General features: G+C 44.1%; 2 protein-coding genes across 2 annotated transcripts in view; both read right to left on the bottom strand.

Annotated features, from left to right (window-relative positions):
• Nucleotides 1-22240: 22240 nt before the first annotated feature.
• fbxl8 (F-box and leucine-rich repeat protein 8) lies at nt 22241-51968 on the bottom strand. Its single transcript, XM_084181439.1, has 5 exons — nt 51406-51968; nt 43351-43556; nt 31914-32178; nt 29854-30004; nt 22241-22658 (listed from the first exon to the last, which is right to left on the bottom strand). Exons 1-5 carry the CDS (start codon nt 51540-51542, stop codon nt 22293-22295), a joined length of 1125 nt encoding a protein of 374 aa, XP_084037565.1. The 5' UTR covers nt 51543-51968; the 3' UTR covers nt 22241-22292.
• A 2242-nt stretch (nt 51969-54210) lies between these two features.
• Nucleotides 54211-72089, bottom strand: part of mccc2 (methylcrotonyl-CoA carboxylase subunit 2) — a 21816-nt gene continuing 3937 nt past the window's right edge. The window contains exons 6-17 of the mRNA XM_084180787.1: nt 71832-71944; nt 70120-70233; nt 69020-69084; nt 62188-62287; nt 60649-60744; nt 60424-60496; nt 57533-57609; nt 57342-57408; nt 56758-56914; nt 56127-56241; nt 55344-55429; nt 54211-55191 (exon numbers count right to left, since the gene is read on the bottom strand). Coding sequence (XP_084036913.1) covers nt 55074-55191; nt 55344-55429; nt 56127-56241; nt 56758-56914; nt 57342-57408; nt 57533-57609; nt 60424-60496; nt 60649-60744; nt 62188-62287; nt 69020-69084; nt 70120-70233; nt 71832-71944 — 1181 coding nt within the window. The 3' untranslated portion in view covers nt 54211-55073. The remainder of the gene's footprint in view (nt 55192-55343; nt 55430-56126; nt 56242-56757; nt 56915-57341; nt 57409-57532; nt 57610-60423; nt 60497-60648; nt 60745-62187; nt 62288-69019; nt 69085-70119; nt 70234-71831; nt 71945-72089) is intronic.

The following is a 72089-nucleotide window of genomic DNA, read 5'->3' as shown; positions in this document are numbered from 1 at the left end:
CAGGCTGATGACGGTACGAGGACAACAGGCTGATGACGGTACGACGACAACAGGCTGATGACGGTACGACGACAACAGGCTGATGACGGTACGACGACAACAGGCTGATGACGGTACGACGACAACAGGCTGATGACGGTACGACGACAACAGGCTGATGACGGTACGACGACAACAGGCTGATGACGGTACGACGACAACAGGCTGATGACGGTATAAGGACAACAGGCTGATGACAGTACGACGACAACAGGCTGATGACGGTACGACGACAACAGGCTGATGACGGTACGACGACAACAGGCTGATGACGGTACGACGACAACAGGCTGATGATGGTACGACGACAACAGGCTGATGACGGTACGACGACAACAGGCTGATGACGGTACGACGACAACAGGCTGATGACGGTACGACGACAACAGGCTGATGACGGTACGACGACAACACGCTGATGACGGTATAAGGACAACAGGGTGTTACCGAAAATGATGTAGCATCTTGACTGGGTGCTAGAAATTTAGCTTAATGACTGTCCATTTTTGTCCATTATCATGCTACTGTATGGGAAGATTAACACAGCGTTTCAATCTTCTCACTAATGGGAAAGTCATTATCGTTTCGTGCTTTCACCCCCAAGGGCACCTCTCCTCTCCCTGATCCACCGCCAGGTCTGATCACATGGTCAGCACATTAGTTCTGAGCCTCACATATTGACAGGTCCTCTCCCTGGACCCATAGTGTGTGTGTGTGTGTGTGTGTGTGTCTGGGCGTATAGTGCCCATTTATTTCCACCTATGGACTAACAGCACTATGCAGCTAACATTAACCCTATAGACTAACAGCACTATGCAGCTAACATTAACCCTATAGACTAACAGCACTATAAAGTACCAGTCAAAAGTTTGGACCCACCTACTCATTCAAAACTATGAAATAACACACATGGAATCATGTAGTAACCAAAAAAGTGTTAAACAAATCAAAATATATTTTATATTTGAGATTCTTCAAATAGCCACCCTTTGCCTTGATGACAGCTTTGCACACTCTTGGCATTCTCTCAACCAGCTTCATGAGGTAGTCACCTGCAATGCATTTCAATTAACAGGTGTGCCTTGTTAAAAGTTAATTTGAGGAATTTATTTCCTTCTTAATGTGTTTGAGCCAATCAGTTGTGTTGTGACAAGGTAGGGAGGGGTATACAGAGGATAGCCCTATTTGGTAAAAGACCAAGTCCATATTATGGCAAGAACAGCTCAAATAAGCAAAGAGAAACAACAGTCCATCATTACTTTAAGACATGAAGGTCAGTCAATATGGAACATTTCAACAACTTTGAACGTTTTTTCAAGTGCAGTCACAAAAACCATCAAGCGCTATGATGAAACTGGCTCTCATGAGGACCGCGACAGGAATGGAAGACCCAGAGTTACCTCTGCTGCAGAGGATACGTTTATTAGAGTTACCATCCTCAGAAATTGCAGCCCCAATAAATGCTTCACAGAGTTCAAGTCACAGACACATCTCAACATCAACTGTTCAGAGGAGACTGTGTGAATCAGGCCTTCATGGTCAAATCGCTGCAAAGAAACCACTACTAAAAGGACACCAATAAGAAGAAACATTGATGTGTTTATCAAAAGTAGTGCCATTGAAAGATAATTTCCTGCCCATCTTGAGTCATCATCATAAAGACTGATTTACATTAGGAGTAAGTGGATTCACCTGAAAAAATATATATTCCTCCAATGAAAACATCCATCACTCCATTGTTTCCTGCTCTACCTTGACTGGCTGCTGATATCTGACACCGTTATCTGGACGAGGTGAAGAGTGGACGAGTCCCAAATGACCAGAGCTCTGGCCAAAAGTAGTGCACTATATAGGGAACAGGGGTGCCATTCTCTGGTCTAAAGTAGTGCACTACATAGGGAATAGGGTTCCATTCTCTGGTCTAAAGTAGTGCACTATATAGGGAATAGGGTGCCATTCTCTGGTCTAAAGTAGTACACTATATAGGGAATAGGGTGCCATTCTCTGGTCTAAAGTAGTGCACTATATAGGGAATAGGGTGCCATTCTCTGGTCTAAAGTAGTGCACTATATAGGGAATAGGGTGCCATTCTCTGGTCTAAAGTAGTGCACTATATAGGGAATAGGGTGCCATTCTCTGGTCTAAAGTAGTGCACTATATAGGGAACAGGGGTGCCATTTCAGACACAGGGTGTCATTATCTGGAGGAAAGTGAGGAAAGTGTCTGCTGTCTAATTGGTGCTTAGGGTGACAGGATGTTTAAGACGTTTACCGGCAACAGCCTTTTTACAGCTGTCTGATGGAGATATGGAGCAACAAAACAATCATTTAAAATGTGAACATCCTGAGGTTCTAGAACGTCTGTGGTTTGGAGCATTATAACATACTACACCAGGGCTAGTTAGGAGAAAATGTGCAACAATTATTTTTTATTTTTTTGAATTGTTGTTGATAATCTAACAGATATAACGGTGACCGCGGTCATTTGGCCAATTACAGTCATCCAGAATTCCATGATCGTCACAGTCTGGCACGCCTACTCCTGCTCCCTCCCTCCTCCCCCTCCCCTCCTCCCTCCTCCCCTCCCTCCATCTCCCTCCCTCCATATACCTCCCTCCCCTCATCTCCCTCCATCTCCCTCCCATCTCCCCCCCCCCATCCCCCCCCCCCCCCCCCCCCCCCCTCCCCCCTCCCTCCGGCGCTCGACGTCGCCGGTCTACTAACCACCGGTCCTGCCAACCCATATTTGCACAAACAGGATAGACAGGAGAGACAGGAGAGACAGGTTATGACAGGAGAGACAGGTTATGACAGGAGAGACAGGTTATGACAGGTTATGATAGGTTGGGACAGGACAGGTTAAGGTAGGTAGGGCCAGGATATGACAGGTTAAGGTAGAAAGAGACAGGATGTGACAGGTTCAGTTTGCCGACGACACAACAGTGGTAGGCCTGATCACCGACAACAATGAGACAGCCTATAGGGAGGAGGTCAGAGACCTGGCCGTGTGGTGCCAGGACAACAACCTCTCCCTCAACGTGACAAGACAAAGGAGATGATTGTGGACTACAGGAAAAAAAAAGAGGACTGAGCACGCCCCCATTCTCATCGACGGGGCTGTAGTGGAACAGGTTGAGAGCTTCAAGTTCCTTGGTGTCCACATCACCAACGAACTATCATGGTCCAAACACACCAAGACAGTCGTGAAGAGGGCACGACAAAGCCTATTCCCCCTCAGGAGACTAAAAAGATTTGGCATGGGTCCTCAGATCCTCAAAAAATTCTACAGCTGCACCATCGAGAGCATCCTGACTGGTTGCATCACCGCCTGGTATGGCAACTGCTTGGCCACCGACCGCAAGGCACTACAGAGGGTAGTGCGTAAAGCCCAGTACATCACTGGGGCCAAGCTTCCTGCCATCCAGGACCTCTATACCAGGCGGTGTCAGAGGAAAGCCCTCAAAATTGTCAGACTCCAGCCACCCTAGTCATAGACTGTTCTCTCTGACACCGCCTGCTGCCCCCCCCACCCCATCCTTTTACCCTGCTGCTACTCTGTTAATTATTTATGCATAGTCACTTTAACTCTGCCCACATGTAGATATTACTTCAACTACCTCAACTAGCCGGTGCCCCCGCACATTGACTCTGCACCGGTACCCTCCTGTATATATATACAGTGGGGAAAAAAAGTATTTAGTCAGCCACCAATTGTGCAAGTTCTCCCACTTAAAAAGATGAGAGAGGCCTGTAATTATCATCATAGGTACACGTCAACTATGACAGACAAATTGAGGAAAAAAATTCCAGAAAATCACATTGTAGGATTTTTTATGAATTTATATGCAAATTATGGTGGAAAATAAGTATTTGGTCACCTACAAACAAGCAAGATTTCTGGCTCTCACAGACCTGTAACTTCTTCTTTAAGAGGCTCCTCTGTCCTCCACTCGTTACCTGTATTAATGGCACCTGTTTGAACTTGTTATCAGTATAAAAGACACCTGTCCACAACCTCAAACAGTCACACTCCAAACTCCACTATGGCCAAGACCAAAGAGCTGTCAAAGGACACCAGAAACAAAATTGTAGACCTGCACCAGGCTGGGAAGACTGAATCTTCAATAGGTAAGCAGCTTGGTTTGAAGAAATCAACTGTGGGAGCAATTATTAGGAAATGGAAGACATACAAGACCACTGATATTCTCCCTCGATCTGGGGCTCCACGCAAGATCTCAACCCGTGGGGTCAAAATGATCACAAGAACGGTGAGCAAAAATCCCAGAACCACACAGGGGGACCTAGTGAATGACCTGCAGAGAGCTGGGACCAAAGTAACAAAGCCTACCATCAGTAACACACTACGCCGCCAGGGACTCAAATTCTGCAGTGCCAGACGTGTCCCCCTGCTTAAGCCAGTACATGTCCAGGCCCGTCTGAAGTTTGCTAGAGTGCATTTGGATGATCCAGAAGAGGATTGGGAGAATGTCATATGGTCAGACGAAACCAAAATAGAACTTTTTTGGTAAAAACTCAACTCGTCGTGTTTGGAGGACAAAGAATGCTGAGTTGCATCCAAAGAACACCATACCTACTGTGAAGCATGGGGGTGGAAACATCATGCTTTGGGGCTGTTTTTCTGCAAAGGGACCAGGACGACTGATCCGTGTAAAGGAAAGAATGAATGGGGCCATGTATCGTGAGATTTTGAGTGAGAACCTCCTTCCATCAGCAAGGGCATTGAAGATGAAACGTGGCTGGGTCTTTCAGCATGACAATGATCCCAAACACACCGCCCGGGCAATGAAGGAGTGGCTTCGTAAGAAGCATTTCAAGGTCCTGGAGTGGCCTAGCCAGTCTCCAGATCTCAACCCCATAGAAAATCTTTGGAGGGAGTTGAAAGTCCGTGTTGCCCAGCGACAGCCCCAAAACATCACTGCTCTAGAGGAGATCTGCATGGAGGAATGGGCCAAAATACCAGCAACAGTGTGTGAAAACCTTGTGAAGACTTACAGAAAACGTTTGACCTGTGTCATTGCCAACAAAGGGTATATAACAAAGTATTGAGAAACTTTTGTTATTGACCAAATACTTATTTTCAACCATAATTTGCAAATAAATTCATAAAGAATCCTACAATGTGATTTTCTGGATTTTTTTCTCTCATTTTGTCTGTCATAGTTGACGTGTACCTATGATGAAAATTACAGGCCTCTCTCATCTTTTTAAGTGGGAGAACTTGCACAATTGGTGGCTGACTAAATACTTTTTTTCCCCACTGTAGCCTCCCTACTGTTATTTTATTTTACTTCTGCTCTTTTTTTCTCAACACTTTTTTTGTTGTTGTTTTATTTTTACTTTTTTGTTAAAAATAAATGCACTGTTGGTTAAGGGCTGTAAGTAAGCATTTCACTGTAATGTCTGCACCTGTTGTATTCGGCGCATGTGGCCAATACAATTTGATTTGATTTGACCTATATCCATCCTGCCCTGCCTTTTGAAAGTTTTTGAAAGCCAAGTTAACAAACAGATCACCGACCATTTCGAATCCCACCGTACCTTCTCCGCTACGCAATCCGGTTTCCGAGCTGGTCATGGGTGCACCTCAGCCACGCTCAAGGTCCTAAACGATATTATAACCGCGATCGATAATAGACAGTACTGTGCAGCCGTTTTCATCGACCTGGCCAAGGCTTTCGACTCTGTCAATCACCGCATTCTTATTGGCAGACTAAATAGCCTTGGTTTCTCAAATGACTGCCTCGCCTGGTTCACCAACTACTTCTCAGATAGAGTTCAATGTGTCAAATCGGAGGGCCTGTTGTCTGGACCTATGGCAGTCACTATGGGGGTGCCACAGGGTTGGGCCGACTCTATTCTCTGTGTATATTAATGATGTCGTTCTTGCTGCTGGTGACTCTCAGATCCACCTCTACACAGACGACACCATTTTGTATACATCTGGCCCTTCATTGGACACTGTGTTAACAAATCTCCAAACGAGCTTCAATGCCATACAACACTCCTTCAGTAGCCTCCAACTGCTCTTAAACACTAGTAACACTAAATGCATGCTCTTCAATCGAACACTGCTGGCACCCGCCCACCCGACTAGAATCACTACTCTCGACGGGTCTGACCTAGAGTATGTGGACAACTACAAATACCTAGGTGTCTGGTTAGACTGTAAACTCTCCTTCCAGACTCACATTAAGCATCTCCAATCCAAAGTTAAATCTAGAATCGGCTTCCTATTTCGCAACAAAGCCTTCTTCACTCATGCTGCCAAACATGCCCTCGTAAAACTGACTGTCCTACCGATCCTTGACTTTGGCGACGTCATTTACAAAATAGCCTCCAACACTCTACTCAGCAAATTGGATGTAGTCTATCACAGTGCCATCCGTTTTGTCACCAAAGCCCCATATACTACCCACCACTGTGACCTGTACGCTCTTGTTGGCTGGTCCTCACTACATATTCGTCGCCAAACCCACTGGCTCCAGGCCATCTATAAATCACTACTAGGCAAATCTCCGCCTTATCTTAGCTCATTGGTCACCATAGCAACACCCACCCGTAGTATATCTCACTGGTCATTCCCAAAGCCAACACCTCCTTCGGCCGCCATTCCTTCCAGTTCTCTGCTGCCAATGACTGGAACAAACTGCAAAAATCTCTGAAACTGGAGACTCTTATCTCCCTCACTAACTTTAAGCATCAGTTGTCTGAGCACCTTACCGATCACTGCACCTGTACACAGCCCTTCTGAAATTAGCCCACTCAACTACCTCATCCCCATATTGTTATTTATTTTGCTCATTTGTACCCCAGTATCTCCATTTGCACATCCTCTCTTGCATATACATATATACATACATACATACACACACACACCTGTTCTGAAAGGCCCCAGAGTCTGCAACACCACTAAGCAAGGGGCACCACCAAGCAAGCGGCACCATGAAGACCAAGGAGCTATCCAAACAGGTCAGGGACAAGGTTGAGGAGAAGTACAGATCAGGTTGGGTTATAAAAAAATATCTGAAACTTTCAACATCCCACGGAGCACCATTAAATCCATTATTAAACAATGGAAAGAATATGGCACCACAACAAACCTTCCAAGAGAGGGCCGCCCACCAAAACTCACAGACCAGGCAAGGAGGGCATTAATCAGAGAGGCAACAAAGAGACCAAAGATAACCCTGAAGGAGCTGCAAAGCTCCACAGCGGAGATTGGAGTATCTGTCCATAGGACCACTTTAAGCCGTACACTCCACAGAGCTGGGCTTTACGGAAGAGTGGCCAGAAAAAAGCCATTGCTTAAAGAAAAAAATAAGCAAACACGTTTGGTGTTCGCCAAAAGGCATGTGGGAGACTCCTCAAACATACTCTGGTCAGATTAGCTTTTTGGCCATCAAGGAAAACGCTATGTCTGAAACAAACCCAACACCTCTCATCACCCCGAGAACACCATCCCCACAGTGAAGAATGGTGGTGGCAGCATCATGCTGTAGGGGTGTTTTCCATCGGCAGGGACTGGGAAACTGGTCAGAATTGAAGGAATGATGGATGGCGCTAAATACAGGGAAAATCTTGAGGGAAACCTGTTTCAGTCTTCCAGAGATTTGAGACTGGGACGGAGGTTCACCTTCCAGCAGGACAATGACCCCTAAGCATACTGCTAAACAACACTCAAGTGGTTTGAGGGGAAACATTTAAATGTCTTGGAATGGCCTAGTCAAAGCCCAGACCTCAATCCAATTGAGAATCTGTGGTATGACTTAAAGATTGCTGTACACCAGCGGAACCCATTCAACTTGAATGAGCTGGAGTAGTTTTGCCTTGAAGAATGGGCAAAAATCCCAGTGGCTAGATGTGCAAAGCTTATAGAGACATACCCCAAGAGACTTGCAGCTGTAATTGCAGCAAAAAAATATTTTGCATCTTCAAAGTGGTAGGCATGTTGTGTAAATCAAATGATACAAACCCCCCAAAAATCCATTTTAATTCCAGGTTGTAAGGCAACAAAATAGGAAAAATGCCAAGGTGGGGTGAATACTTTCGCAAGCCACTGTATTTATCTATGAGCCTACAGTATGTACCCAGTAACAGGGATGTAACTCCTTGCTCCCAGGCCACTGAGGAGAGGACAGCAGAATAGAACAGAACAGACTGTGTTCCAGTACATGTTAGACCATAAATCAACAGCAGACTCAAAACACTGGAACACATAAATTATGCAGTCTGCTCTGATGGCAGCGAAGCAGCAGTGGCACCATTGTTCACAATTAAGCAGACGAGGTCCCAGATTTCAGAGGCTGCAAACGTTAGTCTCCTGTTGCAACCACAGCAGCAGAGGTGTGTGAAGAGAAGACTGCAGAGATGTCTCTGTGTGTGAACCACAGCAGCAGAGGTGTATGCTCAAACACCAACCTCTACCAGGGTAGCCTGGTGACCTCACTCAGCCAACTACCTGATCCACCTGACTGGAAAGCAATCAAAGCATTGAAGTAGCCTGGTCCCAGGTATGTTTGTGTTCTTGTGTTCTTGCCAATTCCATCGCTGTTATTGCTAGCATTCAAAGGCCATCTTCCCCACCATCACACTCAGTACTCATGTTTTCAATCTGCAAATCAGAGCTATACCCTACAGAGGCTGCCAGCTTGGTTTTAGCCTAAAGTGCCTGCTAGCTTGGTTTTACCCTACAGAGCCTGCTAGCTTGGTTTTACCCTACAGAGGCTGCTAGCTTGGTTTTACCCTACAGAGGCTGCTAGCTTGGTTTTACCCTACTGCTAGCTTGGTTTTACCCTACAGAGGCTGCTAGCTTGGTTTTACCCTACTGCTAGCTTGGTTTTACCCTACAGAGCCTGCTAGCTTGGTTTTACCCTACAGAGCCTGCTAGCTTGGTTTTACCCTACAGAGCCTGCTAGCTTGGTTTTACCCTACTGCTAGCTTGGTTTTACCCTACTGCTAGCTTGGTTTTACCCTACTGCTAGCTTGGTTTTACCCTACAGAGCCTGCTAGCTTGGTTTTATCCTACAGAGCCTGCTAGCTTGGTTTTACCCTACAGAGCCTGCTAGCTTGGTTTTACCCTACAGAGCCTGCTAGCTTGGTTTTACCCTAAAGAGCCTGCTAGCTTGGTTTTACCCTACAGAGGCTGCCAGCTTGGTTTTACCCTACAGAGCCTGCTAGCTTGGTTTTACCCTACAGAGCCTGCTAGCTTGGTTTTACCCTACAGAGCCTGCTAGCTTGGTTTTACCCTACTGCTAGCTTGGTTTTACCCTACAGAGCCTGCTAGCTTGGTTTTACCCTACAGAGCCTGCTAGCTTGGTTTACCCTACTGCTAGCTTGGTTTAACCCTACAGAGGCTGCTAGCTTGGTTTTACCCTACAGAGCCTGCTAGCTTGGTTTTACCCTACAGAGCCTGCTAGCTTAGTTTTACCCTACTGCTAGCTTGGTTTTATCCTAAAGAGCCTGCTAGCTTGGTTTTACCCTACAGAGCCTGCTAGCTTGGTTTTACCCTACAGAGCCTGCTAGCTTGGTTTTACCCTACAGAGCCTGCTAGCTTGGTTTTACCCTACAGAGGCTGCTAGCTTGGTTTTACCCTACAGAGGCTGCTAGCTTGGTTTTACCCTACAGAGGCTGCTAGCTTGGTTTTACCCTACAGAGCCTGCTAGCTTGGTTTTACCCTACTGCTAGCTTGGTTTTACCCTACTGCTAGCTTGGTTTTACCCTACAGAGCCTGCTAGCTTGGTTTTACCCGACAGAGCCTGCTAGCTTGGTTTCACCCTACAGAGCCTGCTAGCTTGGTTTTACCCTACAGAGGCTGCTAGCTTGGTTTTACCCTACAGAGCCTGCTAGCTTGGTTTTACCCTACTGCTAGCTTGGTTTTACCCTACAGAGCCTGCTAGCTTGGTTTTACCCTACTGCTAGCTTGGTTTTACCCTACAGAGCCTGCTAGCTTGGTTTTACCATACTGCTAGCTTGGTTTTACCCTACTGCTAGCTTGGTTTTACCCTACAGAGCCTGCTAGCTTGGTTTTACCCTACAGAGCCTGCTAGCTTGGTTTTACCCTACAGAGCCTGCTAGCTTGGTTTTACCCTACAGAGCCTGCTAGCTTGGTTTTACCCTACAGAGGCTGCTAGCTTGGTTTTACCCTACAGAGGCTGCTAGTTTGGTTTTACCCTACAGAGCCTGCTAGCTTGGTTTTACCCTACAGAGGCTGCTAGCTTGGTTTTACCCTAAAGAGCCTGCTAGCTTGGTTTTACCCTACAGAGCCTGCTAGCTTGGTTTTACCCTACAGAGGCTGCTAGCTTGGTTTTACCCTACAGAGGCTGCTAGCTTGGTTTTACCCTACAGAGGCTGCTAGCTTGGTTTTACCCTACAGAGGCTGCTAGCTTGGTTTTACCCTAAAGAGCCTGCTAGCTTGGTTTTACCCTACAGAGCCTGCTAGCTTGGTTTTACCCTACAGAGCCTGCTAGCTTGGTTTTACCCTACAGAGGCTGCTAGCTTGGTTTTACCCTACTGCTAGCTTGGTTTTACCCTACAGAGGCTGCTAGCTTGGTTTTACCCTACAGAGCCTGCTAGCTTGGTTTTACCCTACAGAGGCTGCTAGCTTGGTTTTACCCTACTGCTAGCTTGGTTTTACCCTAAAGAGCCTGCTAGCTTGGTTTTACCCTACAGAGCCTGCTAGCTTGGTTTTACCCTACAGAGGCTGCTAGCTTGGTTTTACCCTACAGAGGCTGCTAGCTTGGTTTTACCCTACAGAGGCTGCTAGCTTGGTTTTACCCTACAGAGGCTGCTAGCTTGGTTTTACCCTACAGAGGCTGCTAGCTTGGTTTTACCCTAAAGAGCCTGCTAGCTTGGTTTTACCCTACAGAGCCTGCTAGCTTGGTTTTACCCTACAGAGGCTGCTAGCTTGGTTTTACCCTACTGCTAGCTTGGTTTTACCCTACAGAGGCTGCTAGCTTGGTTTTACCCTACAGAGGCTGCTAGCTTGGTTTTACCCTACAGAGGCTGCTAGCTTGGTTTTACCCTACTGCTAGCTTGGTTTTACCCTACTGCTAGATTGGTTTGTGTTAATGCATGGCAACATGCTCAGAATCAACAGGAAAGGTGGTGGCCAACAGAGCTTGGCAGTTTCAAGCTACAGACATTACACATAGCAATCTCTGCTATCACACGTACAGTGTGTGTGTGTGTGTGTGTGTGTGAGAGAGAGAGACTGAGGGAGTGAGAGAGAAAAATCACAGTCTACTTGAACAGAGCAGTACTCTATCATGAGGAATCAAAGCCAAAGGAACTGAAAAATATTAAGAAATGCTACACAGTGAGGGAAAAAAGTATTTGATCCTCTGCTGATTTTGCACGTTTGCCCACTGACAAAGAAATGATCAGTCTATAATTTTAATGGTAGGTTTATTTGAACAGTGAGAGACAGAATAACAACAAAAAAATCCAGAAAAACGCATGTCAAAAATTGATTTGCATTTTAATGAGGGAAATAAGTATTTGACCCCCACTCAATCAGAAAGATTTCTGACTCCCAGGTGTCTTTTATACTGGTAATGAGCTGAGATTAGGAGCACACTCTTAAAGGGAGTGCTCCTAATCTCAGTTTTTTACCTGTATAAAAGAAACCTGTCCACAAAAGCAATCAATCAGATTCCAAACTCTCCACCATGGCCAAGACCAAAGAGATCTCCAAGGAAGTCAGGGACAAGATTGTAGACCTACACAAAGCTGGAATGGGCTACAAGACCATCGCCAAGCAGCTTGGTGAGAAGGTGACAACAGTTGGTACAATTATTCGCAAATGGAAGAAACACAAAAGACCTGTCAATCTCCCTCGGCCTGGGGCTCCATGCAAGATCTCAACTCGTGGAGTTGCAATGATCATGAGAACGGTGAGGAATCAGCACAGAACTACACGGGAGGATCTTGTCAATGATCTCCAGGCAGCTGGGACCATAGTCACCAATAAAACAATTGGTAACACACTACGCCGTGAAGGACTGAAATCCTGCAGCGCCCGCAAAGTCCCCCTGTTCAAGAAAGCACATATACATGCCCGTCTGAAGTTTGCCAATGAACATCTGAATGATTCAGAGGAGAACTGGGTGAAAGCGTTGTGTTCAGATGAGACCAAAATTGAGCTCTTTGGCATCAACTCAACTCGCCGTGTTTGGAGGAGGAAGAATGCTGCCTATGACCCCAAGAACACCATCCCCACTGTCAAACATGGAGGTGGAAACATTATACTTTGGGGGTGTTTTTCTGCTAAGGGGACAGGACAACTTCACCGCATCAAAGGGACGATGGACGGGGCCATGTACCGTCAAATCTTGGGTGAGAACCTCCTTCCCTCAGCCAGGGCATTGAAAATGGGTCGTGGATGGGTATTCTAGCATGACAATGACCTAAAATACACAGCCAAGGCAACAAAGTAGTGGCTCAAGAAGAAGCACATTAAGGTCCTGGAGTGGCCTAGCCAGTCTCCAGACCTTAATCCCATAGAAAATCTATGGAGTGAGATGAAGGTTCAAGTTGCCAAACGTTAGCCTCGAAACCTTAATGACTTGGAGAAGATCTGCAAAGAGGAGTGGAACAAAATCCCTCCTGAGATGTGTGCAAACCTGGTGGCCAACTACAAGAAACGTCTGACCTCTTTGATTGCCAACAAGGGTTTTGCCAACAAGTACTAAGTCATGTTTTGCAGAGGGGTCAAATACTTATTTCCCTCATTAAAATGCAAATCAATTTATAACATTTTTGACATGCGTTTTTCTGGATTTTTTTGTTGTTTGTCTGTCTCTGTTCAAATAAACCTACCATTAAAATGATAGACTAATCATGTCTTTGTCAGTGGGCAAACGTACAAAATCAGCAGGGGATCAAATACTTTTTTCCCACACTGTACATTGTCAGATATTACACGTTTCTAATTTAGTCAGAAAGTCATTTTAATTTCAAGTTATAGTGTACTGTAGCTAGCTAGCTAACGTTAGCAGGCTGGCTCGCTAGCTACGTTACATGTATGATCTGTGTAGTAATATTATTCGTATCTCAGAGCCATTTGCATTGCTAGTTATAGCCTAATGCTAGCTAACATTGAATCTGGTTGGTTAGCTAACTGCAGATCCATGCAGGGTAGCAACGTTATGGGTCGGGATTATGGTTCATTGTTTAGCTAGCTAGCTACATGTCTAAACAAAAGACTCCACTATGCAAGTAACCATTTCAATAGAATGTTCAGGATGTCACTGCGACAAATGTCAAGTTTGCTGTTCTGTTCTGTTCAGTCTGCTATTCTGGTCTGTTCAGTCTGCTGTTCTGGTCTGTTCAGTCTGCTATTCTGGTCTGGTCAGTCTGCTGTTCTGGTCTGGTCAGTCTGCTATTCTGGTCTGTTCAGTCTGCTGTTCTGGTCTGTTCAGTCTGCTGTTCTGGTCTGGTCAGTCTGCTGTTCTGGTCTGGTCAGTCTGCTATTCTGGTCTGTTCAGTCTGCTGTTCTGGTCTGTTCAGTCTGCTGTTCTGGTCTGTTCAGTCTGCTGTTCTGGTCTGTTCAGTCTGCTGTTCTGGTCTGTTCAGTCTGCTGTTCAGTCTGCTGTTCTGGTCTGTTCAGTCTGCTGTTCAGTCTGCTGTTCTGTTCAGTCTGCTGTTCTGTTCAGTCTGCTGTTCTGTTCAGTCTGCTGTTCTGTTCAGTCTGCTTTTAGAAAGGGTCCAGATTGTCTAGCCCAGATGATTTGTAGGGATCCAGATTTTGCAGCTCTTTCAGAACATCAGCTATCTGAATTTGGGTGAAGGAGAAGCAGGGGGGGGCATTGGCAAGTTGCAGCGGAGGGTGCAGAGCTGGTGGCCGGAGAAGGGGTAGCCAGGTGGAAAGCATGGCCAGCCGTAGCAAAATGCTTATTGAAATTCTCGATTATCGTAGATTTATCGGTGGTGATAGTGTTTCCTAGCCTCAGTGCAGTGGGCAGCTGGGAGGAGGTGCTCTTATTCTCCATGGACTTTACAGTGTCCCAAAACTTTTTGGAGTTAGTGCTACAGGATGCAAATTCTGTTTGAAAAAGCTAGCCTTTGCTTTCCTAACTGATTGTGTAGATTGGTTCCTGACTTCCCTGAAAAGTTACATATTGCGGGGGCTGTTCGATGCTAATGCAATACGCCACATGATGTTTTTGTGCTGGTCAAGGGCAGTCAAGTCTGGGGTGAACCAGGGGCTATATCTGTTCTTAGTTCTGATTTTTTTAAATGGGGCATGCTTATTTAAGATGGAGAGGAAAGCACTTTTAAAGAACAACCAGGCATCCTCTACTGACGGAATGAGATCAATATCCATCCAGGATACCTGGGCCAGGTCAATTAGAAAGCCTGCTCACTGAAGTGTTTTAGGGAGTGTTTGACAGTGATGAGGGGTGGTCGTTTGACCGCGGACCCATTACGGACACAGGCAATGAGGCAGTGATCGCTGAGATCCTGGTTCAAGACAGCGGAGGTTTATTTAGAGGATGATAGCTATGAGGGTGCCCATGTTTACGGATTTAGGGTTGTACCTGGTAGGTTCCTTGATCATTTGTGTGAGATTGAGGGCATCTAGTTTAGATTGTAGGTCGCCCGGGGTGTTAAGCATATCCCAGTTTAGGTCACCAAGCAGTACGAACTCTGAGGATAGATGGGGGGCAATCAATTCACATATGGTGTCCAGGGCACAGCTGGGGGCTGAGGGGGGTCTGTAGCAAGCCGCAACAGTGAGAGACTTGTTTCTGGAAAGGTGGATTTTTAGAAGTAGAAGCTCAAACTGTTTAGGGACAGACCAGGATAGTATGATAGATCTCTACAGTAGATTGCAACTACGCCCCCTTTGGCAGTTCTATCTAGATGGAACATTTTGTAGTTGGGGATGGAAATGTCAGAGTTTTTGGTGGCCTTCCTAAGCCAGGATTCAGACACTGCTAGAACATCAGGGTTGGCGGAGTGTGCTAACGCAGTGAATAACTCAAACTTAGGGAGGAGGCTTCTGATGTTAACATGCAAGAAACCAAGGCTTTTACGGTTACAGAAGTCAACAAATGATAGCGCCTGGGGAGTAGGAGTGATACTGGGGGCTATAGGGCCTGGGTTAGCCTCTACATCACCAGAGGAACAGAGGAGGACTAGAATAAGGATACGGCTAAAGGCTTTAAGAACTGGTCTTCTAGTCTTCTAGTGTGTTGGATACAGAGAATAAAAGGGGCAGATTTCCGGGCGTTGTAGAATAGATTCAGGGCATTATGTACAGACAAGGATATGGAAGGATATGAGTACAGTGGAGGTAAACCTGAGCGTTGGGTAACGATGAAAGAGATAGCATCACTGGAGGCACCGATTGAGCCGGTCTCCACGTGTGTGTGTGTGGGGGGGGGGGGGGGGGTCGGACAAAGGAGCTATCTGAGGCAGGTTGAGCGGGACTGGGGGCTCTACAGTGAAATTGTATAATAAGAACTAACCCAAACAGCAATAGGCAAGGCATATTGACATGGTAGAGAGGCATAAAGCAATCACAGGTGTTATTCGAGAGAGCTAAGACAACAACTGGTAATTGCGACGAAAGTTTGGGCTGAGGCTAAACAGATAAACAGGATGGGGGTACCGTGTAAAAGGAACAGTCCAGCAGGCATCAGCTGTATAGCTGAATGATCATAAGGTCCAGTGAACAGCAATAGGTGAGTCCGGGAGCAAGTTTGATGGCTGCTACGGCACAGGCGAGCAGGAGGCACGGCTGTTGATTGCGTGTGCTAGTGGGCCGGGGCTAGCAGATGGATCTTCGTGGTCGTCGCAACGGGAAGCCTGTTGAAACCACATCAGGTGATTACGTCGGCAGACCAGTTGAGATGGATCGGCGGGGCTCCGTGTCGACACTAGGAGGTCCCGTCCGGTTGACAGAGAGGTAGATAGCCGGGAGATGGGCCTGGCTCGAGGCTAGCTCAAGGCTAACTGGTGCTTGCTTCGGGACAATGGTGATTAGCCAACAACAACATCCATTTGGTTGCAGCTAGCTAGTTGCGATGATCCGGTGTTAAAAGTCCAGTGATTCAGTGATTCCGGCAGAAAATCCGATATGTTCTGGGTTGATAGCGCGCCGTGCAGACTGGCCGATAATTGTCCAGGCTAGAGCTGGCTGGTAGGTAGTGCAGGCCACGGACAATGGTGAAAACCGCTAACGGTGGCTAATAGCAAGTAGCTAGTTAGCTGGCTAGATAAAAATGCATAAAGAAATAATAGAATCTGTTTCCACATTGGATGAGGCGGGTTGCAGGAAAGTATATTTAGTTGAAGGATGAAAAGTGAGATTGAGAAATATATACGAAAAAGACAAAAAAAACTGGCTATTTACACGAGCACACTGCTACGCCATCTTGGAATGACAGATTGACATGCGTATTATTAATGTTAGCTCTCCTGTACATTTAAGGGCCAGCCGTGTTCTGAGCCAATTGTAATTTTCCTAATTTCTTCTTTGTGTCACCTGACCACACGACTGAACAGCAGTCCAGGTGCGACAAAACTAGGGCCTGTAGGACCTGCCTTGTTAATAGTGTTGTTAAGAAGGCAGAGCAGCACTTTATTATGGACAGACTTCTCCCCATCTTAGCTACTGTTGTATCAACATGTTTTGACCATGACAATTTACAATCCAGGGTTACTCCAAGCAGTTGACGTGTATAGTGTAGAGTCATCCGCATACATAGACACACTGGCTTTACTCAAGGCCAGTGGCATGTCATTAGTAAAGATTGAAAAAAGTAAGGGGCCTAGACAGCTGCCCTGGGGAATGCCTGATTCTACCTGGATTATGATGGAGAGGCTGTTAGACAGGTAACTCTTTATCCACAATATAGCAGGGGGTGTAAAGGTATAACATACATGTTTTTCCAGCAGCAGACTATGAAGTCTAACAAAACAGCTCCCACAATCTTTTGATCATCAATTTCACTCAGCCAATCATCAGTCATTTGTGTAAGTGCCGTGCATGTTGAATGTCCTTAACTATAAAACATGCTGAAAGTCTGTTTATTATTATTTAAAGTCAATTTGTTTACTGTAAAATAGCATTGTATCTGGTCAAACACCATTTTTTTCAAACGTTTAGGAAGGGTTTGGTAACAGGCTGATTGGTCAGCTATTTGAGCCAGTAAAGGGGACTTTACTATTCTTGGGTAGCTGAATGGCCTGAGGGCACACAATTTCTAGTAGGCTTAAATTGAAGATATGGCAAATAGGAGTGGCAATATCGTCCGCTATTATCCTCAGTAATTTTCCATCCAAGTTGTCAGACCCCGGTGGCTTGTCATTGTTGATAGACAGCAATGTTTTCACCTCTTCCACACTCACTTTATGGAATTCAAAATTACAACGCTTGTCTTTCAAAATTTGGTCAGATATACTTGGATGTGTAGTGTCAGTGTTTGTTACTGGCATGTCATGCCTAAGTTTGCTAATCTTCCCAATGAAAAAAATCATTAAAATAGTGGGTTTTGTGATGAATGAGCCATCTGATTCAATGAATGATGGAGCTGAGTTTGCCTTTTTACCCTAAATGTCATTGAAGGTGCTCCAAAGCTTTTTACTATCATTCTTTATGTAATATATCTTTGTTTCATAGTGTAGTTTCTTCTTTTTATTTAGTTTAGTCACATGATTTCTCAATTTGCAGTACGTTTGTCAATCGGTTGTGCAGGCAGACTTATTTGCCATTCCTTTTGCCTCATCCCTCTCAACCATAAAATGTTTCAATTCCTCATCAATCCACAGGGATTTAACAGTTTTTACAGTCATTTTCTTAATGGGTGCATGCTTATTAGTAACTGGGATAAGCAATTTCATAAATGTGTCAAGTGCAGCGTCTGGTTGCTCCTCATTACATACCACGGACCAACAAATATTATTTACATCAACATAGGAATCACTAAACTTATTGTATGACCTCTTATACACTGTATTAGGCCCAGCCTTTGGAACTTTGGTTTTCCTAGATATGGCTACTATATTGTGATCACTACATCCGATGGATTTGGATACTGCTTTCAAGCAAATTGCTGCAGCATTAGTAAAGGATGTGATGTGATCAATACATGTTGATGATTTCATTCCTGTGCCGTTTGTAACTACCCTGGTAGGTTGACTGATAACCTGAACCAGGTTGCAGGCACTGGTTACAGTTTGAAGCTTTTTCTCAAGTGGGCAGCTTGATGAAAGCCAGTCAATATTTAAAATCACCCAGAAAATATACCTCTGTTGATATCACATACATTATCAAGCATTTCAAACATGTTATCTAGATACTGACTGTTAGCACTTGGGTCCGGGGCTCCGGGGCGGGAATGGAGGAAAACTAGACTCCCTGCGGACCTGTCATCTTTTCACTCCCTCCTCTCTACATTTTCTTCCTCTGTTTCTGCTGCTAAAGCCACTTTCTACCAGTCTAAATTTCAAGCCTCTGCCTCTAACCCTAGGAAGCTCTTTGCCACCTTCTCCTCCCTGCTGAATCCTCCTCCTCCTCCCCCTCCCTCCTCCCTCTCTGTGGATGACTTTGTCAACCATTTTGAAAAGAAGGTTGACGACATCCGATCCTCAAATGACACCGCTGGTCCTGCTCATACTGCCCTACCCTATGCTTTGACTTCTTTCTCCCCTCTCTCTCCAGATGAAATCTTGCGACTTGTGATGGCCGTCCGCCCAACAACCTGCCCGCTTGACCCTATCCCCTCCTCTCTTCTCCAGACCATTTCCGAAGACCTTCTCCCTTACCTCACCTCGCAAATCAACTCATCCTTGACCGCTGGCTATGTCCCTTCCGTCTTCAAGAGGGCGAGAGTTGCACCCCTCCTCAAAAAACCTACACTTGATCTCTCCGATGTCAACAACTACAGACCAGTATCCCTTCTTTCTTTTCTCTCCAAAACTCTTGAGCGTGCCGTCTCTAGCCAACTATCCTGCTATCTCTCTCAGAATTACCTTCTTGATCCAAACCAGTCAGGTTTCAAGACTGGTCATTCAACTGAGACTGCTCTTCTCTGTGTCACGGAGGCTCTCCGCACTGCTAAAGCTAACTCTCTCTCCTCTCCTCTTATCCTTCTAGACCTACAGTGGGGGAAAAAAGTATTTGATCCCCTGCTGATTTTGTACGTTTATAACATTTCTCTATTTCTCTTCTGTGCAGGAAATGACTAAGGAAGAGAGCTGAGATTAAATAATTCCTCTCCTATGCGTTCACAGCGTGCAGGATGACTGGATGTCGCATAAAGGAAGACTTTGATTATAGCCTCCAGCTAAAACCCGATGAGCAGCTGTCCTGTGCATATTGCTCTATGATGGCATGGCGTTACATCCAACTCTGCGCTGCTGTTTGGTGAATATTGATCTCTATTCTATTGAGTTACCTGATGTTGTCACATCCATCAGAGCCCAGTGACACCAGCGTGACATCACTCTCGTCGAGTGGTGCTCTGCTTAGGACGGGTGCTCCGCAACTCAAGGTTGAGCAGAGTAATGGCGCTCTAAATCTACCATCTGGGGCATAGTTTATCTCCCCATATTCAGACAGAGGAGTCTGTGCGGGACTATGTTGATGTATCAGACAGTCCTGGAATGTGGAATGTGCACTAGGCTATCTTCTAACACCAAGGGAACCACAGCAGTCACCGTAGCATTGATTGACCAAGGGAACCACAGCAGTCACCGTAGCATTGATTGACCAAGGGAACCACAGCAGTCACCGTAGCATTGATTGACCAAGGGAACCACAGCAGTCACCGTAGCATTGATTGACCAAGGGAACCACAGCAGTCACCGTAGCATTGATTGACCAAGGGAACCACAGCAGTCACCGTAGCATTGATTGACCAAGGGAACCACAGCAGTCACCGTAGCATTGATTGACCAAGGGAACCACAGCAGTCACCGTAGCATTGATTGACCAAGGGAACCACAGCAGTCACCGCGTAGCATTGATTGACCAAGGGAACCACAGCAGTCATCGCAGCATTGATTGACCAAGGGAACCACAGCAGTCACCGTAGCATTGATTGACCAAGGGAACCACAGCAGTCACCGCGTAGCATTGATTGACCAAGGGAACCACAGCAGTCACCGCAGCATAGATTCTCCTGCAACACCGATGTTGATTAAGTAACCGGAACAGACAGAGAGGAGCAGCATCCCAAATTGCACCCTATTCCCTTTACCAGGGCCCTGGTCAAAAGTAGTGCATTATATGGGGAAATGGGGCTCCATTTGGGACTCACCCACAGAGAGCGGGAGATCGCCTATATGGTGGATGTTAATAACCTGCTACAGTACTGCCATCCGCTGGCATCCTTTTTGTATTGATATGACAGGCAGCATTGAGCTGATTCAGGAGGTGACCATTTGACCATTCGCACACATTGTGGCTTCCCACTCAGCACACACTGGTTGAGTCAATGTTTCCACATTATTTCAATGAAATTATGTTGAACCAACGTGGAATAGATGTTGAATTGAAGTGTTGGTTGGTTTTACCAGAACCTTTGCTTAATTCCCGAAATATGTTTAAATAAAAATACACCAAAATCCAATTACAGAGAATCTAATGAAGGCAATATCTAATGGTCTAATATTATAGCCAACTGATATCTAATTCAGTAGGCTAATTAGACTATTAGTAATTAGAGAACCGATAATAAATGCTTGAATATTGAACATGCAATATGTTCAATCTTCATGGTCTAACTGATAAAGCCTATAATAAATGTATTAAATGATACTACTTTCTGAATAACGTAAAGAAGAAACGAAGCAGAGCGGAGGGTGGTTTGCTTTGCCTTCTACCCTTCATCAAAAAGCACCAAGTCGCTGTGTACTGAAATTAGTTTACCGTGTCGCCTGTTATTGAGACACAGACAGTAGGGTTTTCTATAGCTTTAGTTGAATGATTTGATATAATAGGTTAACGCCACAGCTGTGTAACGCGAGATGATATCCTATCCTACACTCTGAATCCCAGAGTGTTTCAGGACAGCGCTCATCTCTCCTTTCCTCTCCATCACATCACGGCTCGATGGGAATTTCATGGAAGCAGTAGAAGTATAGACCGTAAAATTATAGCGGTAGCATGTATAACGGTATCTACAGCAGCCCGTGACTCACCTCCAGGCAAGAGGAGAAAGGTATAACTGTAAATACCCAACAGGAGCCGCAGACGACCCATTCCAGAGCCGGATCCCGACCCGTTCAGCCGCCGCATCGTGATGAACAGAATGTGTACCTCCGGAAGACAGAGCTGTATATTTGATATCGCTGCTATATTCCTCCTGCTTCTTCTACATCTTCACATATTGCAATCCGGACCAGCTGTGCGCGCATGACGTCATTTGGACTGCAGGTCCACCGGAGCTCCGCCCCCATCTGCAGAGATTTGACATTGCTATCATTCCGACTCTGTTCATTGGATGAACGAGCTGTCAGTCAGTCAATAGTCATGCAGAGGAACATAAATTACAATCTGCATCAGAGGTGAAGGCTTGTTGTAAGGATGGATGAAGTCATGAATAACCTAGTTGTCTAAGCGTTTTGGATAATCTTATTTGCCTCACTTATAAATTCAAGCTCAACCTTGAAGTGAAATTTTATACGGAAATCATTAATTTCAAGAGTTTTGAAAATAATGTAGTCATGAGATAGTAAGTTAAATAGTCTTAATACGAGTGAATAGCGCCGCCGTGTGGTGATGGGACTGAACTGTAACCTGTCACTGTTATAAATGACACGACGTTAATCAATCAAATGTATTTATAAAGCCGTTTTTACATCAGCAGATACAGCAGATTATACAGAAACCCAGTCTAAAAACCCCAAACATCAAGCAATGCAGATGTAGAAGCAAAGTGGCTAGGAAAAACTGGAACTTTAGAAGGTCAAGCAGGAAATGTGAAATGGCACAAGGGCACCTCATTAAGGTATAGCTGCACAAACACACAGTATTGTTGGGCATAATATACCTATTTTTTTAACAGGACAAATTTGAGGGGGCATGTGCCCCTATGTTTTAACTGTGGCTGGTGTAAAGTCTCATTGATTATAATAAAAGTCTGTTTTAACTGGTGTAATGTCTCATTGAATAACAGTGCATCTCCAGGAGTGTGATTGGTTGTTATTGAATAACAGTGCATCTCCAGGGGTGTGATTGGTTGTTATTTAATAACAGTGCATTTCCAGGGGTGTGATTGGTTGTTATTTAATAACAGTGCATTTCCAGGGGTGTGGCTCTTTGCGTGTCTTCAGTGTGTATCTCCACAGGTGAGGGCAGCAATCTTTAAAGGTCCTGATGACATCATATGACACCACACAGTAACAGTGGACCTCCCTGAGGCGGCTGCAGGCTGCAGCCAGGGAGCGCAGGGCGGAGTCTAGCTCTGGAGACGAGGTGGTCTGCAGTATGACTGTCTCAAGGGCGTGGCTGTAGCTCTGGGTGACCAGGTGTGTCTGCTGGACCAGGTCAGTAAAGGTGAGGAGTTCCAGGCGCTGCAGAGGAACGCTGGGCTGCAATACGGAGCTGAAATGATCCATGGGAAGAGTGTGGTCCAATATCAGGCTTACCTGGAACATAAGACACATATGAATACAATATAATACACATATAATACAACACAATACACACATTAATACAACATAACACACATACAGTGCATTCGGAAAGTATTCAGACCCCTTGACTTTTTCCACATTTTGTTACGTTACAGCCTTATTCTAAAATTGATTAAATCGTTTTTTTACCTCAATCTACACACAATTTTTGCAAATTTATAAAATAAAATAAAACTGAAATATCACATTTACATAAGTATTCAGACCCTTTACTCAGTACTTTGTTGAAGCACCATTGGCAGCGATTACAGCCTCAAGTCTTGAATTTACCACAGGTGGACTGTAGCTTAGTGGTTAAGAGCGTTGTGCCAGTAACCGAAAGGTCGCTGGTTCTAATCCCCAAGCCGACTAGGTGAAGAATCTGTCGATGTGCCCTTGAACAAGGCACTTAACCCTAATTGCTCCTGTAAGTCGCTCTGGATAAGAGCATCTGCTAAATGACATAAATGTAAATGTAAATGTAATACACATATATTAATACAACATAATACACATATTAATACAACAAATTAAAACACATTTTATTTGTCAAATGCACTGAATACAACAGGTGTAGACCTTACCGTGAAATGCTTACTTACAAGCCCTTAACCAACAATGCAGTTACGAAAATAAGAGTTAAGAAAATATTTACTAAATAAACTAAAGTAACAATAATATAACAATAATGAGGCTATATACAGGGGGTACCGGTACCGAGTCAATGTGCAGGGGTACAGGTTAGTCTAGGTAATAACGAGGCTATATACAGGGGGTACCGGTACCGAGTCAATGTGCAGGGTACAGGTTAGTCTATGTAATAATGAGGCTATATACAGGGGTACCGGTACCGAGTCAATGTGGGGGGGTACAGGTTAGTCGAGGTAATAATGAGGCTATATATAGGGGGTACCGGTACCGAGTCAATGTGCAGGGGTACAGGTTAGTCGAGGTAATTGAGGTAATATGTACATGTAGGTAGGGGTAAAGTGACTATGCATAGATAATAAACAGCGAGTAGCAGATGTGTTTACATACACCTTAGCCAAATAAATTTAAACTCAGTTTTTCACAATTCCTGACATTTAATCCTAGTAAAAATTCAGTGTTTTAGGTCAGTTAGTATCACCACTTTATTTTAAGAACGTGAAATGTCAGAATAACAGTAGACAGAATTCCCAGTGGGTCAGAAGTTGACATACACTCAGTTAGTATTTGGTAGCATTGCATTTAAATTGTTTAACTTGGGTCAAACATTTTGGGTAGCCTTCCACAAGCTTCCCACAATAAGTTGGGTGAATTTTGGCCCATTCCTCGTGACAGAGCTGGTGTAACTGAGTCAGGTTTGTAGGCCTCCTTGCTCGCACACGCTTTTTCAGTTCTGCCCACAAATTTTCTATAGGATTAAGGTCAGGGCTTTGAGATGGCCACTCCAATACCTTGACTTTGTTGTCCTTAAACCATTTTGCCACAACTTTGGAAGTTTGCTTGGGGTCATTGTCCATTTGGAAGACCCATTTGCAACCAAGCTTTAACTTCCTGACTGATGTCTTGAGATGTTGCTTCAATATATCCACATAATTTTCCTTCCTCATGATGCCATCTATTTTGTGAAGTGCACCAGTCCCTCCCGCAGCAAAGCACCCCCACAGCATGATGCTGCCACCCCCGTGCTTCACAGTTGGGATTGTGTTCTTCCGCTTGCAAGCTGTCCCCTTTTTCCTCCAAACATAACGATGGTCATTATGGCCAAACAGTTCTATTTTTGTTTCATTAGACCAGAGAACATTTCTCCAAAAAGTAAGATCTTTGTCCCCATGTGCAGTTGCAAACCGTAGTCTGGCTTTTTTATGTCGGTTTTGGAACAGTGGCTTCTTCCTTGCTGAGCGGCCTTTCAGGTTATGTCGATATAGGACTCGTATTACTTTGGATATAGATACGTTTGTACCTGTTTCCTCCAGCATCTTCACTAGGTCCTTTGCTATTGTTCTGGGATTGATTTGCACTTTTCGCACCAAAGTACATTCATCTCTAGGAGACAGAACGCGTCTCCATCCAGAGCGGTATGATGGCTGCGTGGTCCCATGGTGTTTATACTTGCGTACTATTGTTTGTACAGATGAATGTGGTACCTTCAGGCGTAAAAAAATTGCTCCCAAGGATGAACCAGACTGAGGTCTTGGCTGATTTCTTTTGATTTTCCCATGATGTCAAGCAAAGAGGCACTGAGTTTGAAGGTTGGCCTTGAAATACATCCACAGGTACACCTACAATTGACTCAAATGATGTCAATTAGCATTTCAGAAGCTTCTAAAGCCATGACATCATTTTCTGGAATTTTCCAAGCTGTTTAAAGGCACAGTCAACTTAGTGTATGTAAACTACTGACCCACTGGAATTGTGATACAGTGAATTATAAGTGAAATAATCTGTCTGTAAACAATAGTTGGAAAAATTACTTGTGTCATGCACAAAGTAAATGTCTTAAACGACTTGCCAAAACTATAGTTTGTTAACAAGAAATTGGTGGAGTGGTTGAAAAACAAGTTTTAATGATTCAAACCTAAGTGTATGTAAACTTCCGACTTCAACTGTAGGTCCTGGATGGAAGCTTGGCCCCAGTGATGTACTGGGCTGTACGCACTACCCTCTGTAGCGCCTTAAGGTCGGATGCCGAGCAGCTGCCATACCAGGCGGTGATGCAACCGGTCAGGATGCTCTCAATGGTGCAGCTGTATAACTTTTTGAGGATCTGAGGACCCATACCAAATCTTTTCAGTCTCCTGAGGGGGAAAGGCGTTGTCGTGCCCTCTTCATGACTGTCTTGGTGTGTTTGGACCATGATAGTTTGTTGGTGATGTGGACCACAAGGATCTTGAAGCTCTTGACCTGTTCCACTACAGCCCCGTCGATGTGAATGGGGGCGAGTTCGGCCCGCCTTTTCCTGTAGTCCACGATCATCTCCTTTGTCTTGCTCACATTGAGGGAGAGGTTGTTGTCCTGGAACTACACTGCCAGGTCTCTGACCTCCTCCCTATAGGCTGTCTCATCGTTGTCTGTGATCAGGCCTACCACTGTTGTGTCGTCAGCAAACTTAATGATGGTGTTGGAGTCGTGCCTGGCCACGCAGTCGTGGGTAAACAGGGAGTACAGGAGGGGACTGAGCACGCACCCCTGAGGGGCCCCCGTGTTGAGGATCAGTGTGGCAGATGTGTTGTTGCCTACCCTTACCACCTGGGGGCGGCCTTCAGGAAGTCCAGGATCCAGTTGCAGACGGAGGTGTTTAGTCCCAGGGTCCTTAGCTTAGTGATGAGCTTTGTGGGCAGTATGGTGTTGAACGCTCAGCTGTAGTCAATTAACAGCATTCTCACGTAGGTGTTCCTCTTGGCCAGGTGGGAAAGGGCAGTGTGGAGTGTGAGTGAGATTGTGTCATCTGTGGATCTGTTGGGGCGGTATGCGAATTGGAGTGGGTCTAGGGTTTCCGGGATGATGGTGTTGATGTGAGCCATGACCAGCCTTTCAAAGCACTTCATGGCTACCGATGTGAGTGCTACGGGGCGGTAGTGATTTAGGCAGGTTCCCTTAGTGTTCTTGGGCACAGGGACTATGGTGGTCTGCTAGAAACATGTTGGTATTACAGTCTGTCAGGGAGAGGTTGAAAATGTCAGCGAAGACGCATGCCAGTTGGTCCGCGCATGCTCTGAGTACACGTCCTGTTGACCTGTTTAAAGGTCTTGCTCACATCGGCTACGGAGAGCGTGTTCACACAGTCGTCTGGAACAGCTGGTGCTCTCATGCATGCTTCAGTGTTGCTTGCCTCGAAGCGAGCATAAAGGCATTTAGCCCGACTGGTAGGGTCGGGTCACTGGGCAGCTCGCGGCTGGGTTTCCCTGTAGTCCGTAATTATTGTAATATTACATACATTAATACAACATAGTACACAACTATTAATACATCATAATACACTCTCCTCTGTATGGCTTTGGACAGTGAAGCTAAAATGTTAAATGTGGCTCAATATCATTTTAGATTTGAGAGCAAATGTTTTCATATGAGGCAACATCACAGAATGTCACCTTTTATTTAAGGGTATTTTCATACTAAATGAAAGCACTTTACGTATCTAGTACCCCCATTTGAAGAAGTCATAAGTATTTGGATAAAATTCCCTTATAGTGTATCAAAGTAGTCAAACGTTTAAGTATTTGGTCCCATATTCCTAGCACTCAATGACTACTCTCTGCAGTTTGTTTTGGTTGTGTTTTGGTTGTGTTTTGGCCAATAAAAACTGAAGTAATTTTCTCTCAAAGTGAGTAGATAAGATGTTTTTTGAACACTTCTAAATTAATCCTGATATGATTAACAAAAATCATGAATAAATCATGAATAATAATGCGTGAGAAAGTTACAGAGAAACATGCTAACCTCTCACCATGACCAATAACGGGAGGTTAGCATGTTGGGTGGATCTTTGTCCCTCTGTAACGTTCTCACTTTTATCATTCTCAATTCATTCAGGACTATCCGTAACCATGGTAGCATCCACATTAACGTAGACGTGTTTAGAAACATATTCTATTCTTATTTACAATATAAGTGACTCCAAAATGACACACTACAAAAAAGTGTTTTCAGAAGGGTTCTTCGGCTGACCCCATAGTAGAAACTTTTTTGGTTTCAGGAAGAAAGAACCCATTTGGGTTCTTCAAAAGGGTTCTCCTATGGGGACAGCCAAAGAACCATTTAGGTTCTAGATAGAACCTGCTTTCCAAGTGTACATTATTCACCATTCACTTTCTATTGGGCAAAACATAATCCGAAATACAACCAAAACAAGCTGTAAATGCATCCAACAAGTTTGTAGAGTCACAAGCTTGATGTAGTCATTGAGTGCTAGGAATATGGGACCAAATACAAAACGTTTGACTACTTTAATACACTATAAAGAGAATTCTGTACAATACTTATGACACCTTCAAATGGATACGGTATATAAAGTACTTTGGTAAAAAAGATATGCATGAAAATACCCTCAAATAAAAAAGTGACATTCTGTACTGTTGCCTCATATGAAACATTTGAACTCAAATCAAAAATGTAATTTTCAGCTTCACTGTCCAAATCCATACGGAGGGTGTCTATAAGAACCGCTTTAGAATCAGACTCACCTGAAATATAATACACATATTATTAGAATATAATACACATACAGTGGCTTGCGAAAGTATTCACCCCCCTTGGCATTTTTCCTATTTTGTTGCCTTACAACCTGGAATTAAATTTGATTTTTTGGGGGTTTGTATCATTTGAGTTACACAACATGCCTACCACTTTGAAGATGCAAAATCTTTTTTATTGTGAAACAAACAAGAAATAAGACAAAAAAACTGAAAGCTTGCGTGTGCATAACTGTTCAATACTTTGTAGAGCCACCTTTTGCAGCAATTACAGCTGCAAATCTCTTGGGGTATGTCTCTATAAGCTTGGCACATCTAGCCACTGGGATTTCTGCCCATTCTTCAAGGCAAAACTGCTCCAGCTCCTTCAAGTTGGATGGGTTCCGCTGGTGTACAGCAATCTTTAAGTCATACCACAGATTGGATTGAGGTCTGGGCTTTGACTAGGCCATTCCAAGACATTTAAATGTTTCCCCTTAAACCACTCGAGTGTTGCTTTAGCAGTATGCTTAGGGTCATTGTCCTGCTGGAAGGTGAACCTCTGTCCCAGTCTCAAATCTCTGGAAGACTGAAACAGGTTTCCCTCAAGAATTTCCCTGTATTTAGCGCCATCCATCATTCCTTCAATTCTGACCAGTTTCCCAGTCCCTGCCGATGAAAAACATCCCCACAGCATGATGCTGCCACCACCATGCTTCACTGTGGGGATGGTGGTCTCGGGGTGATGAGAGGTGTTGGGTTTGCACCAGACATAGCGTTTTCCTTGATGGCCAAAAAGCTCAATTTTAGTCTCATCTGACCAGAGTACCTTCTTCCATATGTTTGGGGAGTCTCCCACATGCCTTTTGGCGAACACCAAACGTGTTTGCTAATTTTCTTCTTTAAGCAATGGCTTTTTTCTGGTCACTTTTCGGTAAAGTCCAGCTCTGTGGAGTGTACGCCTTAAAGTGGTCCTATGGACAGATACTCAAATCTCTGCTGTGGAGCTTTGCAGCTCCTTCAGGGTTATCTTTGGTCTCTTTGTTGCCTCTCTGATTAATGCCCTCCTTGCCTGGTCCGTGAGTTTTGGTGGATGGCCCTCTCTTGGCAGGTTTGTTGTGGTGCCATATTCTTTCCATTTTTTAATAATGGATTTAATGGAGCTCCGTGGGATGTTCAAAGTGTCTGATATTTTTTTATAACCCAACCCTGATCTGTACTTCTCCACAACTTTGTCCCTGACCTGTTTGGAGAGCTCCTTGGTCTTCATGGTGCCGCTTGCTTGGTGGTGCTCCTTGCTTAGTGGTGTTGCAGACTCCGGGGCCTTTCAGAACAGGTGTATATACACTGAGATCATGTGACAGATCATGTGACACTTAGATTGCACACAGGTGGACTTTATTTAACAAATTATGTGACTTCTGAAGGTAATTGGTTGCACCAGATCTTATTTAGGGGCTTCATAGCAAAGGGGGTGAATACATATGCACTCACCACTTTTCCATTATTTATTTTTTAGAATTTTTTGAAACAAGTTATTTTTTTCATTTCACTTCACCAATTTGAACTATTTTGTGTATGTCCATTACATGAAATCCAAATAAAAATCCATTTAAATTACAGGTTGCAATGCAAAATAAGAAAAATGCCAAGGGGGATGGATACATTTGCAAGGCACTGTACTAATAGAATATAAAACACAACACATCACATATTGGTCTTCAAACATGGATCCTTGTCAGTAAAACGGACAGACAGCATTCCAAAGGATCATGGCTTCCCTAGCCTGGTCCCAGATCTGTTTGTCACACCACAATAACCATAGGAGTTGAAATTGTCACACCACAATAACCATAGGAGTTGACAAGCCAGCACTAACAGATGTGAGACCAGGCTACTATTGCCCTGCATGTTACATGTTTATTTTCAGATAAATTAATTATTGAAATGATCGTTTGGAGTTTCTGTTAGTCCCTTTCCTCCTCAAGGCACCAGGCTGACCTTTAACTGACCTTTAACCTCGGGTGTCTGTCCTTCAGCCCAGCCCACACGCTGTCCTCCAAAGGGGGGATGTATTTGGCAAAGCGCTCGCAGAACAGCTCCATGGCCAGGAGGGGGCAGCGTTGAGGAAGCAGCAGCTCATCCACCACCTTCGGGGACAGGCTGGAGAAGAAGAACATAGCAACAATTAGTAACTTAGAATCAAGTGAGTGGCTGGTATCTTTTTCATTTCTGATGTGATCAACTGTTGGCTTCAAGCATCCTTCATTCATTTAAACAAGAGGATAAGGCTGCGTCCCAAATGATCAGAGCCCTGGTCTAAAGTAGTGCACTACATAGGGAATAGGGTGCCATTCTATGGTCTAAAGTAGTGCACTATATAGGGAATAGGGTGCCATTCTCTGGTCTAAAGTAGTGCACTACATAGGGAATAGGGTGCCATTCTCTAGTCTAAAGTAGAGCACTATATAGGGAATAGGGTGCCATTCTCTGGTCTAAAGTAGTGCACTACATAGGGAATAGGGTGCCATTCTCTGGTCTAAAGTAGTGCACTATATAGGGAATAGGGTGCCATTCTCTGGTCTAGAGTAGTGCACTATATAGGGAATAGGGTGCCATTCTCTGGTCTAAAGTAGAGCACTATATAGGGAATAGGGTGCCATTCTCTGGTCTAAAGTAGTGCACTATATAGGGAATAGGGTGCCATTCTCTGGTCTAAAGTAGTGCACTATATAGGGAATAGGGTGCCATTCTCTGGTCTAAAGTAGTGCACTATATAGGGAATAGGGTGCCATTCTCTGGTCTAAAGTAGAGCACTATATAGGGAATAGGGTGCCATTCTCTGGTCTAAAGTAGTGCACTACATAGGGAATAGGGTGCCATTCTCTGGTCTAAAGTAGTGCACTATATAGGGAATAGGGTGCCATTCTCTGGTCTAAAGTAGTGCACTATATAGGGAATAGGGTGCCATTCTCTGGTCTAAAGTAGTGCACTATATAGGGAATAGGGTGCCATTCTCTGGTCTAAAGTAGTGCACTATATAGGGAATAGGGTGCCATTCTCTGGTCTAAAGTAGTGCACTATATAGGGAATAGGGTGCCATTCTCTGGTCTAAAGTAGAGCACTATATAGGGAATAGGGTGCCATTCTCTGGTCTAAAGTAGTGCACTACATAGGGAATAGGGTGCCATTCTCTGGTCTAAAGTAGTGCACTATATAGGGAATAGGGTGCCATTCTTTGGTCTAAAGTAGTGCACTATATAGGGAATAGGGTGCCATTCTCTGGTCTAAAGTAGTGCACTATATAGGGAATAGGGTGCCATTCTCTGGTCTAAAGTAGTGCACTATATAGGGAATAGGGTGCCATTCTCTGGTCTAAAGTAGTGCACTATATAGGGAATAGGGTGCCATTCTCTGGTCTAAAGTATTGCACTATATAGGGAATAGGGTGCCATTCTCTGGTCTAAAGTAGTGCACTGTATAGGGAATAGGGTGCCATTCTCTGGTCTAAAGTAGTGCACTATATAGGGAATAGGGTGCCATTCTCTGGTCTAAAGTAGTGCACTATATAGGGAATAGGGTGCCATTCTCTGGTCTAAAGTAGTGCACTACATAGGGAATAGGGTGCCATTCTCTGGTCTAAAGTAGTGCACTACATAGGGAATAGGGTGCCATTCTCTGGTCTAAAGTAGTGCACTGTATAGGGAATAGGGTGCCATTCTCTGGTCTAAAGTAGTGCACTACATAGGGAATAGGGTGCCATTCTCTGGTCTAAAGTAGTGCACTATGTAGGGAATAGGGTGCCATTCTCTGGTCTAAAGTAGTGCACTATGTAGGGAATAGGGTGCCATTCTCTGGTCTAAAGTAGTGCACTATATAGGGAATAGGGTGCCATTCTCTGGTCTAAAGTAGTGCACTATATAGGGTTATAGGGTGCCATTCTCTGGTCTAAAGTAGTGCACTATGTAGGGAATAGGGTGCCATTCTCTGGTCTAAAGTAGTGCACTACATAGGGAATAGGGTGCCATTTGGGACACAGTCTAAGAGTTGAGCACCATGGTTCTCTTCATACCTGGTATAGAACAGCCCTAGTGTGTTGAGAAGAGGACACAGCCTCAGCACTTCCACCACAGCCCCTGGCTCCACCTTACACACCAGGGTCTGATTGTTGACCAATAGACTCCTCAGGTTGGGGCTCTGCCGGGCCAAGCCCCTCACCAGGGATTGGCTGAGGGTGAAGGGCACGCCCCTCAGGTCCAGGTGGGAGAGGAAGGCTCCTCCCACGTGTTGCGGGGAGGCAGTAAGAGCAGCCTCCAGCCCTTCCTCCAGGTCGTGACCTATAGTCATACAGTGGGGAAAAAAGTATTTAGTCAGCCACCAAATGTGCAAGTTCTCCCACTTAAAAAGATGAGAGAGGCCTGTAATTTTCATCATAGGTACACGTCAACTATGACAGACAAATTGAGATTTTTTTTCCAGAAAATCACATTGTAGGATTTTTTATGAATTTACAGTGGGGGAAAAAAGTATTTAGTCAGCCACCAATTGTGCAAGTTCTCCCACTTAAAAAGATGAGAGAGGCCTGTAATTTTCATCATAGGTACACGTCAACTATGACAGACAAATTGAGATTTTTTTTCCAGAAAATCACATTGTAGGATTTTTTATGAATTTACAGTGGGGAAAAAAAGTATTTAGTCAGCCACCAATTGTGCAAGTTCTCCCACTTAAAAAGATAAGAGAGGCCTGTAATTTTCATCATAGGTACACGTCAACTATGACAGACAAATTGAGATTTTTTTTCCAGAAAATCACATTGTAGGATTTTTTATGAATTTACAGTGGGGAAAAAAAGTATTTAGTCAGCCACCAATTGTTTCTCAATACTTTGTTATATACCCTTTGTTGGCAATGACACAGGTCAGATGTTTTCTGTAAGTCTTCACAAGGTTTTCACACACTGTTGCTGGTATTTTGGCCCATCTCCTCTAGAGCAGTGATGTTTTGGGGCTATCGCTGGGCAACACGGACTTTCAACTCCCTCCAAAGATTTTCTATGGGGTTGAGATCTGGAGACTGGCTAGGCCACTCCAGGACCTTGAAATGCTTCTTACGAAGCCACTCCTTCGTTGCCCGGGCGGTGTGTTTGGGATCATTGTCATGCTGAAAGACCCAGCCACGTTTCATCTTCAATGCCCTTGCTGATGGAAGGAGGTTTTCACTCAAAATCTCACGATACATGGCCCCATTCATTCTTTCCTTTACACGGATCAGTCGTCCTGGTCCCTTTGCAGAAAAACAGCCCCAACGCATGATGTTTCCACCCCCATGCTTCACAGTAGGTATGGTGTTCTTTGGATGCAACTCAGCATTCTTTGTCCTCCAAACACGACGAGTTGAGTTTTTACCAAAAAGTTCTATTTTGGTTTCATCTGACCATATGACATTCTCCCAATCCTCTTCTGGATCATCCAAATGCACTCTAGCAAACTTCAGACGGGCCTGGACATGTACTGGCTTAAGCAGGGGGACAAGTCTGGCACTGCAGGATTTGAATCCCTGGCGGCGTAGTGTGTTACTGATGGTAGGCTTTGTTACTTTGGTCCCAGCTCTCTGCAGGTCATTCACTAGGTCCCCCCGTGTGGTTCTGGGATTTTTGCTCTCCGTTCTTGTGATCATTTTGACCCCACGGGGTGAGATTTTGCGTGGAGCCCCAGATCGAGGGAGATTATCAGTGGTCTTGTATGTCTTCCATTTTCTAATAATTGCTCCCACAGTTGATTTCTTCAAACCAAGCTGCTTACCTGTTGCAGATTCAGTCTTCCCAGCCTGGTGCAGGTCTACAATTTTGTATCTGGTGTCCTTTGACAGCTCTTTGGTCTTGGCCATAGTGGAGGTTGGAGTGTGACTGTTTGAGGTTGTGGACAGGTGTCTTTTATACTGATAACAAGTTCAAACAGGTGCCATTAATACAGGTAACGAGTGGAGGACAGAGGAGCCTCTTAAAGAAGAAGTTACAGGTCTGTGAGAGCCAGAAATCTTGCTTTTTTGTAGGTGACCAAATACTTATTTTCCACCATAATTTGCAAATAAATTCATTAAAAATCCTACAATGTGATTTTCTGGATTTTGTTTTCTCATTTTGTCTGTCATAGTTGACGTGTACCTATGATGAAAATTACAGGCCTCTCTCATCTTTTTAAGTGGGAGAACTTGCACAATTGGTGGCTGACTAAATACTTTTTTTCCCCACTGTATTTGCAAATTATGGTGGAAAATAAGTATTTGGTCAATAACAAAAGTTTCTCAATACTTTGTTATATACCCTTTGTTGGCAATGACACAGGTCAAACGTTTTCTGTAAGTCTTCACAAGGTTTTCACACACTGTTGCTGGTATTTTGGCCCATTCCTCCATGTCATTTAGTGGTTCTAAACTCAGGTCATCAAGTACTCCCAACAGTACTCATTGTCGTTGTAGCCCCAGACAACTGTAGCCGATGTGAAATGGCTAGCTAGTTAGCCGTGTGCTAGTAGCGTTCAATCAGTGATGTCGTTCGCTCTGAGAGCTTGAAGTAGTTGTTTTTTCGTTTGCCTGTGGTGATCTAGCGGTCTAAACCGCTGCCTCCAGATCACAAGTACCGCTGCAGCACGGCTTCCAATTCAGCTATCTTATAAATAAATGTCTGTGTTCAGTTGCAGGTGGTTCTACAAACTGTCATCTACTTCCGCCTGTATCAAATAGAACCGACTAGTTCCTGCAAAGATGCTGGGAAATGCAAGATGTGCGGCAGCTAAGATTTTTATTTTTATTTTTTTTATTTCACCTTTATTTAACCAGGTAAACCAGTTGAGAACAAGTTCTCATTTACAACTGCGACCTGGCCAAGATAAAGCAAAGCAGTGCGATAAAAACAACAACACAGAGTTACATATGGGGTAAGACAAAACAAAGTCAGAAAATACAACAGAATGCTTCTACACCTGCATTACTAGCTGTTTGGGGTTTTAGGCTGGGTTTCTGTACAGCACTTCCAGATATTAGCTGATGTAAGAAGGGCTATATAAAATAAAATTGATTGAATTGATTGAAATACATATATATACAGTGTGTGCAAATTTAGCAAGTTATGGAGGTAAGGCAATAAAATAGGCTATAGTGCAAAATAATTACAATTAGTATTAACACTGGAATGATAGATGTGCAAGATATGATGTGCAAATAGAGATACTGGGGTATAAAAGAGCAAAATAAATAACAATATAGGGATGAGGTAGTTGGGCGGGCTAATTTCAGATGGGCTGTGTACAGGTGCAGTGATCGGTAAGGTGCTCTGACAACTGATGCTTAAAGTTAGTGAGGGAGATAAGAGTCTCCAGCTTCAGAGATTTTTGCAATTTGTTCCAGTCATTGGCAGCAGAGAACTGGAAGGAATTGCGGCCAAAGGAGGTGTTGGCTTTGGGGATGACCAGTGAGATATACCTGCTGGAGCGCAGACTACGGGTGGGTGTTGCTATGGTGACCAATGAGCTAAGATAAGGTGGGGATTTGCCTAGCAGTCATTTATAGATGGCCTGGAGCCAGTGGGTTTGACGACGAACATGTAGTGAGGACCAGCCAACAAGAGCGTACAGGTCACAGTGGTGGGTAGTGTATGGGGCTTTGGAGACAAAACGGATGGCACTGTGATAGACTACATCCAATTTGCTGAGTAGAGTGTTGGAGGCTATTTTGTAAATGACATCGCCGAAGTCAAGGATCGGTAGGATAGTCAGTTTTACGAGGGCATGTTACTATCTTTCTGAGTTCTCTGTGGTGTTTGTAGAACCACCTGCAACTCGACACGGACATTTATAAGAACCATTTTCCAGAATCGAGAAAACATTGGTTAGTTGAAGAATCTCTGGCTGCATTTTGGCAAACCTGTAACGTCCATTTTTTAAAATTTATTTTTATTTTAGTCATTTAGCAGACGCTCTTATCCAGACAGTTAGTGAGTGCATACATTTTCATACTGGCCCCCCGTGGGAATCAAACCCACAACCTTGGCGTTGAAAACGCCACGCTCTACCAACTGAGCTACACGGGACTAGTAATGGATACCAGAAATCTTTGGTTATATTCATATTATCTGGTGTACAAACTGTAGCTACCCTCATGAAAAACTACTACTACTGAATTACTACACAAAACCTATTTGTAGAGACTTGTAGTGAAAGTCTAGTTTATGCACTACTCAAGTAGAGATTTGTAGTGTTGAGTAGGAAAACAGTTTCCAGTAGTAACCAGGTACAGTGCCTTGCAAAAGTATTCATCCCCCTTGGCGTTTTTCCTATTTTGTTGCATTACAACCTGGAATTTAAATTGATTTTTATTTGGACTTCATGTAATGGACATACACAAAATAGTCCAAATTGGTGAAGTGAAATAAATAAATAAAATTGTTTCAAAAAAATATTTTAAATAAATGACGGAAAAGTGGTGAGTGCATATGTATTCACCCCCTTTGCTATGAAGCCCCCAAATAAGATCTGGTGCAACCAATTACCTTCAGAGGTCACATAATTAGTTAAATAAAGTCCACCTGTGTGCAATCTAAGTGTCACATGATCTCAGTATATATACACCTGTTCTGAAAGGCCCCAGAGTCTGCAACACCACTAAGCAAGGGGCACCACCAAGCAAGCGGCACCATGAAGACCAAGGAGCTCTCCAAACAGGTCAGGGACAAAGTTGTGGAGAAGTACAGATCAGGGTTGGGTTATAAAAAAATATCAAAAACTTTGAACATCCCATGGAGCACCATTAAATCCATTATAAAAAATTTTGAAAGAATATGGCACCACAACAAACCTGCCAAGAGAGGGCCGTCCACCAAAACTCACGGACCAGGCAAGGAGGGCATTAATCAGAGAGGCAACAAAGAGACCAAAGATAACCCTGAAGGAGCTGCAAAGCTCCACAGCGGAGATTGGAGTATCTGTCCATAGGACCACTTTAAGCCGTACACTCCACAGAGCTGGACTTTACGTGTGGCCAGAAAAAAATAAGCAAACACGTTTGGTGTTCGCCAAAAGGCATGTGGGAGACTCCCCAAACATATGGAAGAAGGTACTCTGCTCAGATGAGACTAAAATTGAGCTTTTTGGCCATCAAGGAAAACGCTATGTCTGAAACAAACCCAACACCTCTCATCACCCCCGAGAACACCATCCCCACAGTGAAGCATGGTGGTGGCAGCATCATGCTGTAGGGGTGTTTTTCATCGGCAGGGACTGGGAAACTGGTCAGAATTGAAGGAATGATGGATGGCGCTAAATACAGGGAAAATCTTGAGGGAAACCTGTTTCAGTCTTCCAGAGATTTGAGACTGGGACGGAGGTTCACCTTCCAGCAGGACAATGACCCTAAGCACACTGCTAAAGCAACACTTGAGTGGTTTAAGGGGAAATATTTAAATGTCTTGGAATGGCCTAGTCAAAGCCCAGACCTCAATCCAATTGAGAATCTGTGGTATGACTTAAAGATTGCTGTACACCAGCGGACCCCATCCAACTTGAAGGAGCTGGAGCAGTTTTCCCTGAAGAATGGGCAAAAATCCCAGTGGCTAGATGTGCCAAGCTAATAGAGACATACCCCAAGAGACTTGCAGCTGTAATTGCTGCAAAAGGTGGCTCTACAAAGTATTGACTTTGGGGGGGTGAATAGTTATGCATGCTCAAGTTTTCTGTTTTCTTTTGTGTTATTTCTTGTTTGTTTCACAATAAAAAATATTTAGCATCTTCAAAGTGGTAGGCATGTTGTGTAAATCAAATGATACAAACCCCGCAAAAATCAATTTTAATTCCAGGTTGTAAGGCAACAAAATAGGAAAAATGCCAAGGGGGGTGAATACCAAGGGGGGTGTTCGAATACTTCCGCAAGTGTTCAGTAGGAAAACAGTAGTGGAGACCCTGGACATAAGAAGACTGGAGGCCATTGTTGGTAAGAACATTGTTTATCAAATGTTTTTCTGTGTTGTCTTATGTGTCCTCTGTTAGCAGATCATTGATAAGGGATGGATCGAAATTTACAGAATGGGGATCTGGAGGAAAATGGGGGAGGGTCATGCTTTTTCCATTTCAGTCAAGGGGACGGTTTAGTATTTTTTAAATCTAGTCCAGGGGAGGGTCATGTCATTTGTAATTGGTGAAATGTCAATATTTCTCAGTGTTTTAGAATTAGTTGTTTATTAGGCTATATATCCATGTGTGCCAGATGCCACCCCTCATCTCTGATTCACCGCTGGTTGCGCAATATCAAGTGCACCTATAGGCTATTTAGTGTGGTCTCAATCAAATGATCCATAGCCTATAGGCTATGAAGTGCATGCTGGGAGAAGAACAGAGCATAAGTTATATTTCTAAGATAGCTGCTGGGATGGTGTAAGTTTAACTAGGCTGCATTACACACTGCAATGGATATTCCAACCCTGAGCCTCGGCCTGCATTACACACTGCAATGGATGTTCCAACCCTGAGCCCCGGCCTGCTCTGCGCTTGCTGATCAAAACCTTGTTTTGTGTGCTGCCTAACCAATGGTGGTGCTGTGTGAGGGTCACGGTGGCAGTTCAGGAGGAGTCAAATCATTATTCAGATTTTTTTGTTTGTATTAGACCTAGTCTTGCGTTATTGTTCTCACAATAAGCCAGATTCAAGTAACCTGGTGCTGAAACCTGAAACTTCAGCCGTGGCACAATCAATCAGAAATGGACAGCTCATAAGCTGAAAGGAGGCAAATTTGAGTAGGCATAACTCATTACTAACAACAAGAGGGGCTTTGTGTTGGAGCCTATTTCTTCCTATTTAAGAAATAAGAGGTAGGCCTTCCTGTTTGACAGACGAAATGAGGCTATCGGCTGCTATCCATAGAGGTGTCGGTCCATTCCTCCACCCACCATGCACTCTTTAAATAGCCTACCTCCGTGTCAATTAAGGACTGTTAAGTTAAAACCAGGACTCAAATTGAGAGGGTATGAGAGGGTATGCCATAGGCCTACCTTTTATCAAAGAAAATGGCAAAAAGCACAGGCCTACCCAATTGTTAGCTTAAGATTTTGATGAAAATAAAACAGATCTGATTATATAAAGTGATCTATAAACATTGATTTGGTCCGCGATGCTTTATGCTAGAAACAAGCTGTAAATTACCGGGGAAAGACGTGACTTCGATGCATCTGGGGATGTCATTGTTTAGTTTCTTTGACATTCGTTAGCTGAGCTACAACCTTCTATAGCCGAGGAGACAAAACATTGGCTTTGCTTGGGAAGTAATCTAATTCTGTCACTATCAATTAAGCTATTCACTTTCTGTCCAATAGATGTTTAAACCCAGACAGCTTTTAGGGAAACACTTGTGACCTTCTCTGATTTGGTTAAGCCACGGAAGAAGAGTAGCCAGCAGTTAAATCTGAACATGTTCTCCGTCGGTAGGCCTACTCTGTCTGGGGTGGAAAAGTAGGTCTAACTTTTGAAAATACCATGCTCAGATTCCTAATGACGTCTCAGATTAAATTATTTTGCGAACAAGACACACTGATTTGGCATTGGAGAAATATGATAAGATGAACACATAGGTCCTATCTCTCTGTCCATTCTTAGCCCGTCAGATGAACACATAGGTCCTATCTCTCTGGTCTAAATCAGAATTCCTGTGTTGCCATGTAATGCTTACAGGACGAAGAACAGTTTCTAAAACCGCATATCTAAGGCTCTGGTCTGCCCTGGGAGTGAGGGTAAACAGTAACACGTTCTCTGCTATCCACTTTGTGTTTTAATTATTATTTTGGGTATAGGGGAGGGCCACTTGTTTGTTTTTTAAAGCGTTCAGGGAGGGATTAGGTGAAATATATTTTGCTGAAGGCAGGGCCATCCGTTTTCATTTCAGAGGTCTGATTTCCTCCATGTTACCCTTGTTATAAATATATAATATAATTATAAATAAGGTTCAGTCCCTAATGGCTTTTAATTCGTTGTCTCTTGTGCCTGTCTTTATTTTCTAAAAGGTTACATGGTGGAGAAACTAAAAGAGGATCTGAAGATAGTGACGTCAAAGCTGAATGAAGACAAGGCCTCAAAGGGATTAACAAAAAAAGTGTAAATATGTCATTTAATATGTAATTAAGGTCATTTTAAAAATGCTATTATGTTTGTATAAGCGTGTTATTTCTTGTTTGATGATATAACTACAGTTAGAGGAAATGTTCACTAGTCTAGTAGTGACACAGTAGTGAAACAAGATGTCAATAGTGATTTTGAAAACAGCAGTAATGTGTAGGCATTATGTAGCAATTCAACAGTGAACATGTAGGAATTGTGTAGGTACATGTAGGTTTTAAGTAGTAGATGCCCAAAAGCTCAGTAATTACAGAGTAGTTTTAAGGGAGAATGATGTAGTGTTCACCAATAGTGAAACATCCCAATGCATCACTCATTACTACTAAATGACTACATAAATCACTACTGGTTTACTACACTTCTCAATAGCAATTAGCTGATCTGATTGGTCAAAACCAGTAGGTTTTGTGTAGATCTTGCGTAGTAATGATGAGTTGTAATTCAGTAGTACTTTTTCATGAGGGTCCCCTGCTTGCAAGCCCAGGGTGGGGCTAGGAGAGGGGATGGAAGCAATAGTGTTACACAAGCACACCAATTAGTCAACTAATCATCAAGCCCTTGGTGAGTTGAATCAGGTGAGTTAGTCTGGGGCAACAACAACAACAATGTGTGCTATTGGGAGGTACTTGAGGACCGGAGTTGAGAAACACTGATTTAGCAGACACTCTTATCTAGAGCGACTTAGGCTGCATTTAGACATGCAGTCCAATTCTGATTTTTTTTTTCTCCACCTAATTGGTCTTTTGACTAACCACGTCAGATCTTTTCACATGATATCTTTTTTTTTTTTTTTGAGCTGATCTGATTGGTCAAAAGACCAATTAGTGAAAAAAAAGATCAATATTGGGCTGCCTGTGTAAACGCAGCCATGGAGACACCAAGGAAGGTAAGAGAAGGTTGAAAGTAAGCCGGTCCGGTCCAGAGTACAAAATAAATAGTGGGGGTACGCCTTACTGGTAAAACATGAGCCTATCATAATAATTAAAACAAAGATGTCAAGAAAACCGTAGGCCGTTACACCATTATTTATCATTACTGTCTGTTGGTCGCATGAGAAATTAGCGAATGGACTTGAAAACGGGCGGTGTGCGCTCCAAAATGCAGTGTGATTCGAGGAATATGACTGGCTGGGACCGAGACGCACACACAGCAGTGGACCAATCAATTCAGCCTGCTACAAGTGTGTCTAATGACAATCGCCGAACGTCACTTTTTGGTGTTTTAATAGACGTCTCTTTCAATTCATCAAATTTTAGATGCTGGAATTATTTCAGAGTGAATGAACATGCGCAGGTAGCCAAGTTTTTGAAGCGATTTGTTAGACAATCAGATGAAAACATCATGCCTGGTTGTGAAAGGTAATACATTTTTACAGTTAAATGACATTTAATATAAGTCCCGCGCAAGCACTTGCACACATAGGACGTCCTGTACCAGGAAGACATCTACTTTCAAACCTGGGTAAGACAACCACATATCACAGTAATTGGAACAACCAGCTAGTGACTGCTACTGCATTAACTTTGATAAATAAACCATTGATCAGCAAAATCAGAGCTAGTAAGTGTTATTGTAGTAGCAGTCACTAGCTGGTTGTTGTTTACCTGAAGACCAGTGTTATTGCAGTAGCAGTCACTAGCTGGTTGTTGTTTACCTGAAGACCAGTGTTATTGCAGTAGCAGTCACTAGCTGGTTGTTGTTTACCTGAAGACCAGTGTTATTGCAGTAGCAGTCACTAGCTGGTTGTTGTTTACCTGAAGACCAGTGTTATTGTAGTAGCGGTCACTAGCTGGTTGTTGTTTACCTGAAGACCAGTGTTATTGCAGTAGAAGTCACTAGCTGGTTGTTGTTTACCTGAAGACCAGTGTTATTGCAGTAGCAGTCACTAGCTGGTTGTTGTTTACCTGAAGACCAGTGTTATTGTAGTAGCGGTCACTAGCTGGTTGTTGTTTACCTGAAGACCAGTGTTATTGCAGTAGCGGTCACTAGCTGGTTGTTGTTTACCTGAAGACCAGTGTTATTGCAGTAGCAGTCACTAGCTGGTTGTTGTTTACCTGAAGACCAGTGTTATTGTAGTAGCGGTCACTAGCTGGTTGTTGTTTACCTGAAGACCAGTGTTATTGCAGTAGAAGTCACTAGCTGGTTGTTGTTTACCTGAAGACCAGTGTTATTGCAGTAGCGGTCACTAGCTGGTTGTTGTTTACCTGAAGACCAGTGTTATTGTAGTAGCGGTCACTAGCTGGTTGTTGTTTACCTGAAGACCAGTGTTATTGCAGTAGCGGTCACTAGCTGGTTGTTGTTTACCTGAAGACCAGTGTTATTGCAGTAGCAGTCACTAGCTGGTTGTTGTTTACCTGAAGACCAGTGTTATTGTAGTAGCGGTCACTAGCTGGTTGTTGTTTACCTGAAGACCAGTGTTATTGCAGTAGAAGTCACTAGCTGGTTGTTGTTTACCTGAAGACCAGTGTTATTGCAGTAGCAGTCACTAGCTGGTTGTTGTTTACCTGAAGACCAGTGTTATTGCAGTAGCGGTCACTAGCTGGTTGTTGTTTACCTGAAGACCAGTGTTATTGCAGTAGCAGTCACTAGCTGGTTGTTGTTTACCTGAAGACCAGTGTTATTGCAGTAGCAGTCACTAGCTGGTTGTTGTTTACCTGAAGACCAGTGTTATTGCAGTAGCAGTCACTAGCTGGTTGTTGTTTACCTGAAGACCAGTGTTATTGCAGTAGCAGTCACTAGCTGGTTGTTGTTTACCTGAAGACCAGTGTTATTGCAGTAGCAGTCACTAGCTGGTTGTTGTTTACCTGAAGACCAGTGTTATTGCAGTAGCAGTCACTAGCTGGTTGTTGTTTACCTGAAGACCAGTGTTATTGCAGTAGCAGTCACTAGCTGGTTGTTGTTTACCTGAAGACCAGTGTTATTGCAGTAGCGGTCACTAGCTGGTTGTTGTTTACCTGAAGACCAGTGTTATTGTAGTAGCAGTCACTAGCTGGTTGTTGTTTACCTGAAGACCAGTGTTATTGCAGTAGCAGTCACTAGCTGGTTGTTGTTTACCTGAAGACCAGTGTTATTGCAGTAGCAGTCACTAGCTGGTTGTTGTTTACCTGAAGACCAGTGTTATTGCAGTAGCGGTCACTAGCTGGTTGTTGTTTACCTGAAGACCAGTGTTATTGCAGTAGCAGTCACTAGCTGGTTGTTGTTTACCTGAAGACCAGTGTTATTGCAGTAGCAGTCACTAGCTGGTTGTTGTTTACCTGAAGACCAGTGTTATTGCAGTAGCGGTCACTAGCTGGTTGTTGTTTACCTGAAGACCAGTGTTATTGTAGTAGCGGTCACTAGCTGGTTGTTGTTTACCTGAGTAGAAGAGAGGGACGCCTCCAGAGCAGGACAGGGACAGGGTCCGCAGGGGACCGCTGGTGGCCAGGTGGAGGACGGACAGGGCTGCGCTGCGATTGGCTGGATCGCTCAGCGAACTGACGGTGATCTTCAGGTGACGGACCAATGGCAGGAGAGAGGAGAAACGCTGCAGAGCAGGGTCCTCCTGTTCCCCGGTCTCACACCTGTAGACGAAGAGAGAATAATGAAAATGTAAGTCGCTCTGGGTAAGAGCGTTACCCCTGCAAAGAGACAGTAGAGGGATCTATTGCAGCACTGTATCAGATTCAGACTGCAGAGAGCAGAGAGCAGAGAGCAGAGAGCAGAGAGCAGAGATCAGAGAGCAGAGATCAGAGATCAGAGATCAGAGAGCAGAGAGCAGAGAGCAGACAGCAGAGAGCAGAGAGCAGACAGCAGAGAGCAGAGAGCAGAGAGCAGTCTAATCTAATAGCTGGTTTAACACAAAGGTAGACAATAACATCAGTACAGTATTAGTGTAATTAATGAAGCAACGTGGTCTTTTAGTCCAGGTAAATTTTTCAAGTTTCAAATCTTATTCAGTTGGACTATTAAGAGTTATTATTGAATGATAAATTATAGCGATTGATCCATTCCCCAATCGATATTATAGAGATCTCATGTTGTGTGTATGTCAAAATAACTGTCAAACTCCAGACGGCTTCTGTTCCCTGGAAAAGCAGTTCCCCAGCCCAGACGTTGCTGATGCAGAATCTTACAACGCCTGGACAGGTATTTTCAGTATCAGCTGATCACATCACATGTTACAGCAATCTGTCAATAGATGATGTTACAGCAATCTGTCAATAGATGACAATTGGTTGATGCATGCTAGTGATGCGCGGGTCAGCTGTATTCACCCGCACCCGCCCACAACTGCTAATAACCCATCCGCAACTGCCCGACTATATGTGATCAAGTGAAAATCTGAGGCTCACACCCTACCCTAACCCGCAAATATGCGCTGTACAGTCAGGGATGTCGGTACACTTTTTTTTTGACAGGCCTTTTTAGATAGGCCTATGTTTCTGCTTATATAATAGGCTGTTTGTTAGTCAACTTGTCTATAATTACAGTGGCTTGCGAAAGTATTCACCCCCCTTGGCATTTTTCCTATTTTGATGCCATACAACCTGGAATTAAAATGGATTTTTGGGGGTTTTGTATCATTTGATTTACACAACATGCCTACCACTTTGAAGATTCAAAATATTAGAGTGTTGCTTTAACATTATGCTTAGGGTCATTGTCCTGCTGGAAGGTGAACCTCCGTCCCAGTCTCAAATCTCTGGAAGACTGAAACAGGTTTCCCTCAAGAATTTCCCTGTATTTAGCGCCATCCATCATTCCTTCAATTCTGACCAGTTTCCCAGTCCCTGCAGCTGAAAAACACCCCCACAGCATGATGCTGCCACCACCATTCTTCACTTTGGGGATGGTGTTCTCGGGGTGATGAGAGGTGTTGGGTTTGTTTCAGACATAGTGTTTTCCTTGATGGCCAAAAAGCTAAATTTTAGTCTTATCTGACCAGAGTACATTCTTCCATATGTTTGGGGAGTCTCCCACATGCCTTTTGGCGAACACCAAACGTGTTTGCTTATTTTTTTCTTTAAGCAATGGCTTTTTTCTGGCCACTCTTCCGTAAAGCCCAGCTCTGTGGAGTGTACGGCTTAAAGTGGTCCTATGGACAGATACTCCAATCTCCGCTGTGGAGCTTTGCAGCTCCTTCAGGGTTATCTTAGGTCTCTTTGTTGCCTCTCTGATTAATGCCCTCCTTGCCTGGTCTGTGAGTTTTGGTGGACGGCCCTCTCTTGGCAGGTTTGTTGTGGTGCCATATTCTTTCCATTGTTTAATCATGGATTTAATGGTGCTCCGTGGGGATGTTCAAAGTTTCAGATATTTTTTTATAACCCAACCCTGATCTGTACTTCTCCACAACTTTGTCCCTGACCAGTTTGGAGAGCTCCTTGGTCTTCATGGTGCCGCTTGCTTGGTGGTGCCCCTTGCTTAGTGGTGTTGCAGACTCTGGGGCCTTTCAGAACAGGTGTATATACACTGAGATCATGTGACAGATCATGTGACACTTAGATTGGACACAGGTGGACTTTATTTAACTAATTATGTGACTTCTGAAGGTAATTGGTTGCACCAGATCTTATTTAGGGGCTTCATAGCAAAGGGGGTGAATACATATGCACTCACCACTTTTCCGTCATTTATTTTTTATAATTTTTTTAAACAACTTCATTTCACTTCACCAATTTGGACTATTTTGTGTATGTCCATTACATGAAATCCAAATAAAAATTCATTTAAATTACAGGTTGTAATGCAACAAAATAGGAAAAACGCCAAGGGGGATGAATACTATTGCAAGGCACTACAGTGTATTCAGACTCGTTGACTTTTTCCACATTTTGTTACTTTACTTATTCTAAAATGGATTAAATAAAAACATGTCCTCATCAATCTACACACAATAATAACATAATGACAAAGTGAAAACAGGTTTTTAGACATTTTTGTAAATATATTAAAAATAAAAAACAGAAATACCTTATTTACAGTCACACCTACTCATTCAAGGGTTTTTCTTTATTTTTACTATTTTCTACATTGTAGAATAATAGTGAAGACATCAAAACTATGAAATAACACATATGGAATCATGTAGTAACCAAAAAAGTGTTAAACAAATCAAAATATATTTTATATTTGAGATTCTTCAAATAGCCACCCTTTGCCTTGATGACAGCTTTGCACAATAACAATTTCATCAATTTTAGAATAAGGCTGTACCGTAACAAAATGTGGAAAAAGTCAAGGGGTCTGAATTACTTTCCGAAGGCTCTGTACATGTAGCTTCTCTTCTGTCATTATACTGTTTATACTAGAAGACTAAATAAACCCAGCCTCATTCTAGTTCTCTCCTCTTTCATCTCTGCAGCAAAGACGTTTAGAGACCGGGAGAAAATGCAATAACTCTACATAAAACATTTCTTTTTAAAAACGAGAAATATTTTCCGTACAAAATTTCCAAATGACATCAGTTTGTAAACTGTCTGAGAACTACATCATGAAATGTCTGTAAAGTCGAAACCTAAAAAGTATGACATACACTGAGTGGCCAGTTTATTAGGTACACCCATCTAGTACCGGGTCGGACCCCCCTTTGCCTCCAGAACAGCCTGAATTCTTAGGGGAATGGAAACGTTCCTCAATTGGTATCAAGGGACCTAACGTGTGCCAGGATAACATTCCCCACACCATTACACCACCGCCACCAGCCTGTACCGTTGACACCAGACAGGATAGGGCCATGGACTGATGCTGCTTACACCAGATCCTGACTCTGCCATCAGCCTGACGCAACAGGAACCGGGAATCATCGGACCAGGCGATGTTTTTCCACTCCTCAGTTGTCCAGTGGTGGTGATGGCAGATAGGAGTGGAACCCGGTGTGGTCGTCTGCTGCAACAGCCCATCCGTGACAAGGACCGACGAGTTGTGTGTTCCAAGATGCCGTTCTGCACACCACTGTTGTCCTACGCCATTTTGCCTGTTGGTGGCCCGCCTCTTAGCTTGCATGATTCTTGCCATTTTCCTTCGATCTCTCTCATCAACGAGCTGTTTTCTCCCACAGGACTGGCGCTGACTGGATGTTTTTTGTTTGTTGCACCATTTATTTATTTATTTTGTCATTTAGCAGACGCTCTTATCCAGAGCGACTTACAGTGAGTGCATACATTTTATTTATATTTTTTATATATACTGGAATCGAACCCACAACCCTGGCGTTGGAAATGCAATGCTCTACCAACTGAGCTACATCCCTGCCGGCCATTCCCTCCCCTACCCTGGACGACACTGGGTACTGGCACTGGGTCTCGGTAAACCCTAGAAACTGTTGTGTCTGAAAAGTCGGTCGTTTCTGAGATACTGGAGCCGGCGGCGACTGGCACCAACGATCAGACCCCGATCAAAGTCGCTTGGGTCACTGGTTTTGCCCATGCTAACGTTTCAATCGAACAGTAACTGAATGTCTCGATGCCTGTCTGCCTGCTTTATATAGCAAGCCACGGCAACGTCTGTAGGAGCGATCCATTTTACCTGCTTTATATAGCAAGCCACGGCAACGTCTGTAGGAGCGATCCATTTTCGTGAACAGGGTGGTGTATCTGGTGTACCTAATAAACTCAAATGTACTGCTATGATAATGACTTATGATTTTACTTCACAGTAAGTTTATTTTTATTTTTTATCTGATATTGACAAGATCAGATATGTACAGTGAGGGAAAAAAGTATTTGATCCCCTGCTGATTTTGTAAGTTTGCCCACTGACAAAGAAATGATCGGTCTATAATTGTAATGGAAGGTTTATTTGAACAGTGAGAGACAGAATAACAACAACAACAAATCCAGAAAAAAACGCATGTCAAAAATGTTATAAATTGATTTGCATTTTAATGAGGGAAATAAGTATTTGACCCCCTCTCAATCAGAAAAATGTCTGGCTCCCAGATGTATTTTATACAGGTAATGAGCTGAGATTAGGAGCACACTCTTAAAGGGAGTGCTGCTAATCTCAGCTTGTTACCTGTATAAAAGACACCTGTCCACAGAAGCAATCAATCAATCAGATTCCAAACTCTCCACCATGGCCAAGACCAAAGAGTTCTCCAAGGATGTCAGGGACAAGATTGTAGACCTACACAAGGCTGGAATGGGCTACAAGACCATCGCCAAGCAGCTTGGTGAGAAGGTGACAACAGTTGGTGCGATTATTCGCAAATGGAAGAAACACAAAAGAACTGTCAATCTCCCTCGGCCTGGGGCTCCATGCAAGATCTCACCTCGTGGAGTTGCATTGATCATGAGAACAGTGAGGAATCAGCCCAGAACTACACGGGAGGATCTTGTCAATGATCTCAAGGCAGCTGGGACCATAGTCACCAAGAAAACAATTGGGAACACACTACGCCGTGAAGGACTGAAATCCTGCAGCGCCCGCAAGGTCCCCCTGCTCAAGAAAGCACATATACAGGGCCGTCTGAAGTTTGCCAATGAACATCTGAATGATTCAGACGAGAACTGGGTGAAAGTGTTGTGGTCAGATGAGACCAAAATCGAGCTCTTTGGCATCAACTCAACTCACCGTGTTTGGAGGAGGAGGAATGCTGCCTATGACCCCAAGAACACCATCCCCACCGTCAAACATGGAGGTGGAAACATTATGCTTTGGGGGTGTATTTCTGCTAAGGGGACAGGACAACTTCACCGCATCAAAGGGACGATGGACGGGGCCATGTACCGTCAAATCTTGGGTGAGAACCTCCTTCCCTCAGCCAGGGCATTGAAAATGGGTAGTGGATGGGTATTCCAGCATGACAATGACCCAAAACACACGGCCAAGGCAACAAAGGAGTGGCTCAAGAAGAAGCACATTAAGGTCCTGGAGTGGCCTAGCCAGTGTCCAGACCTTAATCCCATAGAAATCCCATCTATGTAGGGAGCTGAAGGTTCGAGTTGCCAAACGTCAGCCTCGAAACCTTAATGACTTGGAGAAGATCTGCAAAGAGGAGTGGAACAAAATCCCTCCTGAGATGTGTGCAAACCTGGTGGCCAACTACAAGAAACGTCTGACCTCTGTGATTGCCAACAAGGGTTTTGCCACCAAGTACTAAGTCATGTTTTGCAGAGGGGTCAAATACTTATTTCCCTCATTAAAATGCAAATCAATTTATAACATTTTTGAAATGCGTTTTTCTGGATTTTTGTTGTTGTTATTCTGTCTCTCACTGTTTAAATAAACCTACCATTAAAATTATAGACTGATCATGTCTTTGTCAGTGGGCAAACGTACAAAATCAGCAGGGGCTCAAATACTTTTTTCCCCTCACTGTAAGTCGCTCTGGATAAGAGCGTCTGCTAAATGACTAAAATGTAAAATATTGATGAGTTAGTTAAGAAGCTGAGAATAAAAATGGGCATCTTCTATAGAAACAGGTCCTGCCTCTCGCTAAATAGTAGAAAGCAGATTATTCAGTCGATATTCCTATCAGTCCTAGCGGCAGGTAGCTTAGTGGGTAAGAGCGTTGTGCCAGTAACCGAAAGGTCGCTGGTTCTAATCCCCGAGCCGACTAGGTGAAAAATCTGTCGATGTGCCCTTAAGCAAGGCACTTAACCCTAATTGCTACTGTAAGTCGCTCTGGATAAGAGCGTCTGCTAAATGACGTAAATGTAAATGTAATGTTTTGCAGAGGGGTCAAATACTTATTTCCCTCATTAAAATGCAAATCAATTTCTAACATTTTTGACATGCATTTTTCTGGATTTTGTTGTTGTTATTCTGTCTCTCACTGTTCAAATAAACCTACCATTAAGAGACTGTTGGCACATCCTGTAGGTTGTACAGTGCATTCAGAAAGTATTCAGACCCCTTGACTTTTTCCACATTTTGTTACGTTACAGCCTTATTCTAAAATAGATAGATATAATTGGGGGTTTTTCTCATCAATCTACTCAAAATACCCCATAAAGACAAAGCAAAAACAGGTTTTAGACATTTTAGCAAAATTATTAAATGAAATATGACATTTACATAAGTATTCAGATCCTTTACGCAGTACTTTGTTGAAGCACCTTTGGCAGCGATTACAGCCTCAAGTCTTCTTGAGTATGACTCTACAAGCTTGGCACACCTGTATTTGGGGAGTTTCTCCCATTCTTCTCTGCGTCGCTGCACAGCTATTTTCAGGTCTCTCCATAGATGTTCGATCAGGTTCAAGTCCGGGCTCTGGCTGGGCCACTCAAGGACATTCAGAGACTTGTCCCGAAGCCACTCCTGCGTTGTCTTGGCTGTGTGCTTAGGGTCGATGTCCTGTTGGAAGGTGAATCTTCGCCCCAGTCTGAGGTCCTGAGTGCTCTAGAGAAGGTTTTCATCAAGGATCTCTCTGTACTTTGCTCCGTTCATCTTTCCCTCGATCCTGACTAGTCTCCCAGTCCCTGCCACTGAAAAACATCCCCACAGCATGATGCTGCCACCACCATGCTTCACAGTAGGGATGGTGCCAGGTTTCCTCCAGATGTGACGAATGGCAAAAAAGCTGTTGCACGGCGCCGACCACTCTGGAGGGAAGCCGACCACTCTGGAGGGAAGCCGACCACTCTGGAGGGAAGCCGGCCTCACGATTGCTCATTGCTACTTGTGAGATTTCAGTTAGGCTCCTTTTCCACTTAACCCATCTGAAAAGTACAGTTTCCTTGACATGTCATTTTGAAGTCCCCATCTTGTGACTGTCGAATTTGTATAGCGGCTCACAATATCACAGATAACATAGCCGGCACTGCTATCATCCTCTTTCAATTGGCAGGTATTATGTATACTCAAATCTTTCCCAAACAAAATGTTACCACTTCACCAAATCTTTCCCAATCATTAGACTACTGTTCTGACCCTCCCTTCTATAACATTAGACTACTGTTCTGACCCTCCCTTCTATAACATTAGACTACTGTTCTGACCCTCCCATCTATAACATTAGACTACTGTTCTGACCCTCCCTTCTATAACAGACTACTGTTCTGACCCCCCCTTCTATAACATTAGACTACTGTTCTGACCCCCCCTTCTATAACATTAGACTACTGTTCTGACCCTCCCTTCTATAACATTAGACTACTGTTCTGACCCTCCCTTCTATAACATTAGACTACTGTTCTGACCCTCCCTTCTATAACATTAGACTACTGTTCATATTGAATTAAACCCTCCTTTTTGCCTCAGTGAATCAACGTGAACTTGATTTGCAATGGTAAAATGTAGGCTATTTTGGGGCATAACCAATATATCATAAATCTACTTAAACTTTACATAATTAGAAACCATTTGGCATTGGCGTGTATTTGGCGTGCTTACAGGCTAATGCAACGTCTGAGCAGGGGAACGCGATCACTGCCATGATCTTCCAGTATGTAACAACCGGTATGGTACAACTCTGATTGAATCTCTCACCTTATTTCAGTGTATCGCCAAACTCGCGGGTGGCTCATTGACTGCGACCACCTCTTACATACTGTACACGCGCTGTCCCGTTCCTTTACCGATAGGTAGGAGAATATGTGCGCCAGGACTTCTTCGGGAACCTCCATTCGGCTGTCGACTAACAAGAAATAGTACAGTAGACTATTGCAGAACAACAGTTACATTTCTATGTACTCGTTCTGTATAAGAACGGACCCTTGTGCGTGTTCGGTAAACACGAAACCAGATCACTTTTTAAACAGAGTCCAGAGTCCAAACTAGCTGAAGTTGTCCAATACGAATTTGTTCTCCGTTGCAAAAAAACGTTTCAACAACTCCCTTTGCCCTGGACCAGGTCACTAGCTACCACAGCCACATTGTCATAAACCCCATTTCTTTATAAAAATGTATCTTATTAAATTCTGATTTTATACCTAACCACACTGCAAAACTTAAATTAAGACAAAATAGCTCATTTTTGTTTTCATTAATTGTTACGATATAGCCCATTCTGACTTTGTGGCTGTGCAATCTAGTGGAAACCGGAAAACGTCACTTCCAGATAGCAGAGAATGTCCCGCTGCTGTTTTCTACCGGCGCTACGTCAAGACATGATGTTCAGCCTCCGCTCAGAGGACAGCTAGATACCCGAGGCCCCGCTCAGAGGACAGCTAGATACCCGAGGCCCCGCTCAGAGGACAGCTAGATACCCGAGGCCCCGCTCAGAGGACAGCTAGATACCCGAGGCCAGCCGGAGGCTGCAAGCTGTTCTTGTTGTTTCTATAAATACCTTACATTTGTTGTGATTTTAATGTGGTTTAATTTATTTGCCAATTTAAAAACAATACAACCACACGTGGTTGCCGATGACACAAAAAGTGATAGGCCAACATCTAATTATGTAAAGTTTAAGTAGATTTATGATATATTGTTTATGCCCCAAAATAGCCTACATTTTACCATTGCAACGGAGAACGATTTCACCCACTTGAAGAAAAGTGTTGATCACAACGGCCAGTAGATGGCGGCACCTCTTCAACCCCACAGAAGACGCGGAAAAGCCTCAACACGAAGTTCTTCGTAGCTACCATCCGCCATGCTCGTCACTAGTTACCACAGCCATAAAGTCATAAATCTCGCCTATTTCTACATTTTGTCTTATTAAAATTTGATTTTAAACCTAACCCTAAGCTTAAACACCCTCATAACCTTAAATTAAGACCCAAAAGCTATCTTTTTTTCTATACTTTCTTCGATATAGCCAATTTCGACTTTGTGGCTGTGGTAACTAACGTTGGTGGAAACCATCCTCCATCGAGTTTTCAAACCTCTAATGGGAGAAACACGCAGGGAAGAAAGTAGCTGAGGGAGTGAGTCGAGAGGAGGTAGTGGATGTCCCACAGTCTGCAGTGAATGCCATTCAGGAGAAGGATCCTGACATACTAATAGTGAAGAAGGTGGACGTTTATAGCGCAAGTGATAAATTGCACTTGTCAAACTAATTTAAAAAAAATCTATGACACTAGACATCATTGTGAAGGCGGCAAATAGATTTCTGGATCTCCAGGACTTTACAGCCAAAATGTTACAGGGAGCACTGAATGAAGAGGTTCCCCCCCCTCCAGGATCCTGATCCTGTGTAGGGATCTGAATAGTACAGTTTTTGTTAGAAATTCAGGGTAGTGGTGTGAATTTGGTTCGTGTTTATGTTTTATTTTTTGGTTAAGTGGTATGATTTTGGGGGTATGTAGTCTGCCAATAAACTTAGAAGAAGAGAATGGAAGATGGCGGAAGTGAATGCAGAGTTCGAATTAAGCAGCGCGTCGAGTACATTTGGTGAAGACGATTGTTCTGAATGGACAACAGCAGTATCGGAAACTGGAACAAACAGGAAAATTATGTCAAATTGGAGTGGAGGATACGTGTATGAATGATAATGAATCACTTCTTGTTGGGATGCGTTTGTTGAGTAAGGACGCATATGTGGGAAACCCGTTTGAGGTGTCAAATTGTGAAGTATGCGCTTGGATTTCTGAAGAGCAGAGGAAGATTGCAGTGGGCCTCAAAAGAATCCGGACAACAGAAGTATCGTGCTTCGAACTTCGGAGTAGAGCACCCGTCAAAGAAGTCATCTCAGGGGTGACGACGGATGTTCAGGTTGAATACCTGAAGATAATTCCTGGTGTGGTTGGTGCCCGGCATCTGACCCGCTGGGTCAATGGAGAAAAAGAATAAAGTCGGTCCTGTTGTTTTTTGATAAAGAGCAAATACCTTCGCATGTGAAGCTTGGATATGTAACATACGCTGCAAGAGCTTTCGTCCCCAAGCCATTGCAGTGTAAGAATTGTAAAGGATTTGGTCATGTTTCAAGTGTGTGCAGACGGACTGAAGATACTGAAGAACGGTGCGTAGAAGGACGACGGTGTTGCGATTGTGGTGGAGATCATGATCCTGAGTTCCCGGAGTGCCCTGTTAGGGTGAAGGAGATTGAGGTGGTCAAAGTTAGAGCGACCACCCGATTGTGCAATGCTAACTGGGAAGTCCTTGTGACACGTTGAAATTCTACAGTACCATTTTCAATAAATATCCATTGATCATTTAATATTTCACTGTCCGTTCCAATCAAATAAAAATGAAGAGATTTACCAAACATTTGCCAGCATCAGTACAGGCTGTTGCAAATCATGTCGTTACCAAGTGTTTTAAAACCTCAACAACTAGAAGCTATTCATTTGGGGAGGGTACGGGATAAACCACGTTGCTGTAAAAACATGATGAAACAAAAACACAGGTTGCTATGTGTGGTCAGTTCATTTAATTGGTGAACACCAGAAAGTTAATCCAAATCTGGGGAAAACAGAAGCAACACACAGTGTAGAGTTAGTTAGAAAGAGAACCCCAGAGTAGAGTTAGTTAGAAAGAGAACCCCAGAGTAGAGTTAGTTAGAAAGAGACCCCCAGATCCCAGCGGCGGTGTGATACGAGTCATGATGTTTGACGATACCAGGAGCAGACGCTGAGTGGGATCAGGAGGACACTTATTATTCTGACTTGAGGTTTGCTTGCTTATCTCAAGACTTTAAACAGTCTCCTATTGATAATGATTTAATGATTTATGCTAAAAAAAAAATGTTAAAGTCAAGAGTTATGTGTGAATGTCCCCCTTACAGAATACAGATACAGTTGAACAAAGCTGACAGTTTAATATCTTAACCAGAACAAAAATCTCATGTAATATTCAGTCACCAGAACACTACTGACAACGCTGCCTGGGGTTGTGCAATATAATGTTTCTACAAAATACAGGATTGTCCCAAATGGTTTCCTGTATAGTGCACTACTTTAGACCAGAGAATGGCACCCTATTCCCTATATAGTGCACCACTTTAGATCAGGGCCCTATTGGGGATAGGGAGCATTTGGACGTAGCCACACTTTTGTTCTTTACAGGATACAGTCCTTCTAGACCCTACACTACAGACTGGACCCTACAGTAGACCCTACAGTAGACACTACAGAACAGACTGGCTGGTCCAGAGTCTGGCCTCTAGTGGCCCTGTGGATGTTCAGACTGGCTGGTCCAGAGTCTGGCCTCTAGTGGCCCTGTGGATGTTCAGACTGGCTGGTCCAGAGTCTGGCCTCTAGTGGCCCTGTGGATGTTCACATCCTGAACACTCCGAAACGTGTCCTCTGTGTCGGGGCATTGAGCGTAGCACTGAGACTCATTCCCAGAACCAGACGGGTGTCAGCCGGGTCAATGATACCGTCATCCCACAGCCTATGCAGACGGGCAGAACAACATGGAAGTTAAAACAGAAGGAGAAAACTCTTCAATAATTCATTATAAGCACTTTAATAATGGATGTTTAATGCCATCATAGAGTCCCTGATGAACTATGCATCATAGACTGGGTGATGCTGATATCTCACCGAGCGCTGGAGAAGTATGGGCTTCCTTCCTCTTCAAACCGTTTGACGATGGGCTCCTTCATGGCAGCCTCCTGCTCTGCTGTGAACTGAACATGGAACAGTGGTTATATTAGTCCTGCAACAGCTCAGATCAGCCTTTTTTCAAACCTCCCCCCTTGGGGACGCCAGGCGTTTCACAATGTTGTTGCAGCCCTGAACCATCTCACCTGATTAATGTAGTCAAGGCGCTTCATGATTAGTTGAAAAGGTGGATCAGTTTTAGTGCTGTGACGGTTTCGGAATTTTTGGATGACTTATTGGTCAACGTTAGAATAGCAAAAAAAAAAAAAAGAATAATAATTGATTTTCTATTTATTTCATTTCTATGTGTGTTACTGCTGCAGAGATGGGGACGTTGCCTAGGCAACCGAAGACCGGTTTTCTAGAAAACCTTGGTCTGTTTCAGCAAGGAGCAACAAAGTTTCATCACGTTGTAAAGAGTCCATGTTATTGCAGAAATGGACTCAACCGCATGAATACCTGGCCGTCCCATCTGAATACCTGGCCGTCCCATCTGAATACCTGGCCGTCCCATCTGAATACCTGGCCGTCCCATCTGAATACCTGGCCGTCCCATCTTGAGTCAGCTGTTCGTTCCGCACACATAAACGGTTATGACGGTTATTTTATTTCATGACGGTCTTCATCCATACACTGTAATTGTGCCAGCCCTAATCAGGTGTGCTAGCTCTGGGGGGTCCCAGGAGAGGTTGGCTCACTGACGTGTGGTGGAGTAATGCTCACCTCTTTGCCCTCTCTGGCCCGCTGGTCTTTAGTGATGGTGGCTAGCACAGTGGCAGCCTGCTCTCCTCCCATCACAGAGATACGGGAGTTGGGCCACATGTACAGAAACCGGGGGCTGGAGGAGGGGAGGAGACATCTTGTTTACTGTCCATGAGAAACCAAGGGTCCCTCTAGACACCAGGAATGAAGGGCCTAATCCTAGTTCTGTCCAGAAAGGGCAGGGATCATCAACTAGATTCTTTCTTGAGTGGATGGTTGGGGGGCCCGGAAAATAATTACAAATAATTTGTAGACTTCAAATTGACCGCAAGAGATATAATGTTAGACTAAAACAAAATAATTACAAACCTTACTTACATTTCCATACGACCATGTGTCTCTATTATGAGGGGGAATACTTGGGAACAGATGTCTTAAATTAAAATCCCTTGGAGCTGATTTCCTGCTGATTCTACAGTCTTTTATGTCCAACAATGAAAAAGTAAATTATTTTTATTTTTTGCTCAGTACTTAAGGGGCCAAATAAAACCACCCGCCTGTTGGGGAACCCTTATACAGGGTATAGCTGTAGGCTTGACAGGCCATGTCATCAGGGCCTGTGTTGTAGGTTGGTGTAGTGTGCAGGGTATACCTGTATGCTCTGCCACACATGCCGTAGTTGCCCGCTCCATACGAGCCGCCGATGATCACCGTGATCTTGGGCACGTTGGCACACGCAACCGCCGTGACCATCTTAGCCCCATCCTTGGCGATGCCACCTGCCTCATACTCCCTGCCCACCATGAAGCCTGCAGAGACAGAGAGGGAGGAGGACCGGGACAGAGAGGGAGGAGGACCAGGACAGAGAGGGAGGAGGACCGGGACAGAGAGGGAGGAGGACAGAGACAGAGAGGGAGGAGGAACGGGACAGAGAAGGAGGAGGACAGAGAGGGAGGAGGACAGAGAGGGAGGAGGACAAAGACAGAGAGGGAGGAGGACCGGGACAGAGAGGGAGGAGGACAGAGACAGAGAGGGAGGAGGACCGGGACAGAGAGGGAGGAGGACAGAGACAGAGAAGGAGGAAGACCGGGACAGAGAGGGAGGAGGACAGGGACAGAGAGGGAGGAGGACAGAGAGGGAGAGAGGGGGACAGAGCACAAAACAAAAAGATGAAACATTTAACTTCATACACCCTGCCAGCCATGTCTTGAAGGAATCAATCTCTTCTGTACTTACCCGTGATGTTTTGTAGAAAGATAAGGGGAATGTTCCTTTGACAGCATAACTCTATGAAATGAGTTGCCTGGAACACAGTAATGGACAAGACATTATGTACATAGTGGTTATTTTAATGTGAACTAAAAGATCATACTTCTCTGTTAGATCAACTTGAAATAAGGTAACAGTCCTCAACTGCATAAACGTACTTTCTTAGCAGACTCTGAGAACAGGACTCCGTTGTTACCAATGATTCCAACAGGGTAACCAAATATCCTGGAGAACCCTGTGAACAGACATGGGATGGAATCTAATCACACCTGTACTTCTACGACACAAAGCACCATCTCTCAAGACACGCAGGGTTATATCTACATACTGGATGTACTGCAGATATACACTACATGACCAAAAAACCCATTTCATGAAGCTCCCGATGAACAGTTCTTGTGCTGACGTTGCTTCCAGAGGCAGTTTGGAACTCGGTAGTGAGTGTTGCAACTGAGGACAGACGATTATTACGTGCAACTCGCTTCAGTACTCGGCGGTCCCGTTCTGTGAGCTTGTGTGGCCTACCACTTCACGGCTGAGCCGCTGTCGTTCCTAGACGTTTCCACTTCACTTAGGTCCGGAAGGGGTCAGTTAACTCCATCTTCAGGAAGTTGGAGCATTTTGCATTTAAAAAAAACCTGTAACCGCCATTTCCTGAAACCTAGAGTTTTAAATTATATCAAACAATGTAGCCGACACAGTAGCCTTGTGTTTGATCTTAAATGAAATGGAGATGGTCTCAATGAAACTCACATTTTTCTAGGTTAAATTTAGGGGTAATGATTTTTCTAATTAATAGGTGTCTTTATGTGAGGACAGTCTAGTGAAAATGTAAACTGGCTTTTTCTTAATGTTATCGGGGGAAAGAATTCTGAATTATTAAATTACTGGACGCAATGTAGTAGTTTAGCTTACTGTAGGCTATGCGCTGTAAGTGTTCTCGCTTAGTTCACTAAACGCCGTAGCTAACTACCTTCGTCGTAATGACGCCTTAGCTAAGGAGCCAACTACGACATAATAGTGGTTATGTGCTTCACTAACACATCCAACACCTTTTCCTCACATATCAGTGGTATCAACGGAGGAAGTGGAGAGCTGCTTGAGGGAGGAAAATAGTAACTACGACGATGGGGGGGGGGGGGGGGGGGGCAGAGAGCTAGAGTGTTTTTTCTCCTCGCCCAAGTCCTCTCTCTGATTGGCTCAGCTCCAACTTTAGAAGGTTGAGTCAAAAACCACAATGTGCCAACTAGAAGCCTATTTTTTCGTATTTTAGGGTATTTTTTCATACCAGTGTATTTTGACCACGGTGTGTACCAACCCCAGGTAGTATAAACCGATAGTGACCAGCCTAAACCCCAGGTGGTATAAACCGATAGTGACCAGCCTAAACCCCAGGTAGTATAAACCGATAGTGACCAGCCTAAACCCCAGGTGGTATAAACCGATAGTGACCAGCCTAAATCCCAGGTAGTATAAACCGATAGTGACCAGCCTAAACCCCAGGTAGTATAAACCGATAGTGACCAGCCTAAACCCCAGGTGGTATAAACCGATAGTGACCAGCCTAAATCCCAGGTAGTATAAACCGATAGTGACCAGCCTAAATCCCAGGTAGTATAAACCGATAGTGACCAGCCTAAACCCCAGGTGGTATAAACCGATAGTGACCAGCCTAAATCCCAGGTAGTATAAACCGATAGTGACCAGCCTAAACCCCAGGTAGTATAAACCGATAGTGACCAGCCTAAACCCCAGGTAGTATAAACCGATAGTGACCAGCCTAAACCCCAGGTGGTATAAACCGATAGTGACCAGCCTAAATCCCAGGTAGTATAAACCGATAGTGACCAGCCTAAACCCCAGGTAGTATAAACCGATAGTGACCAGCCTAAACCCCAGGTAGTATAAACCGATAGTGACCAGCCTAAACCCCAGGTAGTATAAACCGATAGTGACCAGCCTAAACCCCAGGTGGTATAAACCGATAGTGACCAGCCTAAACCCCAGGTAGTATAAACCGATAGTGACCAGCCTAAACCCCAGGTAGTATAAACCGATAGTGACCAGCCTAAACCCCAGGTAGTATAAACCGATAGTGACCAGCCTAAACCCCAGGTAGTATAAACCGATAGTGACCAGCCTAAACCCCAGGTAGTATAAACCGATAGTGACCAGCCTAAACCCCAGGTAGTATAAACCGATAGTGACCAGCCTAAACCCCAGGTAGTATAAACCGATAGTGACCAGCCTAAACCCCAGGTGGTATAAACCGATAGTGACCAGCCTAAATCCCAGGTAGTATAAACCGATAGTGACCAGCCTAAACCCCAGGTAGTATAAACCGATAGTGACCAGCCTAAATCCCAGGTAGTATAAACCGATAGTGACCAGCCTAAACCCCAGGTAGTATAAACCGATAGTGACCAGCCTAAACCCCAGGTAGTATAAACCGATAGTGACCAGCCTAAACCCCAGGTAGTATAAACCGATAGTGACCAGCCTAAACCCCAGGTGGTATAAACCGATAGTGACCAGCCTAAATCCCAGGTAGTATAAACCGATAGTGACCAGCCTAAATCCCAGGTAGTATAAACCGATAGTGACCAGCCTAAACCCCAGGTAGTATAAACCGATAGTGACCAGCCTAAACCCCAGGTAGTATAAACCGATAGTGACCAGCCTAAACCCCAGGTGGTATAAACCGATAGTGACCAGCCTAAACCCCAGGTAGTATAAACCGATAGTGACCAGCCTAAACCCCAGGTAGTATAAACCGATAGTGACCAGCCTAAACCCCAGGTAGTATAAACCGATAGTGACCAGCCTAAACCCCAGGTAGTATAAACCGATAGTGACCAGCCTAAACCCCAGGTAGTATAAACCGAGTGACCAGCCTAAACCCCAGGTAGTATAAACCGATAGTGACCAGCCTAAACCCCAGGTAGTATAAACCGATAGTGACCAGCCTAAACCCCAGGTGGTATAAACCGATAGTGACCAGCCTAAATCCCAGGTAGTATAAACTGATAGTGACCAGCCTAGTGCTCACCTGTGACCACTGTATCTCCGTAGAAGGCTTTGAACTCATCAAACCTGCTGCCATCGACAATCCTGGCTATCACCTGGCAATCACACAGTAGAACATATTAGATATATTATAACACAACATAACAGTCAACACGGACCCCCATAATAAATATGAACCAGTACAATAGGGTTTTTTAGCTCCTTCAGACCCCCATAATAAGTACATTAATAAACATGGGGGAAGTACCTCTCTGACATCAAAGTTGCGTTTGAGGTTGGCTCCTACGATGCCATACAGCTCCTCAGCTGGGTAGAGAGGATCCTCGGGGGGCTCGGTGGTCACCTGGCAACACCCCGGGTCAATAACGCCATGTTAATATAGGGGCAGGAGAGGAGAGGGGGGGGGGGGGGCAACAAGAAGAAACTATGCAGAACATGTTTCAATGACTTATGTAGTTACGCCAAGTCTCTTTTTGTTTCACATTGTTTTTCTGAAAACATCGAACAAACATTAGCTACACACGAAACCAACACGCACCTCTTCTGACGTCAAAAACCTTCTTTCTTTTCTTTCTAAAACACTTGAGCGTGCCGTCTCTGATCAACTCTCTTGTTATCCCTCTCTCAGAACCATCTTCTTGAACCTAACCAGTCAGGCTTCAAGACGGGTCACTCAACCGAGACTGCTCTTCTCTGTGTCACGGAGGCACTTTTCTCCTTCCCCCCCTTCTGATACCCAGGTGGCGACACACATCTCTGTGTGCCTGGCAGATATCTCAGCTTGGATGTCGGCCCACCACCTCAAGATCAACAAGATGGGGCTGCTCTTCCTCCCAGGATGTCCTGCCCGCTCCAAGGCCTCTCCATCACAGTTGACAAATCCACAGTGTCCCTCTCTCAGAGTGCAAGGAACCTTGGCGTCACCCTGGACAACACCCTGTCGTTCTCTGCAAACATCAAAGCAGTGACTCGCTCCTGCAGGTTGATGCTCTACAACATCCGTAGAGTACGACCCTACCTCACACAGGAAGTGGCGCAGGTCCTAGTCCAGGCACTTGTCATCTCCCGTCTGGACTACTGCAGGGCAGCAGTTAGCCTAGCGGTTAGGAGCGTTGGGCCAGTAACTGAAAGGTCGCTGGTTCAAATCCCAGAGCTGACTAAGTGAAAAATCTGTCTGTGCCCTTGAGCAAGGCAATTAACCCTAATTGCTCCAGGGTTGCCGTCAATAATGTCTGATCCCTGGCCGTGACCCCACTCTCCGAGGGTCTCAGGGGGATATGCAAGAAACACATTTCCAATTCACACTGGTACATGTGTGAAATAGGACAAATGTAAGCACCCACCTAATTATCTCAACTCGCTGTTGGCTGGGCTCCCCACTTGTGCCTTGAAACCCCTGCAACTTATCCAGAACGCTGCAGCCTGCCTGGTTTTCAACCTTCCTAAGTTCTCCCATGTCACCCTGTTCCTCCGCACACTCCACTGGCTTCCAGTCGAAACTCACATCCACTACGAGACCATGGTACTTACCTACGGAGCAGCAAGGGGACCTGTACGTTCTTGGTCTAGTTGAGGTTATAACCCCCCTGTATGTTGAGGTTATAACCACCTGTATATTGAGGTTATAACCCCCCTGTATATTGAGGTTATAACCCACCTGTATGTTGAGGTTATAACCCCCCTGTATATTGAGGTTATAACCCACCTGTATATTGAGGTTATTGAGGTTATAACCCACCTGTATATTGAGGTTATAACCCACCTGTATATTGAGGTTATAACCCACCTGTATGTTCTTGGTGTAGTTGAGGTTGCGGACGGCCTTGCGAGCCAGGTGAAGGGCGTGGCTATCGTCTAGAGCGTAGTGGTCTGTTACACCTGACTTCCTGTGAGACAGGAAACAGGAAACAAACACGGATCAACACTGGATAGAGGAACCATACCTTACTAATACCATACTGATACCTACCGTACAGTACCTACCATACTGATACCTACCATACAGTACCTACCATACTGATACCTACCATACAGTACCTACCATACTGATACCTACCATACTGATACCTACCATACAGTACCTACCATACTGATACCTACCATACAGTACCTACCATACAGTACCTACCATACAGATACCTACCATACAGTACCTACCATACAGTACCTACCATACAGATACCTACCATACAGTACCTACCATACAGTACCAACCATACAGTACCTACCATACAGATACCTACCATACAGATACCTACCATACAGTACCTACCATACAGTACCTACCATACTGATACCTACCATACTGATACCTACCATACAGTACCTACCATACAGTACCTACCTACCATACAGTACCTACCTACCATACAGTACCTACCATACAGTACCAACCATACAGTACCTACCATACAGATACCTACCATACAGTACCTACCATACAGTACCTACCATACTGATACCTACCATACTGATACCTACCATACAGTACCTACCATACTGATACCTACCATACAGTACCTACCATACTGATACCTACCATACTGATACCTACCATACAGATACCTACCATACAGTATCTACCATACTGATACCTACCATACAGTATCTACCATACTGATACCTACCATACAGTACCTACCATACTGATACCTACCATACAGTACCTACCATACAGTACCTACCATACAGTACCTACCATACTGATACCTACCATACTGATACCTACCATACAGTACCTACCATACAGTACCAACCATACAGTACCTACCATACAGATACCTACCATACAGATACCTACCATACAGTACCTACCATACAGTACCTACCATACTGATACCTACCATACTGATACCTACCATACAGTACCTACCATACTGATACCTACCATACAGTACCTACCATACTGATACCTACCATACTGATACCTACCATACAGATACCTACCATACAGTATCTACCATACTGATATTTACCATACAGTACCTACCATACTGATACCTACCATACAGTACCTACCATACTGATACCTACCATACTGATACCTACCATACAGATACCTACCATACAGTATCTACCATACTGATACCTACCATACAGTACCAACCATACAGTACCTACCATACTGACACCTACCATACAGTACCTACCATACAGTACCTACCATACTGATACCTACCATACAGTACCTACCATACAGTACCTACCATACAGTACCTACCATACTGATACCTACCATACAGTACCTACCATACTGATACCTACCATACAGTACCTACCATACTGATACCTACCATATAGTACCTACCATACAGTACCTACCATACTGATACCTACCATACAGTACCTACCATACAGTACCTACCATACAGTACCTACCATACTGATACCTACCATACAGTACCTACCATACAGTACCTACCATACTGATACCTACCATACAGTACCTACCATACAGTACCTACCATACAGTACCTACCATACAGTACCTACCATACTGATACCTACCATACTGATACCTACCATACTGATACCTACCATACTGATACCTACCATACAGTACCTACCATACTGATACCTACCATACAGTACCTACCATACTGATACCTACCATACTGATACCTACCATACAGATACCTACCATACAGTACCTACCATACAGTACCTACCATACAGTACCTACCATACTGATACCTACCATACAGATACCTACAATACAGTACCAACCATACAGTACCTACCATACTGATACCTACCATACAGTACCTACCATACTGATACCTACCATACTGATACCTACCATACAGTACCTACCATACTGATACCTACCATACTGATACCTACCATACAGTACCTACCATACTGATACCTACCATACAGTACCTACCATACTGATACCTACCATACAGTACCTACCATACTGATACCTACCATACTGATACCTACCATACAGTACCAACCATACAGGACCTACCATACAGTACCTACCATACAGTACCTACCATACAGTACCTACCATACTGATACCTACCATACTGATACCTACCATACAGTACCTACCATACTGATACCTACCATACTGATACCTACCATACAGTACCTACCATACAGTACCTACCATACAGTACCTACCATACTGATACCTACCATACTGATACCTACCATACAGTACCTACCATACAGTACCTACCATACAGTACCTACCATACTGATACCTACCATACAGATACCAACCATACAGATACCAACCATACAGTACCTACCATACTGATACCTACCATACTGATACCTACCATACTGATACCTACCATACAGTACCTACCATACAGTACCAACCATACAGTACCAACCATACAGATACCTACCATACTGATACCTACCATACTGATACCTACCATACTGATACCTACCATACTGATACCTACCATACTGATACCTACCATACAGTACCTACCATACTGATACCTACCATACAGTACCTACCATACAGTACCTACCATACAGTACCTACCATACTGATACCTACCATACTGATACCTACCATACAGTACCTACCATACTGATAACGACCATACTGATACCTACCATACAGTACCAACCATACAGGACCTACCATACAGTACCTACCATACAGTACCTACCATACAGTACCTACCATACTGATACCTACCATACAGTACCTACCATACTGATACCTACCATACTGATACCTACCATACAGTACCTACCATACTGATACCTACCATACTGATACCTACCATACAGTACCTACCATACAGTACCTACCATACAGTACCTACCATACAGATACCTACCATACTGATACCTACCATACAGTACCTACCATACAGTACCTACCATACTGATACCTACCATACTGATACCTACCATACAGTACCTACCATACAGTACCTACCATACTGATACCTACCATACTGATACCTACCGTACAGTACCTACCATACAGATACCAACCATACAGTACCTACCATACTGATACCTACCATACTGATACCTACCATACTGATACCTACCATACAGTACCTACCATACAGTACCTACCATACAGTACCAACCATACTGATACCTACCATACAGTACCTACCATACTGATACCTACCATACTGATACCTACCATACAGTACCTACCATACTGATACCTACCATACTGATACCTACCGTACAGTACCTACCATACAGTACCTACCATACTGATACCTACCATACTGATACCTACCGTACAGTACCTACCATACAGTACCTACCATACTGATACCTACCATACTGATACCTACCGTACTGATACCTACCATACAGTACCTACCATACAGTACCTACCATACAGTACCTACCATACAGTACCAACCATACTGATACCTACCATACTGATACCTACCATACAGTACCTACCATACTGATACCTACCATACAGTACCTACCATACTGATACCTACCATACAGTACCTACCATACAGTACCTACCATACAGTACCTACCATACTGATACCTACCATACAGTACCTACCATACAGTACCTACCATACAGTACTTACCATACTGATACCTACCATACAGTACCTACCATACAGTACCAACCATACAGTACCAACCATACAGTACCTACCATACAGTACCTACCATACTGATACCTACTACAGTACCTACCATACAGTACCAACCATACAGTACCTACCATACAGTACCAACCATACTGATACCTACCATACAGTACCTACCATACAGTACCTACCATACAGTACCTACCATACAGTACCTACCACACAGTACCTACCATACTGATACCTACCATACAGTACCAACCATACAGTACCAACCATACAGTACCTACCATACAGTACCTACCATACAGTACCTACCATACAGTACCTACCATGCAGTACCTACCATACTGATACCTACCATACAGTACCTACCATACTGATACCTACCATACAGTACCTACCATACAGTACCAACCATACAGTACCTACCATACAGATACCTACCATACAGATACCTACCATACAGATACCTACCATACAGTACCTACCATACAGTACCTACCATACAGTACCTACCATACTGATACCTACCATACAGTACCTACCATACAGTACCTACCATACAGTACCTACCATACTGATACCTACCATACTGATACCTACCATACAGTACCTACCATACTGATACCTACCATACTGATACCTACCATACAGATACCTACCATACAGTACCTACCATACTGATACCTACCATACTGATACCTACCATACAGTACCTACCATACAGTACCTACCATACTGATACCTACCATACAGTACCTACCATACTGATACCTACCATACAGTACCTACCATACAGTACCTACCATACTGATACCTACCATACAGTACCTACCATACTGATACCTACCACACAGTACCTACCATACAGTACCTACCATACTGATACCTACCATACAGTACCTACCATACAGTACCTACCATACTGATACCTACCATACAGTACCTACCATACAGTACCTACCATACAGTACCTACCATACTGATACCTACCATACAGTACCTACCATACAGTACCTACCATACAGTACCTACCATACAGTACCTTCCATACTGATACCTACCATACAGTACCTACCATACAGTACCTACCATACTGATACCTACCATACTGATACCTACCATACAGTACCTACCATACTGATACCTACCATACAGTACCAACCATACAGTACCTACCATACTGATACCTACCATACAGTACCTACCATACAGTACCTACCATACAGTACCTACCATACAGTACCTTCCATACTGATACCTACCATACAGTACCTACCATACAGTACCTACCATACAGTACCTACCATACTGATACCTACCATACAGTACCTACCATACAGTACCTTCCATACAGATACCTACCATACAGTACCTACCATACAGTACCTACCATACAGTACCTACCATACTGATACCTACCATACTGATACCTACCATACAGTACCTACCATACAGTACCTACCATACTGATACCTACCATACAGTACCTACCATACAGTACCTACCATACAGTACCTACCATACAGATACCTACCATACAGTACCTACCATACAGTACCTACCATACAGTACCTACCATACAGTACCTACCATACTGATACCTACCATACAGTACCTACCATACAGTACCTACCATACTGATACCTACCATACTGATACCTACCATACAGTACCTACCATACTGATACCTACCATACTGATACCTACCATACAGTACCTACCATACAGTACCTACCATACTGATACCTACCATACAGTACCTACCATACAGTACCTACCATACTGATACCTACCATACTGATACCTACCATACTGATACCTACCATACAGTACCTACCATACAGTACCTACCATACTGATACCTACCATACTGATACCTACCATACTGATACCTACCATACAGTACCTACCATACAGTACCTACCATACTGATACCTACCATACAGTACCTACCATACAGTACCTACCATACAGTACCTACCATACTGATACCTACCATACTGATACCTACCATACTGATACCTACCATACAGTACCTACCATACAGTACCTACCATACTGATACCTACCATACAGTACCTACCATACAGTACCTACCATACTGATACCTACCATACTGATACCTACCATACAGTACCTACCATACTGATACCTACCATACTGATACCTACCATACTGATACCTACCATACTGATACCTACCATACAGTACCTACCATACAGTACCTACCATACTGATACCTACCATACAGTACCTACCATACTGATACCTACCATACCTAACTCAAACAGTAGAATATTCTTTATTATACTCTTACAAACAAGGGATCCAAGATGGTTCTTTGGTTGTCCCCGTAGGAGAACCTTTTTTGGTTCCAGGTAGAACCCATATAAAAAGGGTTCTACATGGAACCCAAAAGAGTTTCTACCTGGAACCAAAAAGGGCTATCCAAAGGGGTTATCCAAAGGGGTTATCCAAAAAGGGTTATCCAAAGGGGTTATCCTACGGGGTCAGCAGAAGAACCCTTTCAGGTTCTTGATAGCAACTTTTTAGTGTAACTAACCTTGTAGATTAAAAGCTACAACAGAAGGCTATTTTAGTACCTGTGTCATACCTGACTAATACAAAGGACCCAGTGGTGTAAAGTACTTCAGTAAAAATAACCCCACTACATTCCTAAAGAATATATGTACTTTTTACTCCATACATTTTCCATGACACCAAAAAGTACTTGTTACATTTCGAATGCTCAGGCAGGACATCGATATGGTTCAATACACGCACCTATTAATATAACGCCTGGTCATCCCTACTGCCTCTGATCTGGCGGACTCACTAAACACAAATACTGCGTTTGGAAATGAATCTCCTAGTGTTGGAGTGTGCCTGTCTGGCCGTAAATACATTTAAAAAACAAGAAAATGTGTGCCGTCTGGTTTACTTTAATAATATGGAGTTTGAGGTATAGCATTTACTTTGACCTTTTACTCAAGTTTGACAATTGAGTATTTTTCCCACCACAGAAAGGACCTATGATGTCGTAGAGACGGATACCTGCAGTGAAGGTCGGCCCCTCCCAAGTCCTCAGCAGAGACCGTCTCACCTGTCGCTGCTTTTACCTGGAAAAACGACAGCCCATGAGTTCCACCCAGTAGTCACCATACCGCCAGTAAACGACAGCCCGTGAGTTCTACCCAGTAGTCACCATACCGCCCGTGAGTTCTACCCAGTAGTCACCATACCGCCCGTGAGTTCTACCCAGTAGTCACCATACCGCCCGTGAGTTCTACCCAGTAGTCACCATACCGCCCGTGAGTTCTACCCAGTAGTCACCATACCGCCCGTGAGTTCTACCCAGTAGTCACCATACCGCCCGTGAGTTCTACCCAGTAGTCACCATACCGCCCGTGAGTTCTACCCAGTAGTCACCATACCGCCCGTGAGTTCTACCCAGTAGTCACCATACCGCCAGTAAACGACAGCCCGTGAGTTCTACCCAGTAGTCACCATACCGCCAGTAAACGACAGCCCGTGAGTTCTACCCAGTAGTCACCATACCGCCAGTAAACGACAGCCCATGAGTTCTACCCAGTAGTCACCATACCGCCAGTAAACGACAGCCCATGAGTTCTACCCAGTAGTCACCATACAGCCCATGAGTTCCACCCAGTAGTCACCATACAGCCCATGAGTTCCACCCAGTAGTCACCATACCGCCAGTAAACGACAGCCCATGAGTTCCACCCAGTAGTCACCATACCGCCAGTAAACGACAGCCCATGAGTTCCACCCAGTAGTCACCATACCGCCAGTAAACGACAGCCCATGAGTTCCACCCAGTAGTCACCATACCGCCAGTAAACGACAGCCCGTGAGTTCCACCCAGTAGTCACCATACCGCCAGTAAACGACAGCCCGTGAGTTCTACCCAGTAGTCACCATACCGCCAGTAAACGACAGCCCGTGAGTTCCACCCAGTAGTCACCATACAGCCCGTGAGTTCTACCCAGTAGTCACCATACCGCCAGTAAACGACAGCCCGTGAGTTCTACCCAGTAGTCACCATACCGCCAGTAAACGACAGCCCATGAGTTCCACCCAGTAGTCACCATACCGCCATGATGGATATCTGTAATAGGGAATCTAGTCCTCACCAGAGGGGGTCCTCCCAGGAAGATGGTTCCTTGTTTCCTGACGATGATGCTCTCGTCGGCCATGGCCGGGACATACGCTCCCCCTGCAGTACACGACCCCATAACCACCGCTATCTGGAATAACACATATACAAACATATATACACTGAACAATATAAATGCAACAATTTCAAAGATTTTACTGAGTTACAGTTCATTTAAGGAAATCAGTCTGAACTCATCATGAGGGGCCACAGTGACTCGCAGGTCTGAACTCATCATAATAATATGCCATTTAGCAGACGCTTTTATCCAAAGCGACTTACAGTCATGCGTGCATACATTTTTGAGTATGGGTGGTCCCGGGGATCGAACCCACTACCCTGGCGTTACAAGCGCCGTGCTCTACCAGCATGAGGGGCCACAGTGACTCATGCAGTCAGAGCCGGGTCTTGCGAGCAAAACATTTACCTAGTCCCACTGTGTCACAACATACATAACATGGGCACACATCTATACTGATTTTACATTTACATTTTAGTCATTTAGCAGACGCTCTTATCCAGAGATGATGCCACACACACTTTCACACTCATCACGGAGTATAAAAAAAAAAACATTAGGAACAGCTCTTTCCGTGACAGACTGACCAGGTGAATCCAGGTGAAAGCTATTATCCCTTATTGATGTCACTTGTTAAATCCACTTCAAATCAGTGTAGATGAAGGGGAGGAGACAGGTTAAAGAAAGATTTTTAAGCTTTGAGACGGATTGTGTATGTGTGCCATTCAGAGGGTGAATGGGCAAGACAAAATATTTAAGTGCCTTTGAACAGGGTATGGTAGTAGGTGACAGGTGCACCGGTTTGAGTGTGTCAAGAACTGCAACGCTGCTGGGTTTTTCCCTCTCAACAGTTTCCCGTGTGTATCAAGAATGGTCAACCACCCAAAGGACATCCAGCCAACTTGACACAGCAGTGGGACGTACTGGAGTCAACATGGGCCAGAATCCCTGTGGAACGCTTTCGACACCTTGAGTCCATGGCCCGACAAATTGAGGCTGTTCTGAGGGCTAAAACGGGGGGGGGGGGGGGGGTGTTCTTAATGTTTTGTCCACTCAGTGTATATCTCCATGGCCTAAATGTTAGAATCTTCAGTGAAATGTGTTTGTAGTTAATATTGAGTTTACCCTATATTTTTCTGTCTTGGCTCATAGAATCAGAATGTGTAACAGGATTATGGGTAGTGATGGGGGGGGGGATCAGAATGTGTAACAGGATTATGGGTAGTGATGGGGGGGGGGATCAGAATGTGTATTGCCAGGGACCTCACGATACAATATCAAATCATAAATCAAATCAAATTTGATTTGTCACATGCGCCGAATACAACAGGTGGTAGACCTTACCGTGAAACGCCTACGAGCTTGTTGTTGTATTCGGCGCATGTGACAAATAAAACTTGATTTGATTTTGGATTTGATATTGTATCGTGAGGTCCCTGGCAATTCCCAGCACTAATTATGGGTCAGACACTACTGACCTGTGGAAACACGCTGTCGTCTAGCTAGATGTGTAGACTCCCTCCCCAACCGAGACCGGGGTTCAATCCCCACTCCAACCCTTCAAATCGGTTTCTCCCATATCATTTCCTCTGTCTAAATAATGTATGTCTAAATATACCCTAAAAAAATATATTTACAAAAGATACACATTTAGCTGTGTTATTCATTACCTGTGATATTCCGTCTGAGGAGAGGCGAGCCTGGTTGAAGAAGATCCGTCCAAAGTGTTCTCTGTCTGGGAAGACCTCAGCCTGTCTGGGGAGGTTGGCTCCTCCGGAGTCCACTACAGAGGCAAACACACGATCACAAATCAACCCCTAGTCCCTGACTCCTTACCCCTACCCGCTCCTGAGGCCACTACAGGAGACAACCACTGGGAGAATGTTACATAATGCATCTACATTGATATCACTGACCAATGTTGTCAC

The sequence above is a fragment of the Coregonus lavaretus genome (genome assembly GCF_964263955.1).
Source record: "Coregonus lavaretus genome assembly, chromosome: 17".
In the NCBI taxonomy this organism is placed as follows: Eukaryota; Metazoa; Chordata; class Actinopteri; order Salmoniformes; family Salmonidae; genus Coregonus; species Coregonus lavaretus.
Note: the sequence above shows the minus strand (reverse complement) of the source record. Positions and strands in the feature narration are given on the sequence as shown.

Bases quoted from the DNA above. Each gene is read 5' to 3' on its own strand.
- fbxl8 (XM_084181439.1), bottom strand. From the start codon at position 51,542: ATGGAGGTTCCCGAAGAAGTCCTGGCGCACATATTCTCCTACCTATCG. The intron at 30,005-31,913 runs GTATGAAGAGAA...CTTCTTCTCCAG, and splicing joins CTAGGGCTGTTCTATACCAG to CCTGTCCCCGAAGGTGGTGG. The intron at 22,659-29,853 runs GTCAGTTAAAGG...CTTATGTTCCAG, and splicing joins ACAGACACCCGAGGTTAAAG to GTAAGCCTGATATTGGACCA.